At 37.4% G+C, this 72,089-nt stretch overlaps 4 protein-coding genes across 4 annotated transcripts; 3 read left to right on the top strand and 1 right to left on the bottom strand.

Moving 5' to 3' along the window:
• Positions 1–50,870: 50,870 nt before the first annotated feature.
• Positions 50,871–51,230, top strand: K441DRAFT_728301 (uncharacterized protein; the record flags this gene model as incomplete). The annotated part of the gene is made up of 1 exon (XM_067654176.1): positions 50,871–51,230. A coding segment is annotated over one exon (321 nt), but the record flags the coding sequence as incomplete, so codon positions are not given.
• Positions 51,231–54,838: 3,608 nt separating this feature from the next.
• On the bottom strand, positions 54,839–58,625 carry K441DRAFT_664081 (uncharacterized protein). Its single transcript, XM_067649292.1, has one exon. It carries the CDS (start codon positions 58,282–58,284, stop codon positions 55,030–55,032), a length of 3,255 nt encoding a protein of 1,084 aa, XP_067501353.1. The 5' UTR covers positions 58,285–58,625; the 3' UTR covers positions 54,839–55,029.
• Positions 58,626–58,830: 205 nt separating this feature from the next.
• K441DRAFT_197137 (protein transport protein SEC61 alpha subunit) lies at positions 58,831–61,547 on the top strand. Its single transcript, XM_067640462.1, has 16 exons — positions 58,831–59,024; positions 59,099–59,122; positions 59,184–59,206; positions 59,257–59,371; positions 59,428–59,455; positions 59,512–59,590; positions 59,640–59,678; positions 59,731–59,769; positions 59,825–59,876; positions 59,928–60,027; positions 60,089–60,132; positions 60,189–60,263; positions 60,312–60,483; positions 60,531–60,602; positions 60,676–61,158; positions 61,233–61,547. The coding sequence occupies exons 1-16, from the start codon at positions 59,015–59,017 to the stop codon at positions 61,303–61,305; spliced, it is 1,428 nt and encodes a 475-aa protein (XP_067501352.1). The 5' UTR covers positions 58,831–59,014; the 3' UTR covers positions 61,306–61,547.
• Positions 61,548–62,922: 1,375 nt separating this feature from the next.
• Positions 62,923–63,293, top strand: K441DRAFT_664078 (uncharacterized protein). Its single transcript, XM_067649291.1, has one exon. It carries the CDS (start codon positions 62,980–62,982, stop codon positions 63,163–63,165), a length of 186 nt encoding a protein of 61 aa, XP_067501351.1. The 5' UTR covers positions 62,923–62,979; the 3' UTR covers positions 63,166–63,293.
• The last annotated feature ends 8,796 nt before the right edge of the window (positions 63,294–72,089 follow it).

Raw genomic sequence — 72,089 nt, 5'->3', positions numbered from 1 at the left:
TCCTAATGGTCCTAATGGTCCGGGTGGTCCGGGTGGTCCGGACGACCTCCTGACAGGCTCCTGATAGGAAACCGAGTGTAAGTGTCTTCTGGAGATCCTGGCAGCCCTAACAGGAGCTATGAGGAACCTGTCAGTACCGCTAGGAGGCATTAACAATTTCCTAATATCTGTAATAAGGCTATAAAGTAAAGCAGTTATAAATAAGGAGCGTAGCTAGGCGCTAACAGCAAAAACGGTGGTCTCCATTAAGTAATTAATTTACTTATAATTATCCTCTAGTAGCCTTAGGGCCATATAGGCCGCCTAAAAGGTTAAATAAACTATACTAACAATAGTACGGAGGTCCTTAAAGGAGGTATAGCTAGGACTAGACGTTAGTAGTAGCTATAAGTAGAACCTCTTACCTATAACGGGATAATAGTAATATATACGGCCTATTATAAAGCCTTGCTAGCGTAAACGCCACTTCTGTTACTTTAAAACAAAGGTATACCGCTTAGGGAAGTCTTAATATAGGCGGTTACGGCCGTCCTTATACTCCGCATTATACTTAAAAAAGGCCGTTAGTATAAAGTAAGAGAGCTTAAGGCGCTGCTAGATCTTATTAGCGGACTAATTAGGCTAAAAGTATATAGCTTACTTGCCTAGAAGGTGTACCACAAGCTAAATTATAGGGGGGAACTCCTTATAAATAGAAAGCTTAAATAGCCACTAGATAGCCTTAGAGGGGCCAATATAACAGCCCTGCAAATACTAGCTTACCTTATTACCATCCGTAAGCCGTAAAGTATTACAGTTGTTCCCCTTATATATATACTTATAGATATACTTAACGGACCGTATAGAGGCGCAGACCTTAACATTTATATACGCATAATACTTTATAGTTAGGTATAGGTAGTATAAAATAACTTAGCGGTTATCTATTTTAAACGTAGCTCTAATAGGCCCTAGTAAGCGGACAGACTATAACTACTAATTATTATAATAGCAGTATTTCGGATAACTGTCCTAACGTATAATAGTAATAGGGTTAAAATAGTAAGACGGCTAGTAGGTTATCCTCTAGCTGCGGAAGCTCCGTAGATATAAAGCGGTTAATAATAGCTAGGTTTAGTAGCTTATTGCGGTTATACGGATATAAAAATAGCAGTAGGTATAAATAGGGCAGGCCCCGTTTCTAGTACTTAATAGTCTAAACGTAGCCGTGGAACTAGCTAAAGATCTAGACCCGTTTTAGGTCGTGTAGGAAATAGTTTAGCTTTAGGTAAAAGACGCGTATAATTAAATCGGGCCTATTTATAGGGGTCTACCTAGGTAGCAGCTTACGGGTAATCTCGTCCTACTTAGGGTTAGTAGTAAACGTAATAAATAGGCTTAGACGGCCGTATTTACGGACAATAGCTATAGAATCCTAAAAGCACTACATAATAAAGCGGGCTCCGCTAAAAAGGCTTAATAGATAGACTATATAGCGGCCTAATAATTTAGGGTCTAGATTAACGCGGGTAAGAGTATCTATAAAGCCGTTATATAGCTCCACATAGAGGTTAGTTTAGTAAAAGCGGATCTAATTAAGCTTATTCTAATTGTATAGCGCCTATATATCTATAATATACTGCTAAAATAGGTAGTAGTAGGTAAAAGGAACTAACCTAGAGTAAATATAGACGTATAGGTAGAACCGAAAATACGCCTACTAGGTTAAACAGTTTCACTAGTAAACTTAATTAGAGTTACATAGCTAAAGACCCTAGTACTAGCTAGTATCACTATAGGGGAAGAGTAGTACGTAGTGGAGCAGTATATATATAGCGTATACTAAGCTAATACGGCAGTATCGCGGGGGTTTATTAGGTATATAACGCTCTATAAGCATAATATCGCGGAAGCTAGTATTACCGTGCTTATCTAGTATAAAAACGGCCACCTTATTACTTATTAGGAGGTTCTTATAGCGCTAATTAGTACCAGCCTTTAAGATAAGCCGCATCTATAGGTTTAAGATAATCCGTAATAGAGTCGTTGTAGGCTAAACCTAAGCCGTTCTTTTACGGTTTAATAGAGGGCGATAAAGGGTTCCGTACCTTAGATAGCATAGCAGTAAAGCACCGTAGGGTAGCTGTATCTAGTTAGGTATTAGGATAAAACTATAGCTAGAAATCTATAGTATAACTAGGGTTGTAAAAGTATAGCTACGTATACCACGGAGCTACGTTAATAGGAGCCTTTAGCGGGCCTTATAGATAGTAAAGCTTACTATATATCTAGAAGCAATTTGGGCAACTATAGGCTATACTACGGTTAGTAACGGTATAGTTTACGGACGTAAAAGCTAATACTATATTATGTAGACAGAGCCGCTACCTAAATTACCTAGTAGAAGTACTATAGGACTCTAAAAGGTCGTATAGATAGTTTAGTAGAGGCTATAATAGAGGGAGGTTTATATTACCGTACTTATAGTAGGCTTTAAAGCGTAGATTACTAGGCTGTAATATACTAATACGCTTACCTACCTAATATAGGGCCATGCAGAAGTTATAGGCGATATCTATAGAACTAAGATCTAGCTGCTCCGTAATAGGGCGAATAGTAATAAAACTATAATCTAGCGGCTTCGTAATAGGGCGGACTATAATAGGTCGCGACTAAATAAATACTAGTAGTCGCGACTAGATTAATATGGGTAGTTATAGCTAGATGGATACGGGCGGTATAAGGGGAGAAGCAATGGTAGAAGTAGCGGCGGAAGTAGTAGCGGAGGCAGTAGCGGCTATAGATTAGTTTATAGGCTGCAGAAGGTCTGCTAAAGATTATTAGGATTATTTACTTTTTTTCTCCTATATATATAGAGTTAGAAAGGTAGTAAGTTAAAAAAGAGTAAATAAAAAATTAACCTCTATAAAAGTTACAGGTTTTATACGGAGCCCTATAACAGTTCGTTGCAAAGTTAGCGGAAGAGTAATACTGCTTATAGGTAGTATGTAACAGCTTGTATAAATACCTATAAACTAAAGCTTATAAAATGCTATTTTACAAAGATACTAAGCTAAGGAGAAGGAAAAGAGGTCGCTAGGACCGATAGAAATAAATATATAGGGTAAGCCGCTAAGGCGCTAGCTTTGGGCAAGCCAATTATAGGTCGGCAGAATATAGTAGAATTTAGTAGGTAACGTGCAATAGCGCCGTTACATTACCCCCCTCTTTAAAAGAAAGCCTACTCTTAAGCTTAGTTAGAAATAGGATAGCACTAGGCTCTAAAACGTAAGATTATAAAATATAAGATAAGGAGGAAAAAGAAGATGTAAGTGCGTCTAAACTAAGTATAAAAGGCAACCGTAGGTTAAGTAGAAGTACTAGGCTAAAAATAGTAGCCGCTAAAAGTCTTAGTAAGAATTTAACTAATTAAATAACTTTAACCGGCGGTTAAAGTTTCTAGATATTTAATATTTTACGGTACTTATAGAAAACAGCAGAATATAGTAGAATTTGGCAGATAGCTATATTAGAGCTTAAGGGCGTTCTTATCCCTATACTCCTCTAATAACTTATTATCTTTATTACACTAGCATTTCGTCCACTTATCTAGGTACTTTAGGGGTCTAGGTACGTTAGGGTATTAGTTAAAAAAAATTTTTAAGCCTTTAGGGGTAGCCTATAAAGTTCTATATAGGGTACTAGATTAGGTCCGGGTTATAGCCCCTTTTATTAAACACGGTATTTTAATATTCCCTATACTATCTTATAGGCTAATATTTTATTAACTTCCTATTTATTATTACCGTTTACTTAAATTAGCAGAGAAGGCTTATTCTTTATTTAGGTAATAGGTTGTTTATAGCTTTCTATAGCTTATCTAGTAAGAAAATAGGGTGTACCCTAATTAAATTTAGGAGCTTTACCTTATATAAGTTGCCTATCTTCTTAAGGACCTTATATAGTCCTACTATTTAGTAGTCTAGCTTATAGCTAGGTTGTTTAGTCTTTTAATTTCTTATTATAACCCAAACTATATCGCTAGGGGTAAAATTAGGCTCTTAACGGTGTTTATTTGCCTACTATTTTATTAATCTCTAGGCTTTTCCTAGATTCTTATAGGTTACTAGCTAGGCTTCCTCTAAGTGTTTAGCGTACTATTAGGCCTTACTATAGGATAGCGTTTCTTATATAGTCTAGGGTTCTTCTAGCCTTTTTTAGTTAAAGCTTATATAGAGTAAGTATCCTATTTTTAGCTAAATTAGGGCAAACCCTATAGAGTTATAGGGTAAGGTTACTTAGGCGTAGTCCATTAAAGGCAGTAGTTTAGACTAGTTATTCTAAAAGTAGTTAATAAAGGGCCTAAGCCTCTAGTTTAGGTATTAATTTATAATCTCTATCTAACTATCTATTTAGGGGTAATAAGCTATAAAAAGCTTTAGCTTAATACCTAGGATTTAAGTAAACTTACTCTAAAAGGCTAATATAAACTATAGCCTATAATTAGATATAATAGTATCTAGTAGTCTATATATTTAGTAAACGTAGTAAATATATAGCTAGGCTACCTCTTTAGCATTAAGATTTTTATAATAGGGAATTAAAAACGGGCATTTACTAAAGCGGCTAACTATAACTATAACTATATTATATTCGTTACGGTCTATAGGTAGTTTATAAAAGTCTATAAAGATATACTACTAAGGGCGCTCTAGTATTAAGAGTAACTTAAGTAGTTTTAGGGTTTTATCTTATAGGGTTATAGCTTTTTAGTAGTCCTCGTAATTCTATATATATTAATTAATATCCGCAACCATTCTTAGCTAATAATAGTAGTAGTTAATAATTTAACGGATCTTATTCTTACTAGGGTATGTTATAAAGACTTAGCAATAAGCTTCGCGGATTAGTTCTATTAGTAAATTATTAACATTAGGGACTATAAGCCGCTCCTAGTATAGAAGCAACACTTCCTCTATTTTAAAATTAGGGGTTTCTTTTACGGCTTAATTAATAATAATAATAATAATTTATTGCTTAACGTCCGATTCGGATCCCTATTGGGCCCACGCGGACTACTCCTTATTTACATATGGGGAGAAAACTCTATTTAAGAAAAATGAGAAAACCCTGTGATCCATCTCCCCGCCTTTTGGGACTCGCCTACTTAGCGCCTACGAGTCGCCTATGGTGCTCTACTACCTTACTGTTTGACCTCCTTAGGAACCACTGCTGCCGTAATAAGCCTATGGACGCGCTAGTATTATAAACTATTACTCTACTACTATAGAGTTACTAGGGGGCACCTGCTGCTCGCCCCCTTGCCTTTTATTACTATTTCCCTTATAACCCGGAACTAATTTAGCATATTTTAACTAATAAGCCACTAGGTGACCGCCTTAAGGCCTTTTTATATTGAGAGTAGTGTATTATAGTTCTCTATGCCAGCTGCTGAGAGCATTGTTTCTTGATTGGTGCGTAGGGGGCATAGCAGTATTACGTGTTTTGGTGTCTGTCTTGGCCAGCTATATTCGCATCTTGGGCTACCTACTAGGACACCTACCCAGTAAAGCCAGTCTTTTAGTCCTATTATTCCTGTTCTTAAGAGTATTGCTATTATATTTTCTGCCTTTATTAGGCCTTCTCGGAGCCCTTAGGTATTTACCCCCCATGGCGTTAACTATGCTATAGCTTGGGTTCGTCTTGCCTGAGTTAGCCTCTATACCTTTAACTCCTATTCGCCTCTCTAGCGTTAGTCCAACCAGTATTGCATTACGGTAGATGGTTTCCCGGCGTTCTTACATGTTCTACTTTGGCTCCTTTCTCTATCTTGCTGTCTTTGCTAACCTCTTACGCGTCTCCCTTCCTCCTCTATATGGGCCTAGGCCCTAAAGCGGCACTATTTTTCTTCTGCTTTCTTTACCTGTTTCTCTAATATCTCTTCCCTACTTTGGGGTTGTTGGTTTGTTCTCCTATAGGGCACCCTAGGGTTCCTCTATAGTTTACTTAGGCGTGTTTTAATGTACTTTGTGATATTAGAGTTGCGTTTATTTTGCGTCCTTTATATTGTAGCGGCTTTAATATATAACTGTAGGGGGGGAATATTAGATTCCTTCTTAAGCAGTGCTGTGGCCGTTCGCTTATACCCGCCTGTGATACTCTAAAGGCAGGCTATCTGGACCTTTTGAAGTAGTTTAAGGAGTGATTTAGGGGGGCCCTTCTTAGTTTCTCCAATGGCCCAAATACTGGATCTATATGTTATGGTTGGCCGGACGACTGCTGTATATAGTAGGCGTGACCTCTGGAAGCATGGACCCTATATAGAATTAACAATCCTGGATAAAGCGATGAACTGTGCTTGGCCTTTACGGGCCGCTTACGCCNCATGTGCGCTCCACCGGAGCTTGCTGTCTACCCATACTCCTAATACCCTTAGGCCCTGAACTGGTTGACCCCCAAAGCCTTAGATGCGAATTATATGCTAGAGATCTGCAGATTGGTTGCGTTTTCTTATAAAATAGATTAGCTGGTATTTCTCTAGTGAGTTTACGGCTTAATTACGGAGGGCCTTTAGGGCGTTAACCGTGCGGTTTATAGTTAGAAGGCAGTTAATTAGCCTTATTAGTTTATCTAAGGACTCCTTTATTAGTGCTAGCTCGGCTTACTAAAAGTCTAGCTCCTTAAGGATCCGTAGGTTAAGCTATTTAGGATAAAGGAAGGCACGCGTCCGGTATTAGGTCTTTAGCTTATCCTAAAGTTCTATATTTTATTCTAAAGTTCTATATTTTATTCTCTTTAGGTTAAGGTATTAGCCTTAAAGTTTTACTTACTAAAACGATATATAATTATAAAGTAAACTTATAAGAGTATTTTGGCCTACTAGGCTTATTATTTAGTAAGCTGCTTTATAGTTATAAAATACTTTAGGGCTTTATAATCTATATATATCTTAATCTGGAAGTTTATACCTTTAAGCTCTACACACTATTAGAATAGTAATTAAATAATAGCTAGCATTTTTTATTATGTACTCTATAGTTATACTTAGCTAGTTTTATTATTTTTAAAAAGAAGGTAATAGGGTACTATTCGCCGTCCAGATATAGCTATAATCGAATTCCTGCTATAACCCTATTAGAAGCATCTATTTCTAATATTAATTTAAGGTCTGGGCTATAGTAATAAAGAATTAAAGAAGAAATAAGCTAATCCTTTATCTCTTTAAAAGCTTTTATATAGCTACTATTAAATATAAAAGGCGTGTCTATTTTAGTTAGGCGTATAAGGGGCTTCGCTATAATTCTATAATTGCGGATAAATTAGCGGTAGAAGTTATAAAAGCTAAGGAAGGACTAGATCCCTTTTACTATATAAGGGGGCTTCTAGTTATAGATTGCCTTTACCTTCTTAGGGTTAACCTTAATTCCTTCTATAGTTATAATAAACCTAAGGTATTTTATACGTTTTACCCTAAACTTATATTTCTTAATATTAACTTATAAGCCCGCGTTTTATAGTCTCTCCAAACCCTTTTTAATATAAACTTAATACTTAAGTTTATTATCTAAGTATATAAAAATGTCGTCTAGGTATACTGTATAGAATTTATTAAGATAACTAAAGAGAATGTTATTTATATACTTTTAGTATATAGCTAGTCCGTTTATTAGTCTAAAAGGAAGAACTTTATATTTATAGAAACAATAATAGGTATAGAATATTATTAAATCTTTAAATATAGGGTCTATCCTAATTTAGTGGAAAGCTTAATAGATATTAAGTTTAGTAAAGATCTTTGCCCGGCTTAGATATATAAGGGTTTTATTAATTAAAGAAATAGAATACTAATCTTTTTAAGTAATAGTGTTTAGCTTTTAATAGTTAATATAAAAATAAAGGCCTTTACTAAGCTTTTTATAAATAGGATAGAGGGAGTAAAAGGGGCTAAACTTAGATTAATAAACCCTTTATCCAGGTTATTAATTAAGTACTACTTTATTGCTTTTAGCTTATCTATTAATTATTAGTAAAGGGGCTATAGCCTAGTAAGTTATTGGCTTTTAATTAAATCTTATAATTATATATCTAGTAAGGGGGTAACTTATTTAAAGTCACTTTTAAAAATATATCCTTGTAGTTTATATAGATAGTAAAGAAAAGGCATTTAACCAGTTTCTTATTAGTTCCCTTAGCTAGCTTTTTCTTCCTATTATTAATAATTTGGTTAATCTTATATAGGCTTGTTATAAAGACCTTATTATCTTTTTAGTATATATTAAAGTAGAACGCTATAGCGCTAATTACAGCGATATCTATTATAGGGGGGTTATATAATAATAGGGGTGTATATAACCTTAGGGGCTTCTAGGGTACTAGCATTATTATTACTCCTTTTAGCTCCTATCGCATCTTTTAAAGGTTATCCCTTATATCCTATTAATGCGTTCTTTTCTATACCGGTTAAATCTACACAATTTAGATGTTATTTATATTACTATCTATCTTACTACTATATATAAAGTCCTCTTTAAATATAGTACTTTAGAAAAGTATCTTTATTAATATAGAGTTCTTTCTAGCTATATAGCGAGCGTTTTCTTTAGTAAAGGCTAAGTTATAGGCCTAGATGTTCTGCTAGTAGGTAGAGTTAGCCTTTACGGCTATTGTTTTATAGTTGGTTTGGATCTCCCTAATAAAGGAAGGTACTTTTGGTCTATCCTCCGGCTAAATAAATTGTCTTTATTATATATTTAGCCAAATATTAAAATAGGATATCTATTTTTGGCTAAGGATTATATTATAAGATCTTAGGTCTAAGATATAAAAAGGGATACTATATTAGTGTCGTCTATTGTTACGGAACCCCACCGCAGGGGCCTCTATAGGAGAGCCCCGTACTCTCGCGTACACCTCGCGTATAGCTTATGTCAGCTACGCGTAGGTATATCACCTCCTTACGCCCTTGACCCTTACGATCGATCGCGTAACGTCTTGTAGACTCCTCGAATACATATGCTTTGTAGCCACTGCCCCCATCCCATAATATTACGTTGCGCCTTTTTTACCACTAACGCTTAGCCTATAACCAATTCTACGTCTTTATAATACTGCAGGCGCTACCAAAAGCAGTATGTCTATAAATTACCTCACTTTATACTTCTAAGGAACCCATAATAGTAAGACAATATCCCTTACTAGCTACTATGTTAAACCTAAAGAATAATCCAATACCTATACTTAACCTACAACGCCAATTAATCCCAGAAGAATTTAATTTATTAGCCCTAGCCTTAACCCCTAAGGAGATAGACACCAATAATGTCTTATCTTTTATTAATTATATAACTACAGATAAGTAAACGGAAGGGCTATTACCCATTAAAATCGAAATACGAGACGCTGAGACGTTTGTAAAAATGGTAGCATAAGACCCTAATAAATACTACCGCCTTCTACAAAACTATTACCTAAAGCTTATACGAGCTAAGATACGTACTGCTTAAGATTGTAATATTATCCAAGACCTATAAGCTTGTGAGGCGCTCGCCGATAATACACGACAAGAAACCAAAGATAACCTCCGCGTATCTGAACGCGACGTCCAATAGTTAAAGAAGGCTAAGATTATACTAATTGCTACGGTTACTAAAAGAGAAGGCATAATTAAATACCTATAATCTTAGCTTAATAAGCACATTTATAATAACGCTAGACACCTTTTTACTATATATAACGCCACCTAAGTCTCTACGCCCCTAGCAACTTTACCTACTTAACGCTTAATAGAGGGCTAGCGCTAAGCAGCTTTACCTAATAGGAACCCCTACTAAAGCAGCGATGATAAAAGCTATAATAATTAGACCTAAACTGCTACTATAGGGTCTAATATACGCTACCCTAATCCCCTAGTCTTTTAGGAAGACTATAAAGAATATAGCTACTAGAAGATATAAATCCGTAAAAAACTAACTTAGAGCGCCTGCCTTTTTTCTATAGAAGATACTAAGATTGGCTACATTATTAGGCGAATAAAGGGTATACCGTTTAATAGACTCTTCGCCTAATAGGAGACTAGTAGCCCCTAAAAGTAGCAGTCCTACTAAGAAGTCCTTAACGATCTCGACCTAATATACCGTAACTATAACCTACTAGCCACTAACCGAGCTAAACTATATACCCTAAAGATAAGCCCTACCGAATTATTTAATAAATTCTATATTAAATTCTAGGAATATACTAGAGCCCTCACCTAAGATAATACTAAAAACTAAAAGGACCTCCTTAAAAAAGTTACTTATTGCCTTAGTTACGCAGCCGCTAGCTATAACTATAACAATATTTATAATATGGTAGCAGCTCTATAGAAGATTAAATAATAACTAAATTAGATAGCTACTACTAACTCTTACCTAAAGGCCTCTTTATAGAAGCCCCCTAGGCCTACTAAACCCATATATACTAAGCTACTAACGCTTACTACCTTAAGTACTACCAGAACCAATATCGATTTCTCTATACTAACCTTTCTATAGAAACTCCTAGATGGAGAGCGCGAGCTACTCTAAAAACTAGGATACTGCTATAGATGCCGTTAAGAAGGCTATTATTGCGATAACCTAACCTGCCTAATAGCTAGGTTTAGTAGCTGCCGCCTAATACTTAACCTAATACCCTAAATACTAAATACGTTGCTATACGCCACTACTATACAAGACAAAGACGTAGTAATAGTGGTAGAGTTGGATACGGAAACAGAAAACGCCAAGTCCTAGCCCTAAGTTATAGGTTAGGACGCCCTAACGACGGAGGGATCTATATATTAGCTTGCTTAATAGATAACTCTATAAAAATAAATAGACGGAAATAGATAGTTTTACCTATAATAGGAACTACTACTAAAAAATAATATAAAAGCCGTTTTATAATTAATTGCGGAGCTACTAATAAATTTATAGATACCTAATTTGTGTGTACTTATAACCTACCTACCTTACCCCTTACTAAAGCCCGCGCCCTATAACTCGCTAACGGTAATTATACTGTATAGAAGATTACCTATATAGTATAACTCCACCTAGATATAAATAGGTACTAGGAAGAACTCTAGGCCTATATAATACTACTTATTAATTACCCTATTATCCTTAGAATAAACTAGCTTAAATAATATAACCCTGCTATTAACTAGAAGAAGAAAGAAGTAACCTTTAACTCTAAATACTATAGAGAGACTTGCCTAGGACATAGCCTAGCCGCCTCTATTTACTCCCTAGGATATTAACCTAAGGAACCCCTTATTATCCCACCTATAACCAACTGCCACTATATAAGTGCCCTAGCCTTTTACCGTATAGCACGTAAGAAAGGCTAGACCGTTACTACAGCTTCTTAATTACAACTATATAAGCTTAATAAAGAATAGGACTACGTCCTCTATAGTAATAGGATAGACATAGTTAACCTTCTAGAAGATAACGCCCCTATAGAACTCTACGGACTTTTACCTTTAGACTTTAAGAAGTTTATAAAGCTTAAAAAAGGACTTACTAACGAAGAACTCTATAAGCTCCTCCCTAAGAGGTACTATAACTTTACCAATATATGCTTACAAAAGAGCGTAAATATACTCCCCCTATATCGACCTAATGACTATACCATTAATATTAAATAAGGAAAAATGCTACCTTATAAGAGACTCTACCTAATATTAAAAGACGAGCTTCTAGTTATAAAAAAGTATATTAATAAGCACCTTAATAAAGGATTTATTCGTCCCAGTATATCACTAGTAGCCGCCCCTATTCTTCTCGCTAAGAAGCTAAAAGGAGGTATTTAATTCTACGTTAACTATAGAGGACTTAACGCTATTATAATTAAAAACTAATACCTAGTACCGCTTATACGTAAGACCCTTAAGCGGCTTAGTTAAGCCAAAATCTATACTAAGCTTAATATTATTGCCGCCTTTAACCACCTCTAAATACGGGAAGGTGATAAATGGAAAACCGCATTTGCATCGCGCTTTAGCCAATTTAAATATACCGTTATGCCCTTTAGTATATATAACGGCCCAGGCACCTTCTAAAGCTATATTAATAACGCCTTATAGGATTACCTTAATGACTTCTACTCCGCGTACCTAGATAATATACTTATTTATAGCAATAACCCCTCTAAGTATACAGAACACGTTTAAAAGGTCCTATAGCGCCTTAGGGACATAGGACTTTATATTAATTTAAAGAAATGCGAATTCTTAGTTATAGAAGTAAAATACCTTAGACTAATTATTACTACTAAGGGTGTCCGTATAGACCCTAAGAAGGTACGCATAATTACCAAATAGTAAGCCCTTAACTATATTAAGGGCGTATAAGTTTCGCTAACTTCTATTAGAAATTTATATACAACTTCTTAGGTATAGTAGCACTACTTATAATAATAATACAAACGAAGGGCCTTTCTGTAAAAGGAAGAAAAACGCACCTATGCTTTACCTAGACGCCTAAATGCGAGAAGGCGTTTTAAGACCTTAAAAATACCTTTACTAAAGCATCTATTCTAGCTTACTTTATACTAGGATAATAACTCTACCTTAAAACCAAGTCCTTAGACTACGTTAACGCAGGTATCCTTTCTTAAATAGGTAATAACGGTCTCCTTTACCTAGTCGCATTCTACTCGTCTAAGCTTATACTATAAGAGTATAACTACGAGATCTATAATAAAGAACTCCTTATAATTATATAAGCGTTTGAAGAATTCTAACTAGAACTCTCCTTAGTAGAGCCTAACTAGCTAACTAAAGTCCTTACGGACTATTGCAACCTTAAGTACTTTATAACCATAAAGTAGCTAAACTAACGCTAAGTATATTAGAATAAGTTCCTCTCTAGTTTTAACTTTAAAATTGTATATAGACTAGGAGTATAAGGTACTAAACCTAATAGCCTAATACGCCGCTCGCAAGACCTTCCTTAGTTTAAAGATAACCCCTATAATTAGTTCTAATAACAGACGATCCTAAAAGCACGAAATTTGGCCTTAGGCATACTACCTATAATAGAGCTAACTATACCCTAGCTTTATATCACAGAACTAAAGTTACCTCCCAAAATTAATAAGCTTATTACTATAGTATATAACGCCTTTACCGACCTATTATTATATTAACTTATTGCTATAAAGACCGCCGGCGCCTATACGCTGCCTACTAACCTCTAAAGCTTAGGCTAGATTAATATAGTAGCCTTAAAAGTAAAAGAGAATAGGCTCTATTATAAAGGCCGCCTATTTATCCCTAACTTAGAAAATCTATAACGGCAACTAATCTAAATGGCCTACGACCTCCGATTAAGCGGCTACCTAGGTAGAAAAGGAACCTATAAGCTTCTTAGCCGATACTACTTCTGGCTAAAAATAATAGACTTAGTTAAACGCTTTATAGGCGCCTACTATAGTTATAAGCGCGCTAAGGCCTTTAATATAAAGTACTAAGGACTACTATATCCTCTACTAGTACCTATATAATAATAGGCAGATATCGCCATAGATTTCGTTATTAACCTACTACCCTATAAACGACACGGCCGTACCTATAAGAATATCCTTATAATAATATGCCGACTTATAAAAGAGCGCCACTACGTCCTAACCGAAGGCGTAGCCATTAGTGACGTTACTAACGCCTTCCTTCGCGAAGTTTACTAACTATATAGGTTACCTAACTCAATTACGTCTAACTAAGGCATATAATTTAACTCTAATATATAGAGACAAATCTGCTAACGCCTTGGCATCTCCGTTAAGATATCTATATTCTTCTATTATAAAACTGCGTTAGGAAAACGGGAGAGTAGTAGGGGCTAGCTAGGGGCTAGCCCGGGGCTAGCCCGGGGTCATTTCCGCTGGATCCGCTAATCTGCTTATATACACTTTTTTACGCTAGCCTGGGGCTACTTTAGCAACCTTATATCTTAAAATTATAATATTTCCTATAACCGTAATAGTTGCAATATTTCCCATAACTGCAATATTTATAATATTTCCCGCGACTGCAATAGTTGCAATATTTCCCACGACTGTAATATTTGTAATATTTCCCACAACTATAATAGTCGCAATATTTCCCACGACTGCAATAGTCGCAATATTTCCTATGACTGCAATAGTTATAATATTTTCCACGACTGCAATAGTTGTAATATTTCCCATGACTGCAATATTTGCAATATTTCCCACGACTGCAATAGTTGCAATATTTTCCTTGACTGCAATAGTTATAATATTTCCTATGGCTGCAATAGTCGCAATATTTTCTACGACTGTAATAGTTGCAATATTTTTGACGACTGTAATAGTTACAATATTTCCCACGACTGTAATGGTCGCAATATTTTCCATAACTGTAATAGTTGCAATATTTTACACGACTGCAATAGTTATAATATTTATAATGTTTCCTATAATTGTAATAGTCGCAATATTTCCCATAGCTATAATAGTCGCAATATTTCTTATAACTGTAATAATTATAATATTTCCTACGACTATAATACTATAACTATAATAATCGCAATATTTTTTATGACTGTAATAATTATAATATTTTATATATAAAAAAAAATTATTATATAATAATTAGAAAGAAAGTAAAATATTATCTATATACCTTAAGGAAGTAACTATGCATCTAGGTTGTTATCTTTAGGCAATCCTAGCCTTATTTTAATATTGTTATTTTCCTTTTACTATACAGACTCCAAAAATACGTTAAATCTGCTATTATTTAGTAGCTTTTCCCTCTTTCTAAGAGTATACTAAAGAAAATCTTCTTCTTTAACGTCTAGTAAGTTTCGTAGTCTATCTGGTGTTATTATATATAGTACATTAAGTATATATAGTTTATTATCTAAGTTATAGTACTAAGCAACCCTAAAGCAAGAAGCCTTATAGTTTTAGGTAGGCGGGCTATTTATAGTTATTGACGGCAAAGAGATTAAGGTCAAGCGTAAAGTGCCCTAGTTAAGTTATTAATATAATGTTTAGAAATGTGCTTTTACTTACCCTTTAATCTAAACCTAAATCTTTACTCCTTACTAGCGTTACCTTATCTATATAAGCAAAAGAGGAAGAACTGGTAGGCCTTAAGTTATCGCTGCTAGAGATAGGAAAGCTATCTATTACTAAGAACTTAAACTTATACTAGGTTGTATATAGCTTAAGCTTATCTAGATTATCGGTGTTATCTATATATGGATTATATACTGCATACATATTATTAACTAGGTTGCTAGTTTTGTATATCTACTTCTAAATAAGACCAGCTATTACCTATAGTAGTTTAGCCTTTCTGTTAGAAGCTTACGCGTCCTATATCTTCCAAATTTAATAATACGTTGCTTTATAAATTAGTATCTTATAATATATATATAGATTAGAGTATTACTTATACCGTTTAGTTCTCCTATTATATCTACCTTAACTATTTGCCACGGACCTCCCTTTTTATATTTAGTGAGTGCATATTAAATATAAGTAGTAATTAGTACAATAGTGTAAGCTAAAAGTGGGTAGAAATACTCGGATGTCTAAGGATATAAAGCTAGGCCTTTTGAGTTTGGGTTAAAAAAGCATTAAGCAATACACTTAATAATTACGGGTGCTGCAAATTGTTGTTTCCCCTTCCGTTATTAGTAGGTAAACTCTAGGAGTATATAGTAGGGCTTATAAGCTTTGAATATGCGTATGCAAATGCGTTGTCTTTAAGTAGTTAAAAGACTAGAGCTTAGGTATCTAGTATATTAAGGAACGGATAATGTATATATATAACTATACGAATATTACTTAGAATATAGGATCTAAAGTTGCTAACGCAGTTAAATAACTATAGTTTTGCGATATATACTGTGTTAGTATTACTTTAAATATTGCTAGTAGGAGGTGTAGATTTTAGAGACTTACCCTATAAGCTTCTTTTGGTTTAGGTAGAGGCCGAATATCGTTAAATATACGCCCCTAATTGTTCGAACCAGCCTTTCGCCAAGCATTAATAATTAGTGCGTTTAGGCCCGACTTCTATCTTTCTGGCCATAGAGAGAGCCTATAGGAAGGATTAAAGTAGCCTGTTATAACTATAGCCTGCATAAGTAGCTTAGTATAGGCTAGTATAGGTATATATGCGGGTATAGAGTTAAACTTGGCCTGCCGTCGTACTCCCTGCTAGAGTAGTTCTAGTTTATATCTTAATCGTTTTATACCGTTAGTGCTTCCGTCCTTGGCAGTACTTAGTTAATAATGGCGTTTATTAGGCAATATGTCACGATAACCCTATATATATAGGTAAATAGTTAATCTATATACTAGGTGTGTAGGCCTTACTATTTTCTAAACTAATGACTTAGAATAGGTGGCAGATTTAAGCTTATACTAAGTTATATTAGTTCTACGGCAAGTGTCTTAAGGGCGATAGGGGTGTAATAGAATCTTATTACTATCGGATTCGTCCTTAGGTATACGCTAGTCTTTTTAAGCTTACTAATACTATAGGCTCTATCTTATTAGCTATATGGCACTGCTATAAAGTAAATATAAGTTGCACCTGGCTGCTAGACGCTGCAATAACCTATATATTAGATAATTTGGCCATAGTAGAGAATAGTATTGGTTTAATATATTGGTGTTAAAGATGTATTTAATGGCCTATAAAAAGAGTACTAATGTAGATTATTAATAAGAGAGAGGAGAAAAGTAAAAATTGTAAAGGGGCTCTTTAATTTCAAGACTTGCTTACTTAGGTTAAGCTATCTAGTATATCTAGCTGAGCTAGCATATATGCGCAACCGTGTATATATCAACACTATATTGGAAATATTAGGTATATAAAATGTAGCATAGTACGTGGGATAGTTGGTATAATATAAATATAACATTAGGCCCTTGGTTTTTTTTTCTTAGGCTAGACAGAGGTCTCCCGTTTCTGCTTTAACTTATTGCTTACTAATTCTACTTTATATATAGAAACCGTTGGCCTAAGTGTACTACTAATTTCCTATATAGATGCCCTTAAACCCTTAGGCTTAAAACGGTTCCTCTCTAACTCTAGTTATATTCCTAGTAGCTTTAATAATAAATTGCTTATAACGGCTTATAGTGTAATGGTTTCAATATATATAGGTATAGTAGCCGGGTGTAGTGTGCCTATTTAAATGCGTTAGAATATTTCTAATATTGCTAAAATTGCTTGTATAATCTATCTTACCTTAGTCTTTATATCTTACTGTAAAATAAAAACGATTAAGTCCTTTAGTATATATTTTATCTATAGCAGCCCTTTAGGTCCGTTTGGTAAGAACTTCTATCTCCCTTCCTTAGCTATTATAATAGAAAATTCTATGTTTTATGGGATTAAAGCTAATATCTTCTAAGAGTACACTAGTAAATAGACTAAAGTTTAGATCGGTTGACGTAATCTTATTATCTGGTATACTACCGGCCATAAAGTATCTATAACTACATAGCATTTCCCGGCTATCTCCTTTATAGACTACTTTAGTTTACACCGTCCTAAATATAAGGCTATTCCAAGTAACTAACTCTGGGTCTTCTTTGCTTAGCCGGCGTGTATTAGTTAATTTAAGATAATACGCAACGGACTCGATTTATGCTAAGGTTGTTACTCTATTTAACACTTAATGCTTCCGATTATTGTTATATTTTTAGGCGATTATAGATAGATACCTACTCTGCCAAGGTTCTGGTATGCCTATAAAAACGGTAGGAAATAATTTAATTATATTGCGAAACACCTAATTAAGTCTTAACCGGTTCCCGACCTTATTTAGTCGTAAACCAAGCATTTAAATGTCTGTAAGTCCCTATTCCATAGTAGAATAAATGTCGCTATATGATATTTTATTAATTTTTAGGCCTAGGCAGATAAACTTTATTAACCAGTTTTTTATTGCGTGGGCCTTATATACTAAAGAAAGCGACATAGGTTTGGATTGCTGTTCCATTTGCGCTTAAATGCCCAGTATAGTGCTGTCGATTGTCGTTGGGTTGTTTATGGTGGTTGTTATAATTAAGCGTAAGGGAAAAGGAGTTATATAGCGGCTAAACCTAAATAGGTATATCTACTAATTATTTGCAATATTCGTAATATATTATATTTATTACCTCTCTTATAATATTTATATATATACAATAACCGTAACATCTTTATCATATATACTTAGAGCTAGGTGTTATAAAATATATTGTAATTAGTATACTGTAGAGGTAGTACCTACTTAGCTAGTGGTACTAATTAAGCCAATTAAGTATATAGAAGAAACCGTCTATTCCCTACTATATAGCCTTGCTAATAGAACCCGGTTCTAATATATATTAAGCAATCTTAAGTAATAAGGCACTAAAAAGGTGCTTCTTTTTAATATAATGCTTTAGCGCTCTAGAAAAAGCGCCTAGTATAAAGATCTTATGTTTCTTAGCCCGCTGCTAAATATACACCTCTATATTAACCTCATTAGATACAGCCCTAATATTCGTAACTTTATCTTCTAGCTGTCTAATCCTATAGGTACGTCCAAATGCCTAAGCTTTAACCGTAGGTAGCGGCTGTAGCTTAAATATAAACACCTTGCTTGTTCTAATTAGAGTATATACTTTAGATATAAGACCGGTAGTTAATATAAGGAATCTTAGAGTGGGGTTATTTTCGAATTTTTTAATGATGCTCTCTCTCTCTTCTATTTTAAGCTTACCGCTAACTAACTTATAACTACCTAATCTGTACCTATTATAAAGATACTAATCCAGCGTTAGAATATAAAAATATTACTTTAAAAATAGATAAGACATACTAGATAAATAATAAAGGCGGCTACTGGGAATGCTGTAAAGACGACCAACTTCTTAGGATAACCTTTATAGTTAGTCCTTAGCTAAATAAGAACTGTCTTTAAGGTATCTATTTTTAGACTTAAAGCCACAATAAAACGCAGTTCTTGCTTAAATATAGACTGCTTGGGGTTCTTATAATAGTTAAGTATATAGCCTTTATTTTTATCTCCTTCTAAATATAAGCTAGTAAAAGGCATATTAAAATCTTTGCCCTTATTTTTCTAGAGTTGTAGCTCTAGGAAGTCCGTAAAGATTCGAAGCTTATAGGCAAATGCCGAGCTAGACCAGTATGGTTTTGTAGGTTTTTAATTAGCGTTTAAACCTTTCTACTTCCACTTGGCTAGTTTCCTCTTATATACTGCATTAATCTCTTTCTTTAGTTCGTCTATAGCCTTATTTAATCGCTTTAAGACCTCGCCTATATACTTAACATGAATATTCCAGTCCACTCTTCGTGCGTTAATTTTAATTAATAGTTCGTTATTAAACCATTATATATTTATAGAGCGCCCAATTATAAATTGCGAAACAATATCGCGAAAACCGTTAATAATGGCCCCCATTTCTTTCTTAGCCTCCTTTAATAGCTTAGCTTTTATTTAAACTATTTTATTCATTTTTGCCTATAGCGTACAGATATTAGAACCGAGTAGCAGGTTATAATTAGGCTTTTCTACCTATTCTTTATCCCGCCCTATTGCTAAGGTTTACAGAAATATAGCGAGATTACTAGGGCTAGTGCCTGCTAGGGTGCCCGAATATCCCCAAAGATAGATATTATTCGGTAAAGCCTAAATCGCGAGCTGTCTAGTTATAGTCCATAACTAAGTTTAGCTATTCTTAGTGGTATAAAACTTATTAAAAAACATATAGAGCCATACTACTGCGTTTAATCAATAGTGTGCCCTAGGTAGAATCTCGCCTAGTAAGTACAGGAATCGTTATTTCTAGCATTTAATAGTCATGGCGATAATAAAGCGGGATAAATTAGTGGGAGGATTATATAATATATCGTCCGGGTTATCTAGGTTAGGCTCTATATAGCTAAGAAGGAATTTAGAGTTACCTTTCCGGTACTCCCAGGCCGTTTTTGCGTAGTTACTATATATAATTCGAAACTGAATATCCGCGGTGCCCTTATTCTTGCCTATGTTCTCGCGCATTATAGTTAAGTAATTTTCGCTAAATACTAGCTTAATGTTCTTTTTCTATGCCAATAGAGCTTTAGGTGGTGCTATTATAAGTATTAGGCTATTAAGTCTTTTAAATATGGAGTATAGATTCTTGTTAATATATATGCACTAAATTAGCAGGCTACCCTATAAGGGGCATTGCGCATCCTTAGCTTCCCTAGCAGAATAAGTAAGATATAATCTATCTTTTTTTGCTCAGGAATCCTAAATAGCCTATTAATTAATAATAATTAATCTGTTTAATAGATGGGTAAGAATTATAGTAACTGTCTTACCTAAGCCTATCTGGTCCGCGTATATACCACTATTAACGTTATATTTTTTATTTACGGTCTAGTAATAGGCGGTAATTAGTTAATATTTTTTTACTCTAAAGGATTTTGTAACCGGCTATAGCGGCAATAAAAGGCTATCTGCGTTAAGGTTGGCGTTAGGATTAAGACGGAGGCATTTACATACCTCTAACTATAGAGTTTCGTTAATATATTTACACTCCTTCTTTATCGCCTAATTAAAACTAGAATTTAAGCTAAAAAAAATTAGTTTTAAATTAAGAGAGTATCTATATTAGATATATTAGAGATATATATACGTATATGCGTCTAAAGAACGTAATATTAGGATTATTCCCTTTCTCGTTATCCGCATGGTCCTTAAAGTTGTTTTTGGCCTTATTACCTGCATTAGGGAGGGGATCGTTATTATCTTTATTATTACTACTGTTATTAGACGACACTTCTATGACGTTTATTATATTCGTTCCGTTTCTTTTAACCTATATAATCTTTTTAATTTTATAAAGTTCTGTAGTATCCGCTGACGCTAATAGCGGAGGTAGTTAACTATTGGAAGCATCCTTATCGCCCTGCTTAGAGGTTCCGCCTATTATAGTATCCTTTCCGCCAATAGTAGTGGTCTTAGCAATACTAGGCGTAGGCTAGTTGCTATTATTAGGAATATTGGTATAGATTAAAGGCGGGTTAGTTAGGGTGGCGTTATTACTAGAACTAGTAGATATTCTAGTGATAACTGGTTTCCGGATATTAGTCTAAGGCATTATTGGCGTAGAAGCTATACTGTCTAGGTTCGGAAATGGGTCTAGTGTGGTCTATCTATTTAATTGGGATGTAGCTAGATTTAAATATTAGCAATATACTAAAAGAGCTGCAATACTTGTAATATAAAGCACTTACGTAAAGGTTAGACTTCTAGCTTTAGCATCTATAAGCTAGAGTTTATAGTATCGCTAATTGCGGTAGCTAACTCTTCTTTATTCCCGATAGGGCCGAAGCTATCTTATAAATACTTAGTATTAAAGTTAATGGGATAAAATACGCCACTGGATGCGGTAGCTTTTAATACGAGCTTATCTTAAGATAAACTGTCTAGCGTCTAATTAGTGGACCTATGAAACTTATCTTTTATAATAGCTTAGAGACGAAACTAAGTAATAGCAGTATTAGAACTGTGAGATATATATATAGTATACGCCGATAGGGTTACGTTACTCTTAATATAGTATAGTAAGATCCCGGCATAAGGGTTAGCTTTAGGTATTTCTGGTTTTGCTTAATAATGCTTCTTATAACCTTTCCGGTTTTTATTTAGGCGTAGAGGAATTAAGTCTAAGTTATCTTCTGGGTCTATTAATAGAGTTGGCCTCTTTTAACTTAGCGGTTCCGATTTTACTCTTAATTTGTTTAACTTTATCCTTATAATAAGTGCTAAGTAGCTTCTTTCTATAAACGTTTAATCGGGACACTGCTTAAAGGCGTTAATCTTAGTAAGTGTAATTGCTTTTATATTGCTACGGATCTCGGTTTAGCGGTATTGTTTAGCCTTAAAATATCTATGTTTATTAAGTATCTTTTAAAGGTAGGCCTTAGCCGTATATAGCCCAGATATATTAATTGCTAAACCCTAATAGACTATTACGTCTAATGGCTAGATAGCAGCCGAGGTGTACTAAATAGAATGCGGGTGTAAGGGTTTGTTATTGGCGATGGGCTATACTTTAGGACCTATAATAGCGGGTTAGTATAAATAGTAAAAGGATAAACTAGCTTAGCTTTAATGGCCTATATAGTTTAACTTACTAAGCTTACTTTCCTAAGAAGCCATTGTGAAAAATCTCCTCTTAATAATATCTAGTGTGAGAAGATATACTAGGATGAAAAAAGTTAAGACGGTGGACTTGTAATAGAAGACATAAGGTAGAAAAGGTTTGCTAACTATATAGGTAAATAACCAACAACTAAGAAGGTGAATTAATTTAAGAATTAAACTAAAATAAAATAAATGGTTATTGCGCGCAATATTGGTAATATTAGGCTGGGTATAATAGATTAAATGAAAATAATTAAAATATTGTATATATTTGCGTGGATCTGGTGGCGTGCCCTAAATTAGGGATTCTAGGGAAGTAAAACCCGTTAGTGCTAAGTGCAGCTAGAATGCGAGAAGGTAATAAGTTAAGCCTGTAATTATTGCAGATATAAGATGCCTTAAGTATATGACGTAGTATGTTAGTATTTGCAATATTGCAAAATATATTAATATAATAGTCTAATAGTGTGCCTTAGGTTAGGGATTAAGGGAACTAGAACTTAGGTAGTGCTGCTAAGAGGCGGGAACTAAGGTTATAATATTGTGACTATTATATATATAGCATGCCTTAGGTATGCGATATAGTACGCTAATATCTATAATATTATAAACCGTACTAACGTATAGGTCTAGTGCTATGCCCTAGAGCTAGGTGGTGCTGCTAAGAGGTAGGAACTAAGGTTATAATATTACGACTATTGTATATATAGTATGCCTTAGGTATATAATACAGTACGCTAATATTTATAATATTGCAAATCGTACTAATGTATGGGTCTAGTGCTATGCCCTAGAGCTAGGTGGTGCTATTAAGAGCGGGAACTAAGGTTGTAATATTACGACTATTGCATATATAGTATGCCTTAGGTATGCGATATAGTACGCTAATATTTATAATATTGTAAATTATACTAACGTATGGGTCTAGTGCTATGCCCTAGAGCTGGGTAGTGCTACTAAGAGCGGGAACTAAGGTTGCGAAGAGGTGATATTGCGACTATTATATATATAGCATGCCCTAAGTATACAAATTAGTGTAAAGATATTCGTGATATTATAAACTATATATCCACCTATCTATTACCTACTCTCTATATTAGAATAAATTTCCCCTTACCTTAACTATATACTAGCCCTTAACCTATTTTAAGGTAAACGTCGCAATAGTACGTATGCTGGTAAGGAGTTATAGATATCTTACGCTAATTGGTTATTATAGATAAATAAAAAGCTGGGGTATACAACTACCCTAGCTAAGCGTACTAAGCGTCCCTATGTTAAAAAGGTGTTACTAAAGAACGGAAATGGAACTATAAAGCTAGCTCTAAAGCCGCGAAAGAAAAAGGCGGCGGATAGTTGCTAAAAGGGGATTAGAGGGTTTCTGATTAAGTAAGAGAAGAATGGTAAGGTAGCTAAAGCTATAAAGACAGTTTAGCTACCTCTTAAGAAGCCTTCGCCAACCCATTCTATTCTGTCGGCCGCTAGAAATGCCGCTATATATAGTCTAGAGAGAACTAAGTTAAATAAAAATAGCGCTATAGAGATGGCTGTTATGGAAACTAGAAAACTATAAAAGGGGGACCTCTTTAATGTTATAAGTTAGATAATTAGTTGTATAAAGGAGAAGTAGGATACTTTATAGACTGCGTTAGCTGCTAATCGCCAGAATATAGAGAGTCTAAAGACTAATATTAAGGAACTTTAAAAAGCTAAGAAGGCTTAGAATATATCTATTGTTAATCTAATTTAGGACGCCTAAGTAATAAAGTAGGACTATAACTCTAAGGTTATAAAACTATATTCGCACTAACCGAAGCGCATAATAATATAAATTAGAGAAAGGTAATGTTTTAAAAGCTTTTAGCGAAATATAAGGCACTAGATATAACAGTCTCATCTTATTTAAGATTAGTTAATTATTGGCATAATAAGTCTATTGCGACGTCTAAAAAGTTAGTTAAATTTGTGCAAGAATTGGAGGCTATAAAGAGCACATAAAAGTTAATAGAGGATTCTTAGACGCTTAAGTACGACCAATTAAAGGCGGAGCTAGATTGTATAAAGACAGCCTAATTAGCCCTAGAAATCCGTCTTATAAAGGAGCGCGATAAGTTAAAGGCAGAAATTAAACGGATTAAGAAATCGCTGCTAGAACTAGTTACGCTGAAGTATAAGTAAAACTAGCTTAACACTAAGTTTAAGGACTTAAAAGAGTCTAAGATAGCCGAACTAGACGCTATAAACTAAAGACTTAATAGTATCTAGAAAAACCTTATCCGTAAATAGCTCTTCGAAGTCGCAAGTAATATCAGTAACTACGCCGGTTTAATGGCCAATAATTGTTATAGAGAGGTTGGCCGAGTAATTAAGAAGCTAAAGAGTAAGCTGTAGAACGGCGGTCCGACGAAAATCTAATGGGGGGTTAGTAAGGAGCTTTTAAGGTAATTACGACGGTAAATGCCTAAAATTGAGATGGGATAGGGCTTTTACTTTATGCGTTTGCTATCCTAGTTATTTAGAGGATCTTAGGTAGGCGGCGCATAACGTGGAAATTTAATTAAGGTTACGTAAGTAGTGCGAGGAGCTATTAGAAATGAAATAAACTCACTATTATATGGGTTTAGGGTGTATACGGGGTTATAGAAACTATAACTCCGGCAATAGGCGAGATTTTAAATATTGCATGTATGGCATATAACGCACGTTAATATTTATAATATTGCTAATATTATTGGAGGCCTTTTAAATGGCGTTAAAGACTATATTATCCCATATAAACCCATAAATTTAAAGGCCTATACCCGCCAATAAAAGTACTAAAATTAAGCGCTGTTAACGTTTTATTAATAGGTTATTAATAAAAACTCCATAAATGGGATCTTTAAAGTTTAATACTACGCTAAGTATTATAGCCTTCCTATAGTGATAGAGTAACCCCTAAATTCTCCTAGTGCTTGACGCCAAGTCTTATTATATTACCGCTAAGTCTTATAAGCCTTATTATATTGTCGCCGAGTCTTATAAGCCTTATTATATCGTTGCCGAGTCTTATCGTATTGTTACTGAGCTACCTAGCCAGATCGAGTAATTAGATGTCGCGAGTGCAACTCTTAGGCGTAGTAGGTTTAATTCTTATCCGTAGCGCGTTAAGAACAATAAAAAGAAGGTTATTTATTGTGAAATTATGTATTAGCAAAGGCTTTAAATTATAAATATTATATTTTTGATTAAATCTTAAGGCCCAATTTTATAAGTTACGCTTCTTGTTATGTATATATATATATTAGAGATAACTATTTTTAATCTTATTGGGCTAGCTCTAAATAGCAGTAATTATATTACTTACCGTATCACTATACCGCGAGGACTTTTAGTTATAATCTTATAAATTTAATTAAAATATAATTCTTACAATTAAGCATTTCTATATGTAATATTATACCAAGGATTACGATATAGATTGCCTAGATATAGCTTTACTACAATATAACGGCTCTACGCTAATTGATTGATCTACGGCTCTAAAATCTATAATACTAAAAATAAGCTCTAAGCTACTGATTTTACACCGGCAGAACGAAACTTAGTAAGAGATTTAAGTAGTAAAGTTACTGCTAAGAGTTACTATCTGGATCCTGGCCGGTAGAAGTAAGAGGCCTTAGTAGGCCTTGGTGTTGAAGTCGTTAATAATAACTTTATCCCTCTTAATCTGGATCTGGCTAGCTATAAAATGGCAGGTATTCTCGCTATATTTATATCTAAGAGATTAAATAAAGAGTGGGATGTAAGAATATTGCGCTTATTATAAATATAATATACTAGGCGTATTATAAATGCGATTATAGGGAATGCGGTAAATATAATTAATTTCTATAGATTACATTTACGAGTAGGCCCAAGTTTAGTAAAAATAGTCTTTAAGGTATCTATATTTGGGCTTGTCTGTATAGAAGAGTCTGACTTACTATAAAGGATTAAATTGTTAAGGTTCTTGTAACGGCCAAGGGTATAATTTTATTTATTATTGTTTTAATAAGCATATGGGTATAATAGGCATATTAAAACCTTAACCTTTGTCCTTTTAATTATGCTATTTTGAAAAACTGGTATAGATATAAAGGCTTTCTATAATGCCACACTAAGCTAATATTATTCTATAGTTCCGTATTATAGTTTTAACACTCTATATAATTAGCCAACTAATTTCTTACTATATGGTGGCTTAAACTTTATTTTAAGGTTAAAAGTGGCCTTATTTATCTGCTTTGCAGCAAAGGGATTATAGGTGGTGTGGGAGTTCCGGTTGGTTCGCGTCGCTTTAATCCAAATAAGTAGTTCCTTAATGAACCACTTTGTCTTTATTAAACATCTAATAACGAACTAGGGGATAATATTATAGAAGCCGTTTATAACCTCTTATATTTTCTTCCTAGCACCTTTAGTTAGCTTTACTTTTGTCCTAACTATCTTATTAACACTTCCCTATAGTATAAAGACATTGGGGCCGAGTAGTAGATTATAACCAGGCTTACTCTCCCATTTATTACCCTGCCTTATTAATAGAGTTTCTAGAAAGGCGCCAAGATTACTAGAAATAGCGCCTCTTGGAGCACTAAAATATTACCAGACAAGGGTATTATCTAATTAGCTAATTTTCGCGGACCTACTAATTAACTACTAGCTTTAAGTTAAGCGCTTCTTAATATAATAGAATTGGATAAGATATATATGGTGCTATATAACAGGGCATTTCGGACTTTATAGTCTGTGCTATTTTATACCTAGTAGACTTAAGAGATTTTTTTTAATACTTTAATATTATAGTAATAACAAAATCTAGATAAGCTAATAAGTAGGGTATAATATTTAACGTTGGGGGTATCTGTATTAAGAATAATATTGCTTTTATAGTACTTAAGAATATTAGAGAGGAACTTGCAGTTTATTTTGTTATAGTTATTATAGATTAGCCGAAACTAAATATCCCTTCTACTATTTATATCTACGGATTTGCGTATATCCTTAATACGTTAATAGCTAAGCCCTACTTTTATATTGTTTACCCAGGCTAATAAACGTCTAGGTAGCGCTATAAGAAGCGTTAGTCTATTAACTCTTTAAATTTAGAATATAGATTCTTATTAATATAGGTATACTGCCTTTATAATCTATCCCATAAGGAGTATTCCGCGCTTTTGGCTTTCCCTCCGGAATAAGTAAAATATAATCTATACTTTTTACTCGGGAATCCTAAATGGCCTATTTATTAACATTAATTAATCAGTTTAGTAGATGGGCAAGAATTGCGGTTACTATCTTGCCTAAGCCTATCTAGTTAGCGCGCATACCGCTATTAACGTCGTCTTTTTTAAATATAATCTGACAATAGGCGGTAATTAGTTAACATTTTTTTTCCCTAAAGGATTTTATAACCGGCTATAGTGGCAATAAAAGGCTACCTGCGTTAAAGTTAGTATTAGGATCAAAACGGAGGCATCCGCATACCTCTGGTCATAGATTTTCGTTAATATACTTATATTCTTTCCTTATTACTTAGTTAAAGCCAGGATTTAAACTAAATGAATATTGGTTTTAAATTTAGAGAGCGTTTATATTGGATATATTGGAGATATATGGACGTACATGCATTAAAAAAACGTGGCATTGGGATTACTAATATCCCTTTTATTCTTATAGTCCACGAAGTCGTTTTTAGCGCCATCACCTTTACTAGGGAGGGGAGCGCTATTATCTTCGTTATTACTGCTGTTAGTAAACTCTACGTCTATGGCGTTGTTTAGAGTTGTTATATTATTTTCTAATTGTACTATCTTCTTAATCCCGTACGGCTCGGGGGTATTTACTAACGCTAGTAGTAGAGATGGCTGACTTCTAGAAGTATCTATATTGTCCTTTTTAGATTACAGTATTATTTTTACTAATGGTAGTAATTTTAGCAATACCAGCCGTGAACTGGTCGCTATTTTTAGGAATATAGGTGGGGATTAATAGCGGGTTAGTTAGGGTGGTATTGTTACCAGAACTAGTAGATATTTTGGTGGCGACTAGTTTCTAAATACCGGTTTAAGGCGTTATTGGCATAGAAGTTGTGCTATCTAGGGTTGGAAATGGGCTAGCTGTAACCTATGTATTTAATAAGGATATAACTAGATTTAAATATTAGTGATATGCTATAAGAGCTGAAATACCTGCAATATAAAGCACTTATATAGAAGTTAGACTTCCGGCTTTAGCATTTATAAACTAGAGTTTATAGCGTCGCTAATTATAATAGCTAGCTTTTTCCTATATTAGGCAGGACCATAGCTATTATAAGGGCGCTTAGTGTTAAAGCCTATAGGCCAAATCTTACTACTGGGTGCGATAGCTATTAATATAAGCTTGTTCTAGCATGGGCTAACTAGTGTCTAGTAGGCGGACTTATGAGGCTTCTGCTTTATAATAGATTGGAAATAAGACTAAGTAATAATATAAGTAGTACTAGAATATATTGTTATAGAGCAAGCTTATAAAGTTACTTTACTCTTAATAAAGTGCGGCGAGATCCCACTTGGGGCGTTAGCCGGAGGTGCTTTTAATTTATTATAGTAATGCTTTTTTATAAGCTCTGGTGTTCTAGACTAGCGAGAAGGCACTAGGTTAGAATTATTCCTATTACCTATAAATGGTGTTACCCTTTTTTAGCTTGCTGATTCTAGTCTTACTCCTTCTACCATTTTAATTTTCGCTCTATAATAGTGCCGAGCAGCTCCTCTCTATAAATAACTGGATGGGATACTGCTTAAAGGCGGCAATTATTAAACGCCAACGCTTCTATATTGCTGTATATCCCATACTTAATGTATTCTCTAGCGCGAACACAATTATAAGTGCTAGATATATTCCTAACTTAGTCCTAGCTTCCCTATAGTATTGCCGCCTTAAGTTCTAATCTCTTAGGGTTTATCTTGTAGGATGATTAGATAGCAGTCTTGGCGTCCTAGATGGTATTTATATAGAAGGGCAGAACCCTAACAGTGGGTTAAAATACAGATTCTAGAATGATTAATTAGCGTGATTAGTAAATGGGCGGACTAGTATAGCACTAATAGACTAAGATATATAACTTGCTAAACTTAAATATAAGAAAGGATATAATACGAAAACTGCCGCTAGTAAAACATTTTGCGAGTTGCTTATAATATAGTAAGAAATATAATATAGAAAAGAGAGGGTTAAGGAGGGTTAAATGTTATAGAAGTAAATGACTAGAGGCTAGATTTGTGACGGTAAGGTAAATTAATTTTATAAATAAGTATAGAGATAAAAGTGAAAGTGCATAACCCTAGATATTGGCAATATTACGAAAACGCATAATTGCCTAAGGGTAGAGGTGTCTTATAATTAGGATCCTAGGAAAATATAATTATTATATAGAAAATATAAATTAAAAGCTTAGGTAGAGGATTTAGATGTTATAGATAATGTATATATTCCATTTCTTAGGTATATAGCGCGATATTTAAATAACTGTAATATTGCGGAATCTTGTAGTTATAGGGAGCTAAGTATATGCCCTAGATCTGGGATTAAAGGGAAGCAAAACCTATTAGTGCTAAGTGCAGCTGGGATATAAGAAGGTAATGAGTTAAGCCTATAATTATTGTAGATATGAGATGCCTTAAGTATGCGATATAGTATGGTAGTATTTGCAATATTGTAAAATATATTAATGTAATGGTCTAGTAGTATGCCCTAGGTTAGGGATTAAGGGAACTAGAACTTAGGTGGTACTGCTAAGAGGCGGGAACTAAGGTTATAATATTGCGACTATTGTATATATAGCATGCCTTAGGTATGCGATATAGTACGCTAATATTTGTAATATTGCAAATTATACTAACGTATAGGTCTGGTGCTATGCCCTAGAGCTAGGTGGTGCCGCTAAGAGGCGGGAACCAAGGTTATAATATTGCGACTATTGTATATATAGTATGCCTTAGGTATGCGATATAGCACGCCAATATTTGCAATATTGTAAATCATACTAATGTATAGGTCTGGTGCTATACCCTAGAGCTAGGTGGTGGTGCTAAGAGGCGGGAACTAAGGTTGTAATATTACGACTATTGTATATATAGTATGCCTTAGGTATGCGATACAGCACGCTAATATTTATAATATTGTAAATCGTACTAATGTATAGGTCTAGTGCTATGCCCTAGAGCCAGGTAGTGGTGCTAAGAGGTAGGAACTAAGGTTGTAATATTACGACTATTGCATATATAGTATGCCTTAGGTGTGTGATATAGTATGCTAATATTTGCAATATTGCAAATCGTACCAACGTATAGGTCTGGTGCTATGCCCTAGAGCCAGGTAGTGCTGCTAAGAGGCGGGAACTAAGGTTGTAATATTGCGACTATTGTATATATAGCATGCGATATAGCACGCCAATATTTGCGATATTGTAAACCGTACTAACGCGCGGGTCTGGTGTATGCCCTAGAGCTAGGTAGTGCTGCTAAGAGGTAGGAAACAAGGATGTGAGGAGGCGATATTGCGACTATTATATATAGTATGCCCTAGGTATATAATATAGCATGCTAATATTTATAATATTGCAAACCGAACTAACGTATAGGTTTGGCAGTGTATATTAGAACTAGAATTATAAGAAATTAAAATCTAGTGATGTTAATAGGAGATAATTTCGAGGTTAGTGGTTTATAAGAGTTAGATATCTGTAATATTATAAATATTGCATTTTTAGGTATCTTATTATTGGCGGATTATATAATACCTTATAAACTCCACGCGTAAGTAGTTTATAAAAAATCCTCTATACGCGTCTACTTTACTCCTTACTAACTATAAAGCTAGAAATAATAATATTATATCTACTTAATATATTACTACCCTAGTATAAGAGTAAGTTAAGTATTAATAAGCCGTAAACACTAGCTAAATCTATAATAGTTACCGTATACTTTATAGATAGAAGATATAGCCGATACCGTGCAATCCTATATTCTACTAGTGGCGCGGAACGTTATAAAATAAAATGTAAATGTAAGAATAAAATCTAAAGGTAAAGCAACCCCTAGAAAAGGCGTAGACGTAAGGATAAGAATGAACCGGTCTAATTTAACTATTAAACTACTGATGACGGATTCGATAATATACTAAAAATCGCCAACTGTAACTGACAAATATCTTCTAAAGATAAGGGCTTTGTATTGCGCAATAATGATATAGTAATTATTACTGCTAATGGGATATCTACCCCACTGTTAAACGACCAGGCTATATGCTGTGAGGTACCTACTATAGAGACCTCTATTAACTAACCGAAACCCCCCCTATAAGAGAGAGGATTGTTATTAACTGCGATATTTGTTAGGATAGAAGGCTATATAGAGGTTACTGGGAGAGGTGCTGGTGAACTAGTGTAATACTATGCGACCAAAGACAAGACGTAGCTATATTAGTAATGCCCTAATCTACCTAATGACGCTAGAACCGAATTCTACCTATTTTAAAGTAAAGCGGAGTATATACTTGCCCTATTCTTTGTCCAAGAAAAAGTGTTATAGGGGGCTATTGATTAATTTCTACGAGACCCCTAGCTTGCTCCGCTACTATAAGATTAGATATCTGTAAAGAACTTAAACGACTTATTTTGGAGATATAATTAATTAAACCAGGGTATTATGCCTAAAAAATAAGAAGAATATACGTTGCAAGTTAATAAAGGAAAGGGTTTAATAAAATAGACTGAATACTACATCCAATACAGAAGTATTGTGTAGGTACTACGGTTCTTACTAGGTTACTAGCCATTCGCCCTAAATCTTATATACGCCCCAGTTTGACTATTTAATGATGATAATTTACGGATGTATATAGAAGTTTATACTAGTAACTGTTAGTAGCACTAGTAGGACTAGCTTCCACTGGGCGCTACTATAGTACTATTAGTTATTGCGACTAATAAGACCTTACTGTCTGAATAAGGTAAAATAATAATATATCCAGTGTATGCTTTGGTGTTTAACTTAGATAGCCGAACTTGCTATGTACAGAAACGCCCGGGTATAGTATTACTTAGGTTTATTCCTATTATAAAAGGGTAGGTTAAATTAGAAGTATACTATACCGTAATAGAACTTATATTAGCCCATAAGTGCTTTAAGCCACCTACCCGTATATTATTAACTGATGGCATCTTAAGCGCTAGAAATGATTTTAAAGACTGGTATTTATATTGCCTATATAGACAGAAAGATAAGAGTATGTTACCCTATTATTTTATTAATAATAGCGGACTATAAGGAGTAAGTTGTAATTATAGGTGTAAAGAATCTTTGATAATACACTATATGCCAGATACCGCCCGACTAGCGAGGAAATCTCTAGGCTAAATGGAAGTTCCGTAATTATATAAGCATAAGACAATAAATAGAGCTCCAATCTAGAAGGAATATTAAACAGTTGGACGATGCTTAGGTTTACCTATAATAAAACTTTGCCTGGAAGCATTACTTAGTGAATATCTATACCTGTATAACTCCTAATATACTACACCAGCTTATAAAAGGGATAGTAACCGACCTAATTGACTGGACTAAGAATCTCTTGCTTAAAAATGCAAAACTACGGCGATTAAAAGGGTAACTAAAGTGGTAGGGTTTAACTGAAGACTATGTTAATGCCGTGCTAAATGAACGATTTAGTTAAATACCGGAATTTGTTAGTATGAAACGGTTTAAAGAGTTTATATTAGTTGGTTAATGGATAGGCTATCTCCGGAAGGATATAATGTGATAGCTTATAGCAGTACTAGTACCCCTTATACTAAAGGAATATATAGAAGTAATGCTATATGCTTGAGCAGTTTTGGACTTTATAATGCTTATATAATACGCTTTATATAATAATAATACTATTAGGTATATGGAATATGTACTCTATATTATAGACCAGATAAAAACCGCCTTCTTTAGATTCCGCCTATTATACCGCGTAACGCAGGAACGGCACTTTAATATTCTAAAGCTTTACGCTCTTACCTATTACCCCTACTATATCTATAAGATAGGTAGCCTTACTAGTATAGACGTTAAGTATAGTAAGGTTATGTATAAACTTCTAGTAAAGGCATTTTTTAACTGTATAAATAAGCGCTCTGACTACTAGGAGTAATTGCTCTATTATAATACCTAGTACCTCCAAATAATAGCAATAAAAGAACTCCGTATGCTTAAAGTGACGAAACCTTTATCGCCAGTAGACATTGCTAAGGTAGTTTACGCTATAACCTTAACACAACTAGTAGACCTAACCGATATGGGCTAGTTTATTAACTAGGATAATAGATATGCAGCGGAAGAGGCTAGTATCCTAATTAAAATATGGCGCTGGGTATATTAAGTTAAAAACGAAACAGGGCTTTCTGGTTTTATTAAAGCACTAGCTGTGTTTTTATAAGAGAATTGTAATAAGTAGGATAGAACCTCTACTACTAATATTTAAATGGATTATAGAGAAGAGGATTCTTTTAAAGTAGGCTTATACTTTATGTGCATCTATAACTTAGTCCAATGTTAGAAGCGGGATGGAAAGAGCCTAGACTCTATAGCTAAAGAGTTTATCTAATATATATATAATTGGCAGAGCTAAGGTAAATAGAGACGAGATTATATATAGGTGTAAGAGTATACGTAAACTGCCACTTCTGGGCAGATATACCCTCTTAGCAGTATACTTCCTGGAAAGGCTTAACTAATTATTACAGTTATAGATAAAGAAAGGTTAAACTTATAGGGTAGGTGGCTTTAATATATGGGTGTTTTAGTTAACCTGCTTCGTCTTAAAGATATAGGCCGCGTAAACGATTTTTACGGTATAGTGGAGGTAGAGCTATAGCAGCGATCTCTTGCAAAGTGCTAACGAAGTATTAGTGGACGTCGTATTTATAACCTTTTATTAGTGCTCCGTAGCGCGTATATAGTGCTATTAAAGCTTAGGTTAGAGCCCTAAAGCTTTTTTATTAATCCTTAGGTTGATTTTAATTAGTTTAATATATTATATAATAAAGATTTTCTTTTAAAAGGTAAATAAGCTGCTAATAAATATATAAAGAGTTAGAGCCGTAAACGAAAAGCATAGTTATAAATATAGATTTTAATGAAAGCAATATATATAATATCTGCGATAAATGCAATAATGGTAATAATATCTATTTTATAGCTATAAGCTGGCTTATTGCTGCAATATATATAGTATTGCGCTCTTTTAGCCATGGCCATTTGAGAATTATAATAGCTCTAGGCTTTGGCGAATATGGCGGAAAGCTAGCCCTAGGCCCTAAAAACGCTTTTAGCAGAACTAAATTTCCTACGCCACTCCCCGTTTTCCTGACGTAGAGCCTGCTAGGAGGCCTTTAGGATTTTAATACCCTAATGGCAAAAAATGCAATAATAGTGACAATATTTATTTTATAGCCATAAGCTAGCGTATAGCTCTAGGGGGTTAGCTAATATGGCAGAAAGCTGGCCCTAGGCTCCAGGGGGTCGGCTAATATGGCGGAAAGCTAGCCCTGGGCCCCAAAAACACATTTAGCAAAACCAAATTTCCTACGCCACTTCCCGTTTTCCTGACGTGCTAGGTAATTAGAAAACGCTAACGCCAGTATAAAAGTATACCTACGATAGGTAGTCGCCTATAGTTAAGATAACTAAGTAGATTACCTCCTACTAGGTAAATTTACAGCAAATAACTACGTCTTAACCACTATAGGACTTACCCCGTTCTTCGCGAATAAGGGTTATTACCCCTAATCCAGTATAAAGCCACTAGAACCTATTAATAAGAAACTACTATATAGAAAACGCCTTAAGATACTACTTACTAACTAGCATGCAGACTATATAAAAAATCTACTTAACTACTGCAAGGGAGAAATGGCCTAGGCTTAAGTAAAGTAGGCCTACTTTACTAATTATTATAGAACGCCACCACCGGAGATACGTGTTGGCGACTAGGTATAGCTAGATATACGCAATATCTCTATATAGAGGCCTATAAAGTTACTTAATTATAAAAACCTTAGCCCCTATTTAATTAAACGAGTTATTAATAGGGGAGCCGTATATAAGCTAGAACTCCTACCTACCCTAGCTACCCACGGGATATAGCCCGTATTTTACCTATAGCTACTATACCTTTATTAGCCTAACCCCTTACTAGGGTAGATATAGCCTAAACCCCTATTAGTACTAATCTAAGATAAGAACGAAGACGAGAACTACGAGGAGTAGACTATTAAATAAATTATTAACTCTAAATACTTTGGTAAAGGTAGAGGACAACGGCTCTACTATAGAGCTATATACACAGGATTTGATATAAATTAGCCAGAATGGCAACTATAGGAAGACTTTAAAAATGTAAAGGATCTAATTAGCGACTTTTACTACGCGAACCTATAGAAACTGGGCCTAAGTAAAAACTTTATACCTAATCCTCTATAGGAGCCCTTATAGAGTTAAACCGTTATACATTGCTATATAAGGGTAAATTGCCATTAGATTACCGTCAGATTGCGGTAAAGTGCAATTACGTAACTAGAATATTGTTAAGATATCCAGGAACTTTAACCAGCGGTTAAAGTTATCTAATTAGTTGGATTTTTAGATGCTAAGCCCTATTATCTATCTATCGCAGTCACGTGAGGGGATATTTAATTTTTGTATAATTGGGAGGCGTAGGGCTATAAGGTCGCTCTAGGGCTAGTTCTTAACAGTTTTGCTAGTTCCTAGCACTCAAATCTGCTAAGGATTTGCCCTAAAGCGGCCAGATGTCCCCAACCGTAAGCCTATAGCTATAAGACTATCTAACTATAGTAGTCGCATTAAGGCTAGCTCTTAGTAGTTTTGCTAGTTCCTAGTACCTACTAAAGAATTGCTTTAAAGCGCTATCTATATATAATGCATACTAAGTATAAGGGATGGCGGGTAGGAAAAGCAAATTAGCCACATAGTAACTGCGTTTAATATTCGCGAATATTACAGGAGGTCTTAGCATTATGCGTTGCTAAGGTAGATACTACTAAGCAATATATAGACGCTAGTATCTATCTATCACAGTTATATAAGGGGATATTTAATTTTTGTATAATTGGGAGGCGTAGGGCTATAAGGTCGCTCTAGGGCTAATTCTTAGCAGTTTTACTAGTTCCTAGCACTTAAATCTATTAAGGATTTGCCCTAAAGCGGCCAGATGTCCCTAAGTGAAGCTCCTACGCCCAACAAGACATTACCACATTCTACTATATTCTGCCAAATTCTACTATATTGTCGCATTCTGCTAAATTCTGCCACATTATCGCATTCTGCTAAGTTCTGCCATATTATTATATTCTGCCATATTCTGCTAACCCTAAGTTATAAGCCAACTAATTAGGATTTTCTATGCCTAGCATAGAAAATCGCTATTAGCTCGCTTACCACTAGCGCCTTAGCGGCCCTCTTAACATCTTAACCTACTACTTAATAATCCTTACGCTAAGAGCGGTACACCACGCTAGAAGTAAGAGTTAAGGCGACGGAGGTTAGTAGTCTTAGTTCTAATATATAGGCGAAAGGCTTCTAATAACCACCAACCTAGCTGCTGAATTTGCTAATATAAATACCCTAAATCTTTAGCGAACTGGGCAGCGCCCTAGCGGAAGGAGTGGTTTAAGTAACTACTTAGGTTAATCCCAGCAGCTACTAGATAGGAGGAAAGGATCTTATAAACCCCTAGAGAGGCAAAGGGTTTACTATTAAGACTAAATAAGGGAGAGTTAAGGGGTTAAGGGTCCCTATTAAACAGCTTTATTATAGCAGCGACTAGGCATAATAGGCCGCCTACTGCTGTAATGGCGACGTTAACGCCCTAGTGTTGCTTATCAGCTTTACTCTATTTAAGGCGGAATATCATCCTATTAGGCGTAAAGGTAATATCGTGTTAAGTGGCCTTTTTTACTAGGAAGGTCGTTCGGTTCTTAAGCTCCGCCATAATATACGTAATCTCGCCTATCTATAGAAATCTAGCAAATGCGAGGGTAAATACGGCATCAGTGTTAACATCTAGTAGTAATAGGCCGTATATCACTACTTAGGCTAGAATATCCCTAGTAATAGGTTACTTGTCCTTTTTTACTAAGGGAGAGATAGCGGCTGCTCTGGTAAGTAATCGGTGTACTATAGGATTCTTAAATACTGTAATTAAGATACCGTAATCTATGTAGCGCAAGCGAATTACGAAGACGTAGGCTTATAAGGTTTCGGCCTTAAGCCTACCTATCTATAGCTAGGAGGTACCAAACACGCGGCAGGTAATCTATTTACCTAGTTTACGCGGCTTAGCTAGGTAAGGGGAGACTCCTTTAAGTGCGCAGTATAACTCCCAGCTGTTAACTACTAAGGAATAATTCCTATGGGTTGCTAGCATAAGGCCGTTTTAAAGAAGGAGCGCGTAAAGGTCGGATGGCGCGTTAATATTATCTTTAAAGTTTATAGGCGGTTATAAGTAGTCTATTGGGTTTACGGCACCTATTAAAAACTTATTAGCTTTAGTAGTAATAAATTAAGGGCCTAGTGTAGGCAGAACTAATGAATAGCTGCGGCCTAAAATTAAGATAGTGTATTAGCTAAGCTATTCGAATTACCTAGGATCTACTTTGCGGATATTATAATATTATAAGCTATAGCAGCTAGCATAATCTTATAGAGCGATTCATTTGCTACGCTACGGATAACGGTCTTTTTAATGCCCTGGTGAACCACTATGCTATTAGTATAAATAGATAACGCGCTATACTACCAGTTGGTAGACTATAGATTAAATGCGTAAGTAATAGTATGCATCTCTTTCAGATTAATATAGTCTACTTATTAACTAGGCTTAGGTAATATGCTAAACGCCTAAGATTAAGGGAGGTTGGCTGTGTACTACTACCAGTTATCCTTATATTTAAGTTCCTTAAAAAAGTAAAAGCCGCCAAACCTAAACCGGGTAGAGGCGTTAGTAAAGAGATAAATATAGGTATGCTTAACGTCGTTAAAGAATAATACCCTATTACTTATAGTAAGTAGGTTAAGCTAGATATATAAGTTACTTCGTAACTTAGTACTAAATCGCCTAGGTTTATACTTATTTACTAGAGTTTCCGGCTAAGTAGTAATAAAGATCTAGAGGGATCTAGAGTAAGATTAACCGAGTCTAATTATATAGGCGTACTATACAAGATAGCCCACAAGCTACTAGGCTTAAAGGAACAATAATAAGCCGTATTAGAGTGCGGTAGTGACTTTCTTAATAGCACGTAATTGTTTCTGTGGTGATAATCACGTTTGCATTTATACGGTATTAATAGTATATCCTAGAACTTTAATAATAGTTCCTACTATATCTTTAGAGCCATTTTAAGGGATATTTAGGGAGTTAGTAATAGAGATATAAGTCTAGGTAATAGCCGCTAAGTTGTTTAGGTTAGTAAGGATAAAGATAAAGTTATCTAGGTAGTATTCCACCTCGTAAGGTAGTTATAAATAGAGTATCTAGTGCAGGCCTTCCGCAAAGAGGTTAAATATAAGCGGCGCAGTTTAAAGACTAAAGGATAGGCAGTATTCCTAGTAGGTAATACCTTCCTAGGAGAAGCCTATTAATGTTCTTGCCCTATAAGATAGGGGGACTATATAAAACGCGTCTTTAATATCTCTTTTAAGTAGNAGATATNTANAACCTNNAGAAATAACGTGGGCTTAAATAGNGGTAACTNTAGTNTATACTAGTACTCCATATTCTTCTAGGATTGCGTTATTAACTAAAAATGCTAGTAGAAAGGAGAGATTGTGAATTCGGCGGTATCCTCTATCCGATTTTGGCACTAGGCTAAGAGGTAAGACTATAATAGGCCCTATTACGATTCTAATGTATCCTTTTTTAAGGTCTAATATTATCTTCTTAGAGATAAGGTCGGCGTTATCCTAAGAGGAGTTATAGTTCCTATAAGATCTTAGGGTAAAAATAGACTCAGCTCCTATCTCGCAGCCATAGGTTAGGATGCCTACTAAGATAGCTAGTAGGTTGCCTAGGTAGTTAGATAGAAAGGAGTGCCACGCTAAGATCCTTAGGGGCGATGGAGAGTGGTAGAGAGCCTTTACCTCTACAAAGGTAGAGAATAATAGTAACGTATTAGGCCTAGGTCCTAGGCGTATAATTAAAGTTGGTGTTATTGTTAGGCTAGACCCTACTTCATAAGGTTCGCCTTACTGTTCCTAGGCGCAAGCTTTAGATAATACAATATAATCTTTACTACACTTTAAGCACTTATAGGGGTATTTGCAAGCTATATTATCGCAACCTCTGCTATTAAACCTATAGCAGGTATTAGAGGTATAGGAGGTATCTAACCTAGGTCTCTTTAAGGCGGCAAAGCCGATAGCACTAGACATCGTAAGGTATAGCGCTATATACTAGGCTGGCATTTGCTAATTAGCGGGCTCTAGTTAGCCATTAGTTATTATAAAGGTATAATAGTCGAGTGCTAAGTCAAGTATATAACCTACCTAGATATACTAGGTTAATAAGGTACGAATTATATTTATTTAGAGAAGTATACTAGCAATAAGGTCCAGCGGGCATATATAAAGGGTGCTAGTAATAACCATATAGTTAGTAAAACCTTTAAACTAGACGCCTTTATCTATAAATAGCTTCCTGTCTACCTTTGCCTTCCTTATAACTAGAGTACCATTCTTAATCCATGTCTCGTCGGCGATCTTAATTTAAGCAGTATAGACTTAAAAACGGGCGAGGTTTACTGGATCAAAGGTACCCTTAAAAATATCTAGGTAATCCCTTTTTATAACGCTAGAAAGGCGGAGTTCGAGCGACTTTATACTAAGAGGGAGAGGCTCACTAAGGACATTAGCTGTAGCAGCTATTATAGTAGCCTATAAGGCCGAAGCGGCCAAGCCTAACTATAATTAAGCTATTTAAGCCAGGTAGTATTTATGCTAGTAAGCCTCCTCTGCTAGGCGGGCTTTGCGCTCTTCCTTATACTTCTAAATCTCCCTTTTATCTTAGGCTTATTCCCTTTACTCTTTAGCAATTTTGCGCTCTTCTACGGCAGCGGCGCGTATATTAGCCTTAAACAGCATTATAGAACTAGTAGAGGAGGGTATAGCGGTTGTAGACAATGGTGTAGTTAAGGTAGGTCGTCTAGGTGGGTTTACTTATTAGGATTATGCACGCGTACAAATCTCCTAGTTGGTTATAAGCGGTAATAGCGTTATAAAATAATTCTTAAACGAATGGATAATAGATATATAATAAATATTAATAAGTTTAGCAATATTAAAAGCGAATTAGCCATATAGTAACTGCGTTCGATATTCGCGAATATTGCAGGAGGTCTTAGCATTATGCGTTACTGAGGTAGATGCTACCAAGTAATATATAGACGCTAGTATATAACGTTATTTTAAGCCTTTAATAATACCCCCCTTTTCTTCTTTTCTATACCTTAAGTGTCTCTTCTATATATATATAGTAACCACAGCGTCGCCAGAGCTCCGCCTCTATAAGAGGGGGGGTAGTATTACGGAACCCCACCGCAGGGGCCTCTATAGGAGAGCCCCGTGCTCTTACGTATAACTCGCGTATAGCTTATATTAGCTACGCGTAGGTATATTACCTCCTTACGCCCTCGACCCTTACAATCGATCGCGTAACGTCTTATAGACTCCTTAAATACATACGCTTTGTAGCCACTGCCCCCGTCCTATAATATCTATTAAGAGTAATATATAACTTTAAAACGTGGGTAACTAGGTAACTGGCTTAGCTAATATAGCCTTTTACCTAAATAGGCTTCTTTAATTAGGTAGCTTTTATATTTAAATTTTTAGTAACATTATTTATATAAGCAGTATTTATAAAAGCAAAGCTATTTACTCTAGTATTAATAAGGGCGGTTATATTAACTCTATATTTATTTTAAGATACTATATATAGAACTGTAAAATGCTTTCTACCTATTAACTAAGATAATCTCTTTAAAATTAATAGGGTACCCTAGAGGAGAGTCTTTCCCTAGAATTCTTTTTTTCCTAACTCATTAGATATTTCTCCTTTCTCTATCTCCTTGGTATTGCCTATATCCTTTAACTCTAAGTAAGACAAGGTAAAGTAACCCTTTTTATTATAGTTATAGTACATAGCCGAGATAGAGTTAATTGGGGTATTACAACGAGTACTAGTTAATAGTGTATTATATAGCTGGTCGGGCAAGGCTTACCGGTGTATAGATATAACCGCTTTTAATACAAGAGCTATTATAGCTTATCTTCTGTCACGGAACCCCACCGCAGGGGCCTCTATAGGAGAGCCCCGTGCTCTTACGTACACCTCACATACAGCTTATATTAGCTACGCGTAGGTATATCACCTCCTTACGCCCTCGACCCTTATAATCGATCGCGCAACGTCTTATAAACTCCTTAAATACATACGTCTTGTAGCCACTGCCCCGTCCCATGACATTACGTTGCGCCTTTTTACCACCAATACCTAGCCTACGACCAATTCTACGTCTCTATAATACTACAGGCGCTACTAGAAGTAGCGTGCCTATAAGTTACCTCACTTTATACTTCTAAGGAACCCATAATAGTAAGATAATATTCCTTACTAGCTACTATATTAAACCTAAAGAATAATCTAATACCTACACTTAACCTACAACGCCAATTAATCCTAGGAGAATTTGATTTATTAGCCCTAGCCTTAACCCCTAAGGAGATGGACACTAATAATGTTTTATCTTTTATTAACTATATAACTACGGATAAGTAAGCGGAAGGGCTACTACTTATTAAAATTAAAATACGAGACGCCGAGACGTTTGTAAAAATAGTAGCACGAGAACCTAATAAATACTACCGCCTTCTATAGAACTACTACCTAAAGCTTATATAAGCTAAGATGCGTACTACTTAAGATTGTAATATTATCTAAGACCTATAAGCTCGCGAGGCGCTCGCTAATAACACGCGTTAAGAAACTAAAGATGACCTCCGTATGTCTAAACGCGACGTCTAACAGTTAAAGAAGGCTGAGATTGTACTTATTGCTATAGTTACTAAAAGAGAAGGCATAATTAAATACCTACAATCTTAGCTTAATGAGTATATTTGTAATAACGCTAGACACCTCTCTACTGTATATAACGCCACTTAAGTCTCTACGCCCCCAGTAACTTTACCTACTTAACGCTTAACGGAGGGTTAGCGCTAAGCAGTCTTACCTAACGGGAACCCCTACTAAAGTAATGATGAAAGCTATAATAACCGAACTTAAGCTACTACTGTAGGGTCTAATGCATGTTACTCTAATCCCCTAGTTTTCTAGGGAGACCGTAAAGAATATAGCTACTAGAAGATATAAATCCGCGAGAAACTAACTTAGAGCGCCTGCCTTTTTCCTACAGAAGATACTAAGATTGGCTATATTATTGGGCGAATAAAGGGTANACTATTTAATAGATTTTTCGCCTAATAGGAGACCAATAGCCCCTGGAAGTGGCAGTCCCACTAAGAAGTCCTTAATAATCTTAACCTAATATACCGCGACTATAACCTACTGGCCACTAACTAAGCTAAACTATGTGCCTTAAAGATGAGCCCTACCGAATTATTTAATAAGTTCTATGTTAAATTCCAGGAATATACCGGAGCCCTCGCCTGAGACGATACTAAAGACCAGGAAGATCTCCTTAAAAAAGTTACTTATTACCTTAGTTACGCAGCCGCCAGCTATAACTATAATAATGTTTATAATATAGTAGCAGCTATACGGAAGATTAAATAACGACTGAATTAGATTGCTACTGCAAACCTCTACCCGAAGACCTCCCTATAGAAGCCCTCCGGACCTACTAAACTACTAACGCCTACTACCCTAAGCAACACTACTAGTCCTAATATTAACCTTTTTATACTAACCTTTCTATAGAAGCTACTAGACGGAGAACGCGAGCTACTCTAAAAGCTAAAGCGTTGCTATAAATGTCGTTAAGAAGGCTGTTATAGCTATAGCCTAAACTGCCTAATGGCTAGGTTTAGCAGCCGCCGCCTAATACTTAACCTAGTACCTCGAATACTAAATACGTTACTATATACCATTACTATATAAGACAAAGACGTAGTAATAGCGGTAGAGTTGGATACGGAAACGGAAAACGCTAAGTCCTAGCCCTAAGTTATAGGTTAGGACGCCCTAACGATAAGGGGATCTATATATTAGCCTGCTTAATAGATAACTTAGTAAAGATAAATAAACGGAAATAGATAGTTTTACCCGTAATAGGAACTACTGCTAAAAAATAATATAAAAGCTGTTCTATGATTAATTGCGGAGCTACTAATAAATTTATAGATACCTAATTTGTGCGCACTTATAACTTACCTACCTTACCCCTTACTAAAGCCCGCGCCCTATAACTCGCTAATGGTAGTTATACCGCATAGAAGATTACCTATATAGCATAACTCCACCTAGATATAAATGGGCACTAGGAAGAACTCTGGGCCTATATTACACCACTTGCTAACTACCCTATTATCCTTGGAATAAACTAGCTTAAATAATATAACCCCGCCATTAACTGGAAAAAGAGAGAAGTAACCTTTAACTCTAAATACTATAGAGAGACCTGCCTAGGATATGGCCTAGCCGCCTCTATCTACTCCCTAGGATACCAACCTAAGGAACCCCTTATTACCCTACCTACGACTAACTACTACCACGTAAGTGCCGCGGCCTTCTACCGTATAGCACGTAGGAAAGGCTAGACCGTTACCGTAGCCTTCTAATTATAACTATATAAGCTTAATAAAGAATAGGACTATGTCCTCTATAGTAATAGGATAGATATAGTCGACCTCCTAGAAAATGATGCCCCCGTAGAACTCTACGGACTTTTACCTTTAGACTTTAAGAAGTTTATAAAGCTTAAAAAAGGACTTACTAATAAGGAACTCCGCAAGCTCCTCCCTAAGAGGTACTATAACTTTATTAACGTGTACTTATAAAAGAGCGTAGATATACTCCCCCCACATTAACCTAATAACTATGCCATTAATATTAAATAAGGAAAAATGCTACCCTATAAGAGACTCTACCTAATATTAAAAGACGAACTTCTAGTTATTAAAAAGTATATTGACGAACACCTTAATAAAGGGTTTATTCGCCCTAGTATATCCCTAGCAGCCGCCCCTATCCTCCTTACTAAGAAGCTAGGAGGAGGTATTTAATTCTATATTAACTATAGAGGATTTAACGCTATTACAATTAAGAACTAATACCCTATACCGCTTATATGTGAGACTCTTAAGCGGCTTAGCTAAGCTAAAATCTATACTAAGCTTAATATTATCGCCGCCTTTAACCGCCTCTGAATACGAAAAGGTGACGAATGGAAAACTATATTTGTATCGCGCTTTAGCTAATTTAAATATACTATTATGCCCTTTAGCGTATGTAACGGCCTAGGCAGCTTCTAAAGCTATATTAATAACGCTTTACGGGACTACCTTAACGACTTCTGCTCTGCGTACCTAGATAATATACTTATTTATAGCAATAACCCTTCTAAGCATACTAAGCACGTTTAAAAGGTCCTATAGCGCCTTAGGGACGCAGGACTTTATATTAATTTAAAGAAGTGCGAATTCTTAGTTATAGAAGTAAAATACCTTAAACTAATTGTTACTACTAAGGGTGTCCGTATNGACCCTAAGAAGGTACGTATAATTACCGAATAGTAAACCCCTAACTGCATTAAAGACGTATAAGCTTTCCTTAGTTTCGCTAACTTCTATTAAAAATTCATATATAACTTCTTAGGTGTTGTAGCACTACTTATAGCAATAATATAAACAAAGGGCCTTTCCGCGAAAGGAAGAAAAATATATTTATGTTTTATCTGGATGCCTAAATATAAGAAGGCGTTCTAAAACCTTAAAGATGCTTTTACTAAAGCACCTATCCTAGCTTACTTTATACTAGGACAACAACTCTATCTTAAGACTAACTCCTTAAACCACGTTAATGCAGGCGTTTTCTCCCAAATGGGTAACAACGGTCTCCTCTACCCAGTCGCATTCTATTTATCTAAGCTTATACTATAAGAATATAACTACAAGATCTATAATAAGGAACTTCTTGTAATTATATAAGTGTTTAAGGAATTCTAACTAGAACTCTCCTTAGCAGAACCTAACTAGCCAACTAAAGTCCTTACGGATTATTGTAACCTTAAGTACTTTATAACTATAAAATAGCTAAACTAACGCCAAGCACGCTAGAACGAGTTCCTCTTTAATTTTAACTTTAAAATTATATATAGGCCAGGAGTATAAGGTACTAAGCTTAATAGCCTAACACGCCGCTTATAAGACCTTCCTTAGTCTAAAGATAACCCCTATAACCAGTTCTAACAACAAACGATCCTAAAAGCACGGAATTTGGCCCTAGGTATGCTACCTATAATAGAGCTAACTATACCTTAGCTTTACACTATAGAACTAAAATTACCTCCTAAAATTAATAAGCTTATTACTACGGCATATAACACCTCTGTTAACCTATTACTGTATTAACTTATTGCCACAAAGACCGCTAGCGCCTGTACGCTGCCAACTAAACTCTAAAGCTTAGGCCAGATTAATATAGCAGCCTTAGAAGTAAAAGAGAATAGGCTCTATTATAGAGGCCGTCTATTTATCCCTAACTTAGAAAATCTATAACGGTAACTAATCCAAATAGCCCACAACCTTTAATTAAGCGGCCACCTAGGCAGAGGAGGAACCTATAAGCTTCTTAGCTAATACTACTTCTGGCCTAAAATAATAGACTTAGTTAAACGCTTTATAGGCGCCTGCCACGGTTATAAGCGCGCTAAGGCCTTTAATATAAAGTACTAAGGACTACTGCACCCTCTACTAGTACCTATATAACGATAGGTAGATATCGCCATAGATTTCGTTGTTAACCTACTACCCTATAAGCAACATGGCCGTACCTATAAGAACATCCTTATAATAATATGCCAACTTATAAAAGAGCGCCACTACGTCCCAACCAAAGGCGTAGCCGTTAGCAACGTTACTAACGCCTTCCTCCGCGAAATCTACCAATTACATAGGTTACCTAACTTAATTACGTCCGACTAAGGCATATAGTTCGGCTCTAATGTATAGAGACGAATCTGCTAACGCCTTAGCATCTCCGTTAAGATATCTACATTCTTCTACTATAAAACTGCTAGGCAACCGGAAAACGCTAATACTAGTATAAAAGCGTACCTATAACAGGTAGTCGCCTATAGTCAAGATAACTGGGTGGATTACCTCCTACTAGGTGAATTCGCAGCAAATAACTACGTCTTAACTACTACAGGACTTACCCCGTTCTTCGCGAACAAAGGATATTACCCCCAATCTAGCATAGAACCACTAGAACCTATTAATAAAAAACTGCCATATGGAAAACGCCTTAAGATGCTACTTGCCAACTAGTATACAGACCGTATAAAAAATCTACTCAACTACTATAAGGGAGAAATGGCCTAGGCTTAAGCAAAGTAGGCCTACTTCGCTAACCGTCATAGAACGCTACCACCGGAGATATGTGTTGGCGACTGGGTATAGCTAGATACACGCAATATCTCTACGCAGAGGCCTATAAAGTTACTTAATTATAAGAACCTTAGCCCCTACCTAATTAAATAAGTTATTAACAGGGGAGCCGTATATAAGCTAGAGCTCCCGCCTACCCTAGCCACCCGCGGGATATAGCCTATATTTCACCTATAGCTACTATACCTTTACTAGCCTAACCCCTTACCGGGGCAGACATAGCCTAAACCCCTACTAGTACTAATCCAAGATAAGAACGAAGACGAGAACCATAAGGAGTAGACTATTAAACAAATTATTAACTCTAAATACTTTAGCAAAGGTAGAGGACAACGGCTCTACTATAGAGCTATATACATAGGATTTAATATAGATTAGCCAGAATGGCAACTATAGGAAGACTTTAAAAATGCAAAGGATTTAATTAGCGACTTTTACTACGCGAACCTATAGAAACCGGGCCTAAGTAGAGATTTTATACCTAATCCTCTATAGGAGCCCTTATAGAGTTAAACCGTTATATATTACTACGTAGGGGCAAATTGCCGTTAAATTACCGTTAGATTACGGTAAAGTGCGATTACGTGACCGGAATATCGTTAAGATATCCAGGAACTTTAACCGGCGGTTAAAGTTATCTAATTAGTCGGATTCTTAAATACCAAGCCTTATTACATAACGTTGTTTTAAGCCTTTAGCAATACCCCCCTTTCTTCTTTTCTATACCCTAAGTGTCCCTTCTATATATATATAGTAACCACAGCGTCGCCGGAGCTCCGCCTCTATAGGAGGGGGGGTAGTATTACGGAACCCTACCGCAGGGGCCTCCATAGGAGAGCCCCGTGCTCTCGCGTACACCTCGCGTACAGCTTATGTCAGCTACGCGTAGGTATATCACCTCCTTACGCCCTCGACCCTTATGATCGATCGCGTAATATCTTATAGACTCCTCGAATACATACGTCTTATAGCCACTGCCCCGTCCCGTGACATCTTCCTACTCTAGCTTCTATAGGTATAGTTAATAAGTTTTAACTACTATAAGCCTTTTTTTGTTAATTAGAACGGGTATTAATTTGCTTTAGTTCTAAGTTTAGTAATAAATATTAGACTGTAAATCTTAAGTAAGTTAGTAGGTTATCTAAAACTACCGCAATCTTCTTTTATAGTTAAACCGTTAGCTTATTATATAGGTCTAAATAGTAGTTCTTAAGGGGAACCTAGCCTTTGCCTACTAGGTGTAAGAATTAAGTTTAAAACTTAGTAAAGGATTCGTTTAACTTTATTATTAAGCTATTATAGTTATAACATATATCACGTACTTTATTTGGGTTTATATATATAACGGTTAAATACTATAGCATTTTATTAATAGATATAAAGCGGACAGGGAAGTTATCCTTAAATTTAGCTTAAAGGTAACGTTAGGCATCTCCTATAGTTTAACTAAAGAGGTAAAGTATCTTAACTTCTTTAGAGGGGAAATAGTTATAGTTAACGCGGAGTTTTCCTTATACTTAGATCCTCTAATTCTTAAAGATAGGGTTTATTCTATTAGATAGGGGTTAAGGGTTAGGAAGCTTAACGGACTTTAATTACTTTATTATTATATCTATACTCCCTAGTATATTATATTTAGTAGAGTAAATAGGTTGGCTAGGGCTTTAAAAAGGGGAAGCTAGGCTATTTTATAGGGCCGTAAGGCTTATTAAAATCTTTTATAGAGTCTCTTATATATTTCTTACTTTAAAACAATTAGCTTTCTAGCTGGCCGCAAGGGCGCGAATCTACTCACGTATGTCTATAACGTTATTACTATCTTTAATTTCTAATCCTAATTAGATCTTAGGTTCCTCTTAGGTAAAGGCAGCTCTCTTAAATAAGCTGGCTTTAGGTACTATTATTAGCTTCCTAGGGTCTATTAGTATTATACGCTTCGGTTTTAATTCCGGCGGTATAGGTCTAGTCCTATCTAGCATATAAGTGGGATATTATTAAGGCCTTCCCAGGCAGTATAGTGTTATTTAGTGTTTAAGTATAATATGTTAACGCGTTATTATAGATAAAGTTTCTCTTAAGTGAGATATTAATTAAGGCTTTCCTAGACAATATAAGGAGAGCTTAGTATAATATAACGGCTTGTATAAACGCCTCTAAACTAAAGCTTATAGAATGCCATCTTATAAAGATACTAAGCTAAGGAGAAGGAAAAGGGGTTGTTAGGACTAATATAAATAAATATATAAAGTAAACTGCTAAAGTGCTAGCTTTAGGTAAGCTAATTATAGGTCGGCAGAACAGAGTAGAATTTGGCAGGTAACGTATGATAGCGCCGTTACATAGTACAAAATAGGCGGTTAGAAGGCATTTAGGCAGTAGGTAGGGAGTAGTATTTAAGTAGTAAGGGGTAGGGTTTAAGGTCGCGAGGTCGTAAGGTTATAAGGTTATAAGGTTACGAATTTAATAGGGTAAGTATATCCCTTATATTAGGTAACCTAACATATAATAACTAAATAAAAAAGTTAATTTAATACTATAGAAGATTTAAAATAAGCTAGGTGTATAATATTAGGCGTAAAGTCTTATTTCTATAAAAATAAGATTATAGTAGTTAGTTACTACTATAATAGAAAGGGATAATATCTAAGAGAGTTAAAGGTTATAAAGATTATTTACTAAATAGACTATAAAGGCGTTATGTCCGCCTAAGCATTTCTAAAAGTTATTATTTATTACTAGAAGACTTTATAATTAAGATAGAGCCAATCTTCTAACTACTATATAGACTTTAAAGTATATAATTACTATTATACCCGTATTAGTTTAACTAGATTATAGTAAGGGGGCTAACGTAAGTAATAGGGTTATAACGGCGATAGGGTTATAACGGCGATAGGGTTATAACGGTCGGCTAGTACCGCCTTCCTAATTGAGTTTACCGCTTTCCTAATATAGTATATTGCCGGTTCCAAAATCAAAATAGCAGCAACTTTATCTTATTTTAAATGCTTACGACCAAATTAAAAAATCTTTTACTAATACTATAATGCCCTGCTAGCCCCTATAACCTAGCAAGGAAGAGAAAATATAGAGCGCTATTATTGCCTGGCATTCTAGGCTCTATAAAGACCGGGAAACTTATATAAATGCCTATGGGGTAGATCTATAGACATTTTAACACCGTCTTAATGGAAAGCAACAGCCCTATAAAGTCGCCCATACTAACCAAAATTGTATTACCGTTGCTGGCGAAGATGCAATTGTTTAACACCTTATATATCTTGCAAATACTGGATTTCCATATTGGCAGAATACCGTTTAATTAATTGCCACAGTAGTCCTCTACCAGGAGTACGCCAACCTTCCTTAATACGTCTATGTCGACTCTCTTAGTATAAAGTAGGTGTATAACTTCCTAAAACGGCAGGATAAGCTTTATTACTGCTATATGCGTTTAATTAATTAAGAACGAGCTCTCGCAAATAACAATCCCGGCCTTATTTAGAGATTCTTTACTAACTATACCAACGCTATTACCCAATATAATATTAGCGAATTTAATAGGTGGAATATAGATAAGACGGGCTATATAATGGGACTAGCTTTTTCTATAAAGGTGGTTATACTAAGAGGCAGAATTATTAACTTTAAGACAATTAACGGTAATCGGGAGTAGGTTACCTAAATTAACTCAATTAGTATGCATGGACAGATAATTCTACCGTTTATTATTTTTAAAGGGAAGCAGTATACGAATATACTATGGGAAATAGCAGAGGAAGCTATAGGCGAGTGCTTAATTAGAATAACGGAGAATGGCTGGTTAAATAAAGAAATGGGCCTTAAGTAGCTTTAACATTTTGAGCGTTATACTCAACAAACAGAGGCATAGGAGGCCTCTAAAATTAATACCCCAAACGTCGAACACTATAGCTACCGATTGCTTATTATAAATGGACACATCTCTTATACTAATATTAAGTTTATAGAGTTCTACTGGAAGTATAAGATTATTCCTATATATCTTCCACCTTACTTAACCCACTTTCTACAGCCTCTAGATCTTGTCATCTTTTCGGTAGTTAAGCGCCTATATTTAGCTAAAGTCGATAAATACGCAGCTCGCGGTATTACTGGTATTAATAGAGACTACTTTCTGCAGATCCTGGGCGAGATTAGGCCTCAAATATATACACCCGAACTAATTAACAGTGCATTTAAAGCTGCAGGCCTTCTTCCTTTTAACCCCAATTAAGTCCTCCAACGCCTTACATATGCGCGACTATGTATACCTCAGCCCCCAAACAAACCAACGCTTTTATCCTTATCTCTATATCCAAAGACTCTAAAAAGCCACTCCGATCGAGCTCGGTATAGCCATATAATCCGTCACTCAGATACCACTACTAAAGCGATTAACGTTGTTATCAGAAAGCTCATAAGCCATATGGATTCAATGGACGAAGGCATAGAAATACTGCGGCTAGAAAACACAGAGCTTCGCAACGGCGCTGCAGATAGGAGAGCTAAGAAGAAAAAGAAGCGGGTAGTACTTTCTACCGAATTAGTACTTACTACTAAATGGGCCAAAGCACTTATTAACGCTAGGGAGGCTGTAGAGGAGGCTAAGCAGAGGACTAGGAATACTAGATAGCAGCATAAAAAGGAGAAAAAGGAGATAGCTACAATTGTTTAGGCATAAGTTTAAGATAGGAAGGAGGCTCAGGCTGCTGCTATAAAGGCTAAAAAGGCTACAGATCAACATAAAAGGAACCTAGAAGAGGCTAATCGGGCGGTAAAAAAAGCGCAGAAGGCGTTGGTAACTATAGGCAATATAGCAAATAAAAAGAAGACTACGGAAGCTTATATAGCAGCTGCTCAAGCAGTAGAGGAGGCGAAATTTAAAGCAGAAGCCTTAGCAATACTGCGGAAGCAATGGGAGGACTCCTTCGCAGTAGCTATAGAGGCTATAGCTCGCTCTAAGGCTCTACAAGACGCTGCAAAGAAGGCAAAAGAGGCCTCTCAGCAGTCTACACAGGCAGATGAGGAAGTGGACGATGAAGAAGTAGACGATGAGCTAGGTAGATCAAGCAACGATGAGGTGTCGGATATAGACGAGGATGTTAGTTGGTATTAAAAACACCAAAAAATATTAATACAGAGCCTCTATTATATTAAATTAAGGCTTCATAAACCTCAGTGATATCGTGATGCAGTGCGATGCCTTTTACTAGTATTTTACCCACAATCGGGCATTCGGTAGTACTTTGGTGTTCGTGAGCCCAATTAGGAAGGCGGTACTAGCCGACCGTCATAACCCTATCGCCGTCATAACCCTATCACTTACGTTAAACTAACGTTAGGAAAACGGGGAGTGGCGTAGAAAATTTAGTTTTGCTAAAAGTATATTTAGGGCCTAGGGCTAGCTTTCCGCCATATTAACTAAACCTTAGAGTATGCGCTAGCACTGCTCTAGCTAAAAGAGTATAATACTATATATATTGCAGCAATAAGCCAGCTTATAGTTATGAAATAAATATTGTTATTATTATTTGTCGATCGGTAGTCCGTGCACCGATGAGTAAGTAAAGAATGAGGACTCTGTCTATTGAATGTGGCTCTATAGCCTCTATGTATACATAAGAAAAAGGGACAGTAGACTACGTCGGTGACCGAGACAGTAGTAAGACGGTGGTAAGGAAACCCGTTTCAAAACCCGACCTAGATCGACATTATTACATTTATTGCGATTAGGGTATTAAGACCCTAAAGGCCTCCTAGTAGGCTCCTAGCAGGCTTCCTAGCAGACCCTTAGTAGAACTTTGATTTTCCTAGTTATCCAAATCGTCCTCCTAGCCCATCGGGTCCCCACTATATTCCCAATAGCCTCTACACGTGCCTTTGCATACCCCTTGTACACCTAAATGCCACCTTACTTTTTACCCTTCCTTCCTTACATTCTCTCTACCTAGGGAGGCACTAGAACGGCAGCCAGCAGAGGACTGTGGCCAGAACCAGACGACCGTTACCAGAACCAGACGACGACCGTTCCAACAACCAGCCAGCGAACATCACGAACGATTCGATCGATCGATCGAATCGAACCAGAGCTTCGATATCAGCCCGCCACCGAATCGAATCGAATCAAGGCTTCCTAGGGAGGTACCCCAAACGACCACCGTTCGAACGTACAGCCAGCTAACGCCTATAGAGAACAATTCGAACCAATACAATCAATCGATCAATTGAATTAATTAGAGCCTTTGATCGGGCCGACCTCTCCCCCGAATTGAATTAGATACTATAGACGGATACGGACGGTAGGCGTAGATAAGTAGGCATGGATAGGTAGGCACGGACGGGTAGGCGTAGATAGGTAGGAGGGCGGGCAGGCGGGCAGGCGGGTGCTAGGCCTAGTTAGGAAATCAGTACGCGGCCGGTGGATCGTCAGGAACACCGCCAATTGACGATTTGGAGCCTCTATGAGAGGCTTCCCGCTTATCTTAATTAATTGCTTAATACCCAAATTTGAAATTTGAAATTTGATTATTATTTTTATATAAATATTGCAGTTATAGGATATATTATAGCTATTATAACTATTATGGTGGGAGGGTATATTATAATTTTTAAAAATAATATTGCTAATATTGCTAATAGGGCCCCGGGCTAGCGTAAAGAAGTGTACATAAGCAGATCAGCGGATCCAGCTAAAATGACCCCGGGCTAGCCCCTACTACTCTCCCGTTTTCCTGACGATTATTCTTACCGTTAACGGATATAAGAATAGATGGGGATGCGGCCTTATACAACTAGATATGTGAGGTCATTGTCACCGATATTAATATAAGAGCGGTATCTAGTCTTAAGCGGAATAGAAATATAGCTGAGGGAAGCTTAAATGTCGGGCGTTGCTGTATGTGTTAAAGAAGTATCGCGTATACCTATATGGCGTTCGCTTTACAGTAGAGATAAACGCAAACACCTTAGTCACATAACTAAATTATACTACTACTAAGTTACCCGGAGCCTTAAGAACACTGCACATCATCTCCCAAGCCTTCGCCACTAACTCCCTCTGTACCGCCCACGGCATCACCGGCGGGGACTTTTCCATCTGCCAAACACGCCACACGGGGCTCATCGCCGCCCTGAACCTAACACACCATTTCCAGCCCCGGCAGCAGCCCCAGCACCACCAGCACCAGCAACCCGCCACACCCCGCCACACCCCGCCTCTGCGCCTTAAATCCCGCGGCCCCACCCTGGCGCACCTGGATGCGCGGCTTCGCCGCCGCAATCAACACCCCCCAATTTCGCCGCCTTCGTGCGGCGCCTCGCCCCTCCCGCTCTGCGCCGGCACCGAGCCCGCAGAGCCGCGTGTGGTACGTCCTGCAGAGCGCCGGGCCGTCTGGAGAGATGTACGCTTGTGAAGCGTGCTTTGAGGAGGCGATCAGAGACTGGGGGCTCGGGAGCTGCTAGCGCCGCAAGGCGTAGTGCGGGAAGAGCGGGTGTGCGGGATGTATTTGGCACGTGTGCGGGGGCAGGGGCGGTGGCGGGGGATGGTGTACAACGAGCGTACGCGCAGACAGTGCCGGTGATGCGCGAGATTGTGGTGATTGCGAGGATGCGGCTACGGCAGCGGAGGGTGCTGAATGCGGCGAGCTTGTTCTATTTGAATCTGAGTGCTGTGAGTAGTCCGTCGATGCAGGTACTCTATGGACCGGGTGCGCCGCAAACGCAGTATGGTATGGGAGTGCTGGTGTGGGGCTTAACCGGGAGACGCCGTGGGGTGCGCAGGGTGCGCAGCTGGGGCAGCAAGCTACGAATCCGGTGACGGTTGAGATGAGTGATACTGAGAAGGTTAGGGCCCTGAAAAGGGCGGGAAGGAGGTTGAGTAGTGTAAGGGTTCGGGTGGTTTTCTATTAACGCTTCAATAGATATATTTGTTGGAATTAGGTGTTTATATGAAAGCATTTTACATCTGATTTACAGAAACGGATATTGCTGGGCAAAGCCGCTTCTACGCACCGGATACTATTTGTCTACCATACACCCACCTTCTCTCTAAAACCCCATGCACATAGCTCCCTCTAATAAACCTCCAAGACATACCTCTGCGCCTCTTTCAGCGTCTCAATCTCTCTCCTCGAGTCAACCTTCTTGCCACCCTTTCCATACTTTGCAGCATGCTCCATCTCCACGGCCTCCTGCAACACCTCAGTAACATCAGGCACGGGCCACGTCGGACCACAGAGATAAAAGCTGCCTTCGTCTCTCAGGTACGCTTTACGAATATCACCTAGTGTCTGGCGCATGCGATCCTGGATATAGATCTTCTGCGGTTGATCTCTGCTGAATGCACGTCCGAGCAGCGTGATGATGCCGGCGTCTTGGTACGCTTCCCACTCCTCGCCATAAAGGTACTCTTCGCGCTGGTGGCGCGAGCCCATGTACAGCAACACCTCGCCGATTTCGCGGCCTTGCTGCTTCTGATATGCACGCTCTTGTACGAAGGCGCGGAAGGGAGCGAGACCGGTGCCAAGACCAGCCATGATAATTGGGGCGGTGGTCTGAGTGGGCAGCTTCATGACGGATGGCTTGACTGACACAGTGACGGGTGTGCCAACTTTGAGACCGTTGAGGTAGCGAGTAGCCTGACCGAAGCGATCGCGGCCTTTAGGGTCGACCCAGTTGACTGCTACGATGAGGAGGGCAACCGAATTAGGCGTTACGTGCTGGGACGAGGCAATGGAGTATTCACGGCGTTTCATGGGGCTAACGATGCGGGCGATGTCGTGGAATGAAGGATGAGCAGAAGGGAATTCGAGGAGAATGTCAGCATAGGTAATAGTGTCAACTTCCGCACGACGTTTGAACTCCGTTACACCTTCCGGCCCAGCGAGGGCAAGGAGAGTTTTCTTCTCATTCTCGTCATCTGCGAAGGCGGAGAGTGCTTCGTAGAAACGCTTGAGGGGACGACCGAATATGTCAACGTTCTGAATCAGTGACTGGTAAACGGTGCGGTTTTCGAGAATGTTGGGGTCCTCCCGAGACGGTACTTCGACAATTTCGTCGGGGTTCAGTCTGTACCACTTGATGAATTCTTCTACCTCCACCTTGTCGTTTTCTGCGTGAATACCTAGCGCTTCTCCGATGGCGTAGGTAAGACTGGAGCCAGTAAGGTCAAACTCGATATGGAAGATGTTTCGATCGTATGTCAATGGGGTAAGTCGGCGATGTTCTTTCACATATGCGACTGTTGTCTCGATACCCAGATCTGGTCGAAGGGCTGTCTTCGTTCCGTACGCTTCTTTGAAGGCAAGGCCTTTAGCTGCGACAATCCAAGACTTGAGTAGAGTTGGTGGTTCTGGCTCGGTACGATCAAAAGCGGAAAAGCTGTTTACATTGATGTCGGTCGAAAGCGACACATGCTCAATTTCCAGTTCTGTAGTTGACCATGACTCTGGTACCTCTATCTCGTGAAGAGCTGTCTCAAGGTCGAGAACAAGGTTCTTGAACATTTCAGAGCTCCCATTGATTGTAGTAAGCTTTCCAAGACCAGACGAGAGAATATCCTCTCTAGCGACCTTCAAGAAGGCTAATTGGGTAAGGTAAGTCTCGAGGCTAGGATCTTCAGAAACCTTCCCCGAGAGAGAGGGATCCAATACGAAGACCTCAACTCCCTTCGTGAAGATAGCTTTGCGTAGAGCTGGAGAGAGCCTGTTCTCAAGGTCCTCATCCTTGGCTCCAGGAAGTTTAACGATTAAGGAGCTGTCGGCCTTGACACTATTTAGCACGTCGAATTCCTTGAGGAGTTTCTCCTCTCCGATGAACGTCACATCGGCTTGCTCGACAGAGTATGGAGCCTCAATCGTATAGCTGGAGCTCCGAATGTTGGTCCGGACAACACCCCCTTGAACCAAGTTGTCGTGACCAGAACGGAGCAACACGTTATTTGACGAATCCAATGACAAAAGCTTGCCAAGCACTATCGGTGCATAGGCAGCCGGGGATTCATCGACGTCCCAGAAGCTGTATTGCCGAACAGTAGAGCTGTCCAGGATGTCCACGTACGATCGCACTTCTTCCGACTGCGTATTTTCACCGCACACTTGTTGGAATACGTCAAGGATGTTACTGGGCGTCCAGACCTGTTCCCTAGAATATTTGATATCCGTAACGACTGCAGACGGGTGTTCCAGGGAGAACTGTACAGCTGCCAAGACATCTGAGTATAATTGGGAATAGACTGCATTGTCAAACACGGCAGCTTCACCCTTGACTTGACCCAGAACTGCAATCGTTTGAGTAGATTTCGGCAGTGTCTGAATGAACGCCTCTTCCACGAACGGTCGGTAGACACGGACGTTGATCACGCCAAGCTTATCCCCGTCCTTGGCAAGAGCGGACGCAACTTGCGCAGCCAAGGATGCCTCCACTGTGCCAAACACGACTAAGACGGATTCTGGTGACTGATGCCCATAGTACTCGAAGAGTTCATAATCGGTTCCTAATTCGTCATTGAATGCGTTTAGGAGGCGGACTACTCGTCCTTCATTATCGCTGTGCTTCTTCTCCGGGCCTGAAGTAGCCTTCAGGATGGCCTGATAGTTGTTGTAGAGCCCAGCCTGGTCCAGAACATCTATGATTCTGGTGGTTTCTCTGCCGACACTGATGCCATCATACGTGTGAATAGTAGGAACTACGCTAGATAGCAGAGTGGCAAAAAGGGACATGTGCTGTACTTCAAATACGGAGGCGCTTGACACGAGTCCCAATCCTAAGTCATCTGCGAGAGTCAAGGACGATATGTAATCCGTGACGAGACCGGTTGCAGAGGTTTCGGTATAGTCCACAGCAGCAATATGGGCGATGAGAGGGTTGGCTACCGAGTACAGCAAAGACAGTTGGTCGAGAGCGGGGCGGAGATGGTGTAACGTGGAGGAAGAAGCAATAATAGCTTGTGGAATGTGGCGTTTGGCGAGGTCGAAGTCCTTAGAAAACATGTACCCAAGAGCAATTGAAGCTGCACCAGTTCGCGTCTCCATAAATGACACACCAGTTCTATATCCGAAAGCATTCTTCTCTTTCCTTGAGACCCAAAGCTTGGCAGCGGCATCCAGATCGAATGATTCCAACGAATATGTAAATATCCTGTCGGAAAGCGTATAGGCGACTTGTTGGACAAGAGCCTGAGCAGTCAAGTAGGTAGGCCCGCTAATTGAGGACAGAGAGAGCTCCTGGCCGAACGGCAAGCTCGAGGACTGCTCCGCGAACTGCTTGGGAGGTTTCACGGCATCCTCGGTAACGCCAGGTCCCGCGGATTGGGATTGCTGCAGATGCATGGCGGAAAATGGGGGAATGGAAGACGCAACGAGAACGATTTAGGGAATGCGCAGATGGTGGCAGTCCGCAGAAGCGGTAGTGATGAGAGCTCGCAAACGCTCTACACTATTTGGCGTAGGAAGGGAGGAGTGAAGGAAAGGAGGAGGGAAAAGGAAGAGGGAATAATTTGACGGTTGAAGGTATGACAGGGTGATGTCGGGGACCAAGAGGTAATAATAGATAAAATCGCAAAGTTCTAGACGCGGATTCTTAATCAAAGACGGCCATTGGGCCTTATGGGCAAAAGTTTGGGGCTCCATATTAGCTCTGCAGGTGGTGGCAGCGACGACAGGCAATCGCCTCGAAAACCTTGGGTGCAGAGTCGAGCACGCAATCCATCGCAATCCGCATCCCCGGCATAAAGAAATCCCTCGCTTCGGCAAAAAGAAACCCCGGAGTCTGGGGCTCCTCCGCATTATCATTCCTCCGCAAAAGTCACGTGAAGGCGGGCAGACCCTGGGAGAATGATAGCTAGCGGGACACGGAGGAGTCGTACCCAGAATCGTCTGCATATTGTGTCAACAGCTCCATCCACCTAGGCAGCCGCTGACTCTACACACCACTACCACTGCTCTTTGCTGCACTTACGATACTCCTTGTAATCTTCTTCCTTCATGCTTTAACTCTCACTACTAGAATCCTTCTGAATTCTTTTTCAAGGGATCTTTCAATTCGCACAATATCGCAATCATGAGCGGCTGTAAGTTTTTATTAATATCTTTACTGCTCCGAAACTCAATTAAACTATATGCTGATACCCTCTTCTATCTTTAGTCCGATTTCTCGATATCGTCAAGCGTGAGTGCACTCCACGCATACCCAACACTATTGCGACTAGGAACTAAATACCATTTGCAAGCCTTCACGCCTTTCCTCCCCGAGGTACGTCGAACTCCAGTCGCATCCATGTCCACGCATTGACACCCCACTAGGTCGCTGCTCCCGAAACAAAGATTGTATTCAATCAGAAGTTGATGTGGACGGCTTTGACACTATTGATTTTCTTAGTCATGAGCCAAATGCCCCTCTATGGCATTGTGTCCTCAGGCAAGTGAAGGCGATGTGCTACACAAGCATTTGGGAGACTGACCATGCTCACTCAGACTCATCGGATCCGGTAATGTGGCTAAGGCAAGCACACCTGCTTAGACTTAAGTAGCGTGGCATCGAATTAATAATATTCCAAGAATGATGATGGCTAGTAACCGAGGGACATTGATGGAGCTTGGTATTACACCCATTATTTCGTCAGGCATGGTTTTCCAGGTAACATTCAACGCCATGCTTGGCGATAGTCAGAATTAATGCACTCCAGCTCCTGGCCGGTACACACTCGATCGATGTCAACTTGGACGTAGGCTACGAGCGACCTCAGCTTTACATGGCATTTCTGACACCTGCAATAGCTAAAAACGGACCGTGAGCTTTATCAAACTGCCCAAAAGGTTTGCCACTTGCGCTTATCTCCTGTCCGTGTTGCACCTTACTCAGTGTTATTAGCTCCTCAGCCTGGTTATATCTTTCGGCCAAGCTTCTGTCATGGTAATAACAGGTAGCAAGAATCTACTTCTGTTGCTTCCGCATTTATTAACGGCTCCCCTAGGCACATATGGACGCCCTACCGAACTAGGTGCGGGTGTCTGTGTTTTGCTCGTCGTCCAATTGATGATTGCGGGTTTGATCGTAATTTTACTCGATGAATTGTGAGCTGTATTTGAACTGTTTTCGGAGAAGCAGTATTTCTAATATATCTCCTATCTGTAGACTTCAAAAGGGTTATGGTCTTGGCAGTGGTATTTCTTTATTCAGTAAGTCTTTCGTAATTATTCTAATTTCGGGATGCAAGACACTGACATTTTTGTAGTTGCCACAAATATCTGTGAGTCAATCGTATGGAAAGCTTTCAGTCCCACCACCATCAACACAGGACGAGGGCCGGGTAGGCTATTCCGTTCCTCTTATCCTGCCATCCCCTAACATTTTCCAGAGTTCGAAGGAGCCATTGTCGCGCTGGTCCATCTCCTCTTGACTTGGCCCAACAAACAAATCGCACTCCGCGAAGCATTTTATCGACAAAACCTGCCAAACATTATGCAGCTGATGAGCACTGTCCTGGTCTTTGCTATTGTCATCTACCTTCAAGGATTCCGCGTCGAAATGTAAGGTGCATCATATATTGTTGATAAAACGCACTAATCGTGATTAGCCCGGTCAAGTCATCCCGTCAGCGTGGCATGCGGGGTTCTTACCCGGTCCGCCTGTTTTACACATCCAATATGTGAGTTTCGGCGATTTTCTAAAAAATGCATGTTCCTAAATCACCTTGATGTGCATATGCTAATCCTCCTCAGGCCCATTATGCTCCAAAGTGCTCTCTCATCAAATATTTTCATGATTTCCCAAGCGCTGTTCTCCCGCTTCTCCGACAACGTCCTTGTCCGCCTACTTGGTGTGTGGGAAATTACGGAAGGTTCCGGCCAACTACACGCTGCCTCCGGGATTGCCTACTACATGTCACCGCCACTATCTTTCAGTGACGCTCTGCTTCAACCTCTTCACACTGCTGCCTACTTTACCTTCATGCTTGTTGCTTGTGCTATGTTCTCAAAGACGTGGATAGAGGTGTCTGGATCATCCCCTCGAGATGTCGCGAAGCAGCTTAAAGAACAAGGTCTAGTCATAGCGGGCCACCGTGAAGAGAGCATGTATAAAGAGCTCAAGAGGGTCATCCCTACTGCGGCGGCGTTTGGTGGAGCTTGCATCGGAGCACTTTCCGTAACCAGCGACCTACTAGGTGCTTTGGGAAGTGGCACAGGCATTCTGATGGCTGTGACGTAAGTCGTTCAAAATTCTAGAATCACCCTAAAGGACTTCTGGACCCCGAAAGTTACTAACAATTCGATCCTAGAATCATCTACAGCTATTTCGAAATTACCACCAAAGAAGGGGATATGGCCAGCTTGAAGGGCATGGTTATGTGATAGCGAACGCTACCTGCTAAAATCATGAACTTTTCATGAGCTGTATGCTGCTAGAGATGAGGAGACGTGACCATAAGTGAGTTGTTACATCATGCGGAGATCGTGCCTTAGGAACGCGTTGACCAAAAACTGTTGGGACGGATCTGGTTCAAGGTTGTACTGCAACCAGACAGAAGTACGAATCCAAAAGTAAAGCTAGCGTAAGGGAATTAACAGCCATATAACTTGGAATACCCTTCGGTCCCTTTTTCTCCCTAGCAGGAATTGTCCAGCTAATTCTATGTACGGGGAACCCAGCAAATAAACCGGAAGAAATTTGGGCATTAGTGTTCCAAGCTTTATTAATATCTCATCTTCCGCTGTTGTCATACCACTGAGATTTCTACGGCATAGATCAGGTCGCCTGCAACACGTTCTCTTTTCATGGCCACACACCGACTTTCCCCCCAGCAAGCAAACGCAAATCTAATCCACACAATCAGGTTCAGCTATAATCTGCGCCGCGATGAGAGAGTACTGAAAGTTGCGTGTTAAAGCCACGTCCTTTACGTTCGTGTAGATACGCCTCAGAATAAGTACGAAAGCTTCTGTTGCTGTTTTGATATATTACGGCTCCTCCATGGCGCGTTCTAAGACCAGACCTCATCCGTGGCTGGCCCATCTGGTGAGCGTAGGTGTCGAAGTTAGACCCGTCCCCGAAGCGCCAGTAATCCACAGGGTGGATGTCTGTCTGAAAAATCGGTTTCCGCGATAAGACCTTTGTGACTGTAAAGTCTAATTTCACCGACATTCTCTTCTAACTACTTGCTTCTCTGACAAAAATAATTATCTTTTCGATAGGCATAGTGGAGCCGTCCGCTAACACAATTCTCTTGTAGTCCGGCTTTGTTAATGATTCCGCAGAATCCGCTATGCAGTCGAGTTGTACTGTTCGGACAGTCTCGTAATCGACTCTGCAATACCGATTCCCGCTTAGCCTCTCCGGTGTGACTGCGAGACGGAGGCCTGCATCCGGAACTTTTCGTTCCCCAACAGACGTCCCCGTAGATTTTTCTTCTGCAAGGCACATCTCTAACCGCAATCCCATAGCGGTCATTGAAGCTAGCTTTCCACCGCTACTTTCACCACCAACCCATATGATATCACGACATTCAGAGAATTCTACAGGTGAATGGGCGAGCAAGCCCCTATCAGCCTTACAGGACCTTCTCCCCTCAAACGCGGAATCGGAAGTGCCGCGCGCGGTCCACGCAAAGGTGGCCGTGTCTTGCGACGAGCTGAGAATCTCGAGCCGCAGTCTATTGAAAGCCTTCTCCCCTTCGCCGTACAGCAGTGGGATATTTACTCCGAAAATACCAATAAGGGAGTAGGCCATGTCCTCAACTCTAGTCGTTTTCCTCTTAAAGGCCCAGGACATTTTCTGTGCTATACTGAATTGGTCGTCCCCCGACCCAGCAATAGAGCAGAAATCTGGATGTCCGTGATCTGGGAGATAGTCTCCTTTAAACTCGCTTTCGTCCCGATCTCCGCCCATCCCGCGCCGTAGAATACGATGTACTCAGGCGCAAGGAGTTCCTGCAGTGGGCACCATCTTGTGAACCACTGGCTTTTTTTTGGGGGGGGGGGTCTATTTCTGCGTCGTGCGCTGGCACGTCCGATAGGTAAGCATAGCGTATGGCCGCATTCCGGTACCAGCGGTACATGGAGTTGATGGCTTCCGAGAGCTCCGCGCTACTAGATTCGTCAACGCAGCACGTGTCTATCCACACATACTCAAAGCCATTGGATGCGGCCTGCGCGCAGCCAGTGACGCAATTGGATTGGATCTATCTCGGTTGGTTCGGACAAACCAAAATCTAAAGTAGATCCGGTTTATCCAACTTGATTAGCTCTATCTGGATTGGTTTTAAAGCTTTGACGGTAATCGAAATCTAGTATAACCAATAAAGGCTAAAGATAACGCCTGTCCTACCTATATAACAATGGGCAAGCCTTATAAGCATACTACCTCTCTTTACATTAATTGTAAAGAAAAACACTTTGCTAATAGTAAAGACTGCGAGACTCTTAAAGCAGCTAAACTGGTACGTAGTACTAGCATAGAAGGTTTTATAGAAGAATAAATAAAACAAATAGGATTTTAGAAGGAGGTAACTCCTACTAGGATATTAGTAAAAGAGTAAAAAAATAGAAATAAATTGCAAAAGAATAGGGATAGGTATTAGGATTTCTTATAGTTTTTTCTACCGTTTTCCTACTACCTAGTAGTTATAGTAACTTAGTATTTTACTAAGGAATTATAAATATTAAGATATAGCTACTAATATATATTAAGCTGCCTAGAAAGGATTTATATATATAGAACTATAGCGCTATAGCTTAGAGGCTATATACGTAGTATTATATATAGTATAATATAATGGATATAAAAAAAATAAAGGCTTAATGTTAATAAATTTAGTAAAACGCGTCGCTATATAAGAGAGCCGCGGCTCGTATAAGCTCGGACCCCCGGAACTCGATCGCCTCCCGAACTCGGTCACCACACTAAAATCAACTGTAACGTTTCCCGCCCTAACGTCGCCATTCGGCCAAAAAGACACGGAGTGCTTGCGATATTAATCGCAAGCGCGGCGGGATCTAATATATGTACTCTTACATTAACTCTCCAACTTACCGACCTATTTTCTCTATAACGAGCCAATCAATATAGACCAAACTAAGTAATTTATAAATAGCCATTATAGATTTTAAACCTAGTGCTTATAAGTCTGCGCAAAAAGCTATGCTTATATATAGTGTCCTTTTATTATACTAATTATAGGATAGTGGTCTTTTGGGAGGGTTTTAGTTAGGTCCCTAGTTAAATATATTAGTATATTTCTCTAGCATTTCTAGCTTAGGGGAAGATCTTAAAGTTACCTCTAGCGCTTAATCTTCTAATTGGCTTAGGTGGGGCTAAAGGGGTTCTAGTTACTTTTTAGTAGTATTATAACCGTTATAGAGGGTGTCTATATTTTCCTTAGCTGTAACTATAGGTATATAAGAGTCTTTAAGCTTTTAGAGCATTTAGGTATTAGGGCTTATTTAGCTATTTTACCTAAAGGTTTATATTATCGTAATCTTTTACTATTAAAGGGACCTTCCTACCCTAGCGCGACGGCTTTCTATAAGGTGCCTATTGTAACGGCGCTATCGCACGTTACCTGCCAAATTCTGCTATATTCTGCCGACCTGCGATTGGCCCGCCCAAAGCTAGCGCCTTAGCGGCTTACCCTATATATTTGTTTACATCAGTCCTAGCGACCCCTTTTCCTTCTTTTTAGCTTAGTATCTTTATAATACAGCATTCTATAAGCTTTGGTTTAGAGGCATTTATACGAGCTATAACATTATACTAAGCTTACCCTACCTCGCCTGGGAAGGCCTTAATAATATCCCACCCTAAAGAAACTTCGTCTACAACGACGCATTAACGCACTATACTTAGACACTAAAACAACTCTATATTACCTGGGAAGGCCTAGATAATATCCCACCTTATAAGCTAGATAGGACTAGACCTATACCCCCGGAATTAAAACTAAAGCATATAATACCGACGAACCTTAGGAAGCTAATGATGGCACTTAAAGTAAGCTTATTTAAGAGAGCTGCCTTTACCTAAGAAGAACCTAAGATCTAATTAGGATTAGAAATTGAAGATAATAATAATATCGTAAATATACGCGAGTAGATTTACGCCCTTATAGCTAGCTAGGAAGCTAATTGTCTTAAAGTGAGAAATATATAAGAAACCCTATAAGAGATCCTAAAAAGCCTCGCGGCCCTATAAAATAGCCTAACTTCCCCTTTTTAAAGCCCTAGCTGACCTATTTACTCTACTAAATATAATATACTAGAGAGTACGGATATAATAATAAAGTAGTTAAAGTCCATTAAGCTCTTTAACCCCCTACTACTATCTAATGGGATAGACCCTACCTTTAAGAATTAGAGGATTTAAGTATAAGGAAAGCTCTGCGTTAACTATAACTATTTCCTTTTTAAAAAAGCTAAAATACTTTACCTCTTTAGTTGAACTACTAGGGACGCCTAACGGCACCTTTAAGCTAAGTTTAAGGACGACTCCCCTATCTAATTTATATCTATTAATAAGATAATACGGTACCTAGCGGCTATCTATATTAACCTAAATAAAGTATAAGATGCCCATTATAACTATAATCGCCTAATAATAAAACTAAACTAACCCTTTACTAAATTTTAAACTTAATTCCTATACCTTATAGGAGAAGGCTAGGTTCCCCTTAAGAACTACTAATTAGACCTATATAATAAGCTAACAATCTAGCTATAAGAAAAGATTACTATAACCTTAGATAACCTACTAACCCATAAAAGACTTACAGCTTATTACCTATTATTAGACTTAAAACTAAAGCGGATTAACGCCTACCTTAATTAGTAGAAGCAACTCCATAATAATTAGAACTTACTAGCTATACCTATAAAAGCTAGAGTAAGAAGATAAGTTATAACTACTCTTATACTAAAGGCGGTTATAACTATATACTAGCAAGCCTTACCCAACTAGTTACGTACTACGCTATTAACTAGTATTTACTACAATACTCTAATTAACCCTACCTTAGCTATATACTACAACTATAATAAATAGGGTTACTTTATCTTGTCCTACCTAGAGCTAAAAGATATAGGTAATATTAAGGAGATAGAGGAAGGAGAGACGTCTAATAAGTTAGGAAAAAAAACCCTAAGAAAAGACTCCCCCCTAGGGTACCCTATTAATCTTAAAGAGATTAATCTTAGTTAGTTAATAGGTGGAAAGCATTTTATAGTTCTATATATAGTATTTTAAAATAGATATAGAGTTAATATAACTGCCTTTATTAACACTAGAGCAAATAGCTTTACCTTTATAAATACTACCTATATAAATAATGTTGCCAAGTTTCTAAATATAGAAGCCATCCAACTAGAGAAGCCTATTTAGGTAAAAGGCTATAATAGCCAAGCCAGTCAGCCTATTACCTACATCTTAAAGTTATATATCGCTCTTAACGGATAATACTAATATAGTATCCCCTTTTATATCCTAAACCTAGAGTCCTATAATATAATCCTTAGACGAAAATAGATATCCTATTTTAATATTTAGTTAAACGTGTAATAAAGACGGGTTATCTAGCTAGAGGATAGACCGAGGTTGCCCTCCTTTATTAGGAAGATCTAAACTAACTATAAGACACTAGCCGTAAGGGCTAACCCTACCTACTAGTAGGATGTCTGAGCCTATAACCTAGCCTTTATCTAAGAAGACGCCCGCTATAAAGCTAGAAAGAACTTTATACTAATAAAGATACTCTCCTAAAGCGCTATATTTAAAGAGGACTCTATATACAGAAGTAGGATAGATAGTAATATAGATACTCTCCTAAAGCGCTATATTTAAAGAGGACTCTATATACAGAAGTAGGATAGATAGTAATATAGATAACATCTAAATTGTATAGATTTAACCGGTATAGAAAAGAATATATTAATAGGATATAAGGGATAACCTTTAAAAGATATAATAGGAGCTAAAAGGAGTAATAATAACACTAGTACCCTAGAAGTCCCTAAAGTTATATACGCACCTATTATTAGGCAACCCCCCTACTATAAATATTGCCGTAATTAGCGCTATAGTGTTCCACTTTAATATATACCGGAAGGACAATAAGGTCTTTATAATAAGCCTATATAAGATTAACCGAATTATTAATAATAGAGAGGAAAGGCTAGCTAAGGAAACTAATAAGGAATTAGTTAAACGCCTTCTTCCTACTATTTATATAGACTATAAGGATGCATTCTTAAAGGCAGCCTTAGATAAGTTACCCCCCTACCGGATATATAATTATAAGATTTAATTAAAAGCTAATAACTCGCTAAGCTATAGCCCCCTCTACTATTAATTAATGGATAAGCTAAAAGTAATAAAGTAGTACTTAATTAATAACCTAGATAAAGGGTTTATCAAGCTAAGTTAAGCCCCTTTTACTTCCCCTATTCTATTTATAAAAAAGCTAAATAGAGGCCTTTGTTTTTATATTGACTATTAAAAGCTAAACGCTATTACTTAAAAGAACCGGTATCCTATTCCTTTAATTAATAAGACCCTTATATATCTAAGCTAGGTAAAGATCTTTACTAAACTTAATATCCGCTAAGCTTTTTACTAAATTAGGATAAACTCTATATCTAAAGATTTAACAACATTCCGTACCTATTATAGTTCCTATAAATATAAAGTTCTTCCTTTTAGACTAATAAATGGACCGGCTACGTACTAAAGGTATATAAATAACGTTCTTTTTAATTACCTTGACGAATTCTGTATGGTATACCTAGACGACATTTTTATATACTTAGATAACGAACTTAAGTATTAAGTTTATATTAAGAAGGTCCTAGAGAAACTACAGAACGCGGGCTTATAAGTTAATATTAAGAAATGCGAGTTTAGGGTAAAACGTATAAAATACCTTAGGTTTATTATAACTATAGAAGGAATTAAGGTTAACCCTAAGAAGGTAAAGGTAATCCGTAACTAGAAGCCCCCTTATATAGTAAAAGAAATCTAATCCTTTCTTAGTTTTTATAACTTCTACTACTAGTTTATTTATAACTATAGAATTATAGTAAAACCTCTTATATAACTAACTAGGAAGGATATACCTTTTATCTTTAATAATAGCTATATAGAAGCCTTTAAAGAGATAAAGGATCGGCTTATCTCTTCCCTAATTCTTTATTACTATAACCTAGACCTTAAATTAATGCTAGAAACGGATGCCTCTAATAGGGTTATAATAGGAATCCTATTACAGTTATATCTAAACGGTAAATAGTACCCTATAGCTTTCTTCTTAAAAATAATAGACCTAGCTAAATATAACTATAAAGTACACAATAAAGAAATACTAGCTATTATTTAATTACTTTTTTAATAGTGCGTAGAGCTTAAAGGTACGAAATTCTGGATTAAAATATATACAGATTATAAAGCCCTAAAGTACTTTATAACTATAAAGCAGCTTACTAGATAATAAGCCTAGTAGGCTAAAATATTCTCTTAATTCTTCTTTATAATTATATATTATTCTAGCAAGTAAAACTCTAAAGCTAATACCCTAACCTAAAGAGAATAAGATATAGGACCCTAGGATAAGCTAAAGACCCAATATTAGACGCGCGCCCTCCTTTATTTAGAACAGCTTAACCTACAGATCCTTAAGGAGCTAGACTCCTAGTAAAACAAGCTAGCACTAATAGAGGAGTCCTTAGATAAGCTAATAGGGCTAATTAACTGCCTTCTAATTATAAACCGCACGGTTAACGCCTTAAGGGCCCTCCGCAAATAAGCTGTAAAAGGAGACTATATAATTACAGCACCTAGTATATAAACGCGTAAATACGCGTTCGTGTACTAACCACCTACGTGCTGACTAATTAGGGGGGAGGCGTGTTAGTATATAGACTACGTAGTCTACCTTAATAGAATCGACAGTCACCACCATCCCAAAGAGTATACAATACTATACGTATTTTGTGCCCCGGGATACAACTCACTCGTGCTATTAAATTAGTACGAACACTAATCAGTAAGCGCGTATAGATTAGCAATTACTCGATACCTCCCCCCGAGCGATACTCGATAGTAACTACCTGTTTAGACTCCTAGTATAACCTACTAGAAGGTCGGAAGTCGGGGATTATAGACTTATCTCTAACTCTATATATTTATTTAAGTCTTAGTATAGTTTACCGGAAGTTTATAGACGCGAATATAGACCTATACGGAACCCCTACCCTTAACCTACCTTCGAACCTTAAACCCCTATTCTTACTATACCCTCTTTTAATACCTTTAACGTCTTTTTAGACCCCTTATGGAGACCCCCTACCTTTTTACGAACTACTATAGACCTATCAAGACCCCTTACGGAAACCCCTTACCCTCCTACGAACCGTTACGGACCCGCCAACCGCTTTTACAAACCCTATAAGACCTCTACCACCTACTATATACTACACTATACAATACAGTATAGCAGACCTAAAAAAGCAAGTTAATAAAGGTTAGGAAAAGTAGAGGTAGGGAGTTGACCTTACGTCCATACCTAACGTTAACAACTACATTAAATTCAAAGTTCTTAAATATAAATATTTTAAGCTTATAAACGTCGACCTATGGGAGCAATACTAGGAAGACTTCGCGGACTTTATAAAAGCTATCTTTAAAGTATGCAACCCTACTACCATCCGTAACCTACGGACCCTCTTATATAACTAAGGTGTATAGGTTAAAAGGAATAAACGAGTTACTGTTGTATAGTCCTTATATAATATAATACATAAGAAGGACCAAACGGAATAGACTAAAGAGGAAATCCTAGACCAGTTCTAAGAAACTAAGGAACTCTTTATTTCTTCTAAACTTAATATAATTGCTAGCCTTATACCTAACCTACTTAACTAAATTCGTCCTACAAACCTAAGCAGTCTTAGAATTAATCTTACTAGCTAAAGTATACCTAGTACTTAAGTTATGGACCGTAATACCCCCACAACCCAAATTATAGACTATAATACCCCCGTAAACCAAAATACGGACTAAACCCCTTCTATTATTTAAGTTATAGATCCGTAAGCTATATATCCGCAAACTATATATTTATAAGCCATATATCCGCAAGTTATAGATCCGCAATCTACCTAAGTAAAGACCTACGGCAAGGAGCTAGTAAACCTAGCTAAGCTCTATACCGACAAATCTAAGTACAGCGGTAAAAACGATAACTTTAACTTCAAACTAACTATCTTTACGGACCTCTACCAGAAGGCTAATATTCCTAAACAGGAATTTAGCCAAGCCTACTCTACTATGCTGCGCGGCCTAGCACTTAACTACTACTACACCAACCTTAAGAGCAACCCCCTTAGTATTCCCTTTAATAAGCTATGCGAAGCTACCCGCAACTACTTTAAAGGACCAGAATATAAACGTAATATCCTTACCTAATAGAATACGACCAAGCTATAGACCGTAATTAATAAGAACACTAAAAAATCGACTATAGAGTGCCTGCAAATTCTTATTAAAGACCTCCAGCACCTATAGTACGGCCTTAACACTAAGCTTTAAACAGACGACTTCCTGCATAATAAACTTATTACGGCCTACTAGGAAGTAGAGCCTTATAAGTACGCCTACTATAAGCCTACAAATACCTTAGCTAGCCTTATTAATGATCTACGCTCCTTTATTATAATGTACGAAGTCTTAAACCTACTAGGCAGCACTTAAGCCTTTATTACAGATATTTAATATCCGTAAACAGACTTAGACGTCTGCTTTATGAACCGCCGCTACCGCTAGCAGCACCTATACCGACTAAGTCCCACCTATAACCCCTATAGCAACCCCCGTATAAAAATATACCCCTATAGATAAACCAGCCAGAAGTGCTTTATATGTAGTAAGGAAGAATATTAGTCTATAAGGTATACCTAGGAAGAACGTAATAAGTCCAGGAAAAGACTTAATAGTCGTATTAACTAGTTTATTTTAAAATACAAAGGAGAGGAAGTAGAGAGCCCCCTGATAAGTTAATAGAAGCCCTTATAGTTAACTTTAACTTAGATACTTAGGAATAAGAAACCTTAGAGATATTTCTAACTACTTTCAGACCTTTTACGGACAGCTAAGCCTTTAATATTACGACTATATTAGCTAACCGTTCCTTTATACACTTAGTTACGCCTAAAAACTATTCCGTAAGTACCCCCGTTACGGACGTTATAAATTATAAGCAGGACCTATTTATATATATCACCATAGAACGCTATACCCCTAAGGAATTCTATGGTGTTATAATTAACATAGGTGCCTCTAAGAAGTCTACTATAGGCTATAGACAATACCTTATATATAGGACCACCACAAATAACAATACGGACATTAATATTACGTAAACTAGGGCCGTAAACGTCTAATTCGGTATCGGCTTAACCGTATTAATTAGATTAGTTAAAGTTAAGACTCTAATTAGCCTAGTTAACTTCTATATAGTAAAAGCGGATACCCCTTTCCTACTTTACTTTACGGACATAGATAGGTTATAGGTTTACTATAACAACGTTACGGACACCTTAATTGGCCCCGTAACTGCCCTAAGAAGTAAGCATATTACCCTACCAATTATACAACGATTTGGACACCCGTTCCTTATATAGAGAGAGACTCTACGGACCTATATTTAGGAATCTTTTAACTATAACCTATATTACCTTACTAGTACTAAAATCCACCGCCTATACTGCCGTTTCGGCCACCCGTTAGCCGAAAAGCTATATAGAGTCCTTAAACGCTTTAGATACGACGACGTTAATAAGAAGGCAATTAACCACCTAACCAAATACTGCTCCTTCTGCTAAAAATACGGACGTTCCCTAGGCTGATTTAAGTTCACCCTTTATAAGGACCTTAACTTCAACCACTTAGTATACGTAGACATTATATATATTAACGGCAGCCTAGTATTATATATAATTAATGAGGCAACCCGCTACTAAGCCGCCCGTTAGTTGTAAAATATATCCATAAAACATACTTAGGATATTTTACGGACCTACTAGATTAACACATACGTTAGACCCCCTAAGTATATTACCTACAACGCTAGTAGGAACTTTATCAGCAAGGAATTCTA

The sequence above is a fragment of the Cenococcum geophilum genome, assembly GCF_001692895.1.
Source record: "Cenococcum geophilum 1.58 unplaced genomic scaffold K441scaffold_36, whole genome shotgun sequence".
NCBI classification, from domain to species: Eukaryota; Fungi; Ascomycota; class Dothideomycetes; order Gloniales; family Gloniaceae; genus Cenococcum; species Cenococcum geophilum.
The sequence above is the reverse complement of the archived record's forward strand: the minus strand, read 5'-3'. Positions and strand labels throughout refer to the sequence as shown.

What these genes read in the sequence shown, in the direction of transcription:
- K441DRAFT_197137 (XM_067640462.1), top strand. An exon ending in GTAATTTTACTCGATGAATT is followed by an intron (nt 60,028 to 60,088) that starts GTGAGCTGTATT and finishes TCCTATCTGTAG; the next exon opens with ACTTCAAAAGGGTTATGGTC. An exon ending in CAGTGGTATTTCTTTATTCA is followed by an intron (nt 60,133 to 60,188) that starts GTAAGTCTTTCG and finishes ACATTTTTGTAG; the next exon opens with TTGCCACAAATATCTGTGAG.
- K441DRAFT_664078 (XM_067649291.1), top strand. Translation starts at nt 62,980, where the DNA reads ATGGCCGCATTCCGGTACCAGCGGTACATGGAGTTGATGGCTTCCGAG.
- K441DRAFT_664081 (XM_067649292.1), bottom strand. Translation starts at nt 58,284, where the DNA reads ATGCATCTGCAGCAATCCCAATCCGCGGGACCTGGCGTTACCGAGGAT.